This window comes from Cupressus sempervirens, chromosome 3 (genome assembly GCF_028749045.1).
Source record: "Cupressus sempervirens isolate cs-2001-9-10 chromosome 3, ASM2874904v1, whole genome shotgun sequence".
Classification (NCBI taxonomy): domain Eukaryota; kingdom Viridiplantae; phylum Streptophyta; class Pinopsida; order Cupressales; family Cupressaceae; genus Cupressus; species Cupressus sempervirens.
Genome location: NC_143120.1, coordinates 938,999,337 through 939,071,425, shown reverse-complemented (window position 1 = coordinate 939,071,425; position 72,089 = coordinate 938,999,337).

Genomic DNA, 72,089 nt, shown 5'->3' with positions numbered 1-72,089 from the left:
CTAAACCTATTATGTTTCATGTTTACATGTCTAAAAATTTATTTGATAGTAATGTACAAGTTTTAAGTGATTGCATAATCTTATTGATGCATGCATGATGATAAATGTTTTATGGGTTCACTAAGTTGTGAAAAGTTTTATTTATACATCTAGACCTTGGATAACTGGTTCACCACCACCCCTCACCCCATCCTCCAAGTTATTCTAAATAATTCCAACAATGGTGATCTTAGTCTTCTTAGAGTTGTTGTTATAATACTATAGATCCTAATATGCATATAGCACACTCACCAATGCAAAAAAAAAATGGAACATATCTTCAATCTTTTAAACATATTTTTTAAAGCTAATTGATCATGATTTCATTCTATTTGGTTGAAGTGTACCAAGCAATAGAACTAAATGAGAAATTGAGGTTGTAGAGTAAAGAAAGAATCCCTCCATTATTTGAGGATAATTCCAGGCAATGATTGAATCTATTTATGGTTCAAATCTAGAAGGAAAGTATTGATGAAAATATTTTTAAAAGATTCCTGCATAATGTTATTTTGTTACATGTTTGGTGTTGAATGACAGATGTCAATTGATGATCTTCTTCTTGTCGTTTCAATTGGATAGAATTTTATATCTTGCATCATAGATATGAAGAGATGTACCCTTCTAAGAATATGAAGAGATGTACCCATCTTATATCTTGAAAGGATATGAAGAGACTTACCCCTCCAAGAATAGATTGGTTGGTTATAAGTGGGCACAACACAAAATGTTTAAATAAGGATAAGTTCTCAACTATTTGTAAGATACAACTTCTCACATCATCTACCCTTACCAATGTGGGGGAGGAGCATCCTAGGGTCTTATTTAGATTCTAGTTCAATTTGGCTTGTAGGTGGTTCTAGCCAACCACCAAGATAATAAGAACTATTGATAAGGTCCTAAGTGAGGTGTGATGTGTATTTGTAGATAGGTGTTCTTAGATTCATCCTTGTGGTCTATTTACAACAAGTCTAATGCTAAGTCCTCAAAAATTCAATATGGGTCAAAAGTTGACCAATTATAAAAAATGGAGTTGAAATTATACATTTGATGTTTTTAAGTTTTTTTATGACCATATGATGTGATTTTGGTTGAATTTTGCATGGGAGGATATTAGAAATGTAAAATTGTAAAAAGATGTAAAGTTGCTCATGACAACATTTCCTAAATTCTAGAAAATATCTCTCAAGGAGTCTTAACCCTGACCTTAGGGTCTAAATGTGAGGTTTTTACATATTTAAGGTTAGATAAACCCTAATCTAGGAGCTAGTTTTTGGATTTCTACACTTTGCATTGGGAAAGACACTGAATTTGATATGATAGAGAGACTTTTACTTTCATGCACGCTCTAAATGGATTGAATGAAATAATGTGAGGCATTGAGGTGTTGATTCTTGTTATGTAGTTAAATTTTTTTGAGTTAATTTGAAGAGTTTGAATTGATCTTTTTCATTTTACAAAATCACTAATTTCTTCTTGTTCATTGCCTTGAAGAGTGCTTGTTATGTAAGTATGAGCCCTACTTGAATTTTCATGGTTAAAATTTAATGGCCACTTAGAATCAAGTAAGGGACACTATAAATAGTATAAATATGTGTTTTTAGGCTCTTTTTTGTAGGGGATCTATTTCTTCCATCAAGCCCTAGGTGAGTGCAGAGGCAAGTTGGTTAGGAGTTTTCATAGAGCAGTAACAAGAAAGTTTACAAGATTGATCGGTTTGTGTGAACCAATGGTTGGATTAAGTAAGGCCATGTGTCCATGATAATTTATTACAAGGAGAGAAGTGGTGAATTTTAATAGAGCACCTACTAGAAGACAATAACCTAGATTGGTTCACATGCCCTAAGAAACCCAAGAAGATAGGGATTTGGTGATAGACCTATGTACGAACACCTTGGAGATCTAAAAACTAGGAAATTTTGAAGTCTAAGAATTCCTTAGAAATAATCCTTAAATATATTGGGTTTTCTTTGGAGAAGTTGAGAGTTATTCCAAGAATGTAGATTTTAGGAGGCATAATTGGGCTAAAAGGGCTACAAAGCCTAAAACTTGAAAAGTAAGAACTCAATGGAAAATCAAAAGAAGAATCCAAAAAACTGGATCAAAATGGATTGAAACTAAATATGGGATAGCTAGGACACCTGTTCCTAGTCTCAAGATGAGTTTGGGAGCATAGTGGTTAAGTTGAGCCCATAAGTTCATAGTTGTATTGAGGAACATAGTTGAGTGTTTCAAGTTTGTGGTGAATTCTATAAGGAAAATGGGGATCCTAGAAGTGATCTGTGATTAGGGGAGACCAAAATACCCTAGTAAGAACAAATAATAGGTCTTAGGAAGAGAAAAAGTGTTCTTGAGAATTAGTATCGCCCACCAAGATGTCATTGTTCAAAACTCAACTCCTTAAACATCAAACAAATAGTATTCTTATAGTTTATTTATTTTAAACTAGGGTTTTCATCAAAGTTTTAATGACCATTAATTGATCTATCAATGATCATTATTGTTGGTGAGATGGAAACATCGTTAGAATCTCATAGGATTCTGATGAAATTTTAATGATATTTTGATGAGGCCTATTGTCAATGGCTTGACAAGCTCATCAATACCAATCTCCTAATCATCCATTTTTTTATGTTTCCTAGTAATTGTTTAACGCCACCTTGTGACAAAGATTGGGATCATTTTTATAAGGGATTGTTTGTTGATATATAGATAGCCCTAGATTTCATCAAAATCTTGACAAAATATTTTGACCATTGTCTATTGAAATATCAACCAACCCTTATTAAAAAATATGTTAAAATTCACTAGTGTCATGATATTAATTAACTTAATAATTTATTATTATATGCCCAAAGTTTAGCTTAAGTAAACTAGAGATAATAAGTGACTTAGTAATTAAATCAATATGATTTAATTAATAAGAAAAATACTTTTTTACTTTGTCAGTTATCTAATCCTCTCCTTTTCACCCATTTTAGATTTAGCATTGATAAATGTTTATGACATGTGTTTTTCAATTTATGTTTGGACATGGTTATTACATGAGGACCATTCCCTTTTTCAAAATATGCCTTTGGAAATTGATTTAGAATTTTTTATGGTTAAAGGATTGAGGTTGATAGGGGGAATGTTCTCTTTAGGATCTATGAAGGGATAGAGTTGTTGAAACAAAACCCTAATAAATTTTTTAATCTTTGTTTCAAACTAAGGAGGCTTGTTACTATCTATGAATATTCAAAGTGGAGAATAATTTTGTTGTTAGTATTTCTCAAAGAGAGGCACCTATTTCTTCACATCCAAATTTGGGGATGGGGTGCCTCTAGTTTGGGGCTATATTTTGAGGGGTTAAAAATTTCTTTTATTTTTGAAAGACTTGTGGTGATAGGGTTAATGGCTCTCGGCTTTGGATCATTAAATATTGTTAATATTTCTTGTTCTCTTATGGTTGTTCTATTTAGGGGCTTGTATCTCCCTTTGCAAGACATCATGTCTTTACTTTTTGGGAAAGTTTTATTATTTATTATTTTCCCCTCGTATTAGTGAGGAATTTTTTATCAATTGTAAAGGATAAGTATGGATCGTAGTTGTGACTAATTAGAAGACAAGGTGGTTTTTCAAGGCTTAGAAGGTTTAGGATCCATAGGAAAATCCTTGAAGGTTAGGGTTCTTTCCTTAAACTCTACAAGATTTTGGGTTCCTTTCAAAAATCCTATGGAATTGACTTTGGGGGCTTTTCTCCTTAGCTATTTTTATTGTTTGATGTGTTTTTGTACTAGGGATATTCTAACTATAAAAGGTTTTAGAAGATTCCACTCCCTTTCTTTTTAATAAAAAACATTCTCTAATGTTTCACAGCCCACAGATGCACTATTGCCTAAAAATTCGAGTAACAAATTATCTTGGTGTGTCCAAGATCACAAGAAGCATATAAAATAGCAAGAGCCTTCATAAAATTATTAGTAGGCTGAATTTTATAAATAATAAAAAGGATAAACTAAATAGTCCCCAGGATATGCTACATTTTATCCCTTTATGAGAACTACATACACCTCCACAGACTAGTTGTAAAACACTAAAGTCTATGAGGTTAGGTTTGGGCCTCTTCATCAATTTTGCTTTGCATTTTGAGAGGATAGTAAGTGCCTCATTTCTTTTTGAAATTATCTTTGTTTAAGATGAAAATTTTTAATTATTTTTTACTTTTCTATTTTATTTTAATAAAATTCATTCATAACTTTTGAGATTACTACAATAGGGAGAAAAATATGAGGAATAGAAAAAATATCTTTTTATAAGAAGAATTGAGTTATTTCATGTGATAAGGTGAATGTTTCTATTATTAATTCTTCTACCTTTATAATCTAGCTAGTTTGTGTATGAATAAAATTATATTTTCTTTTATTTCTCTTTTGAAAGGCTTTATTAATAAATCAATAGATGAATGATATATTTTCTAGATTTTAATAATATTCTTGATCAATGTCACTTATTTGAAAAGCACATAAAAAAATCACTGAACATAATTTATCATTTAAAATAAAATTTTCAAACTCTTTCTAAGATAAGGTACTTGAATACAAGAATTCTACAATATAATAGTTACACATTAACATTAACAGAAACTTAATATATTAATGTTATCATCTCTTAAAAATATCTTTCATAGTATCTCATGTTTTAAAAAAAATCAATTTTTTTTTTTGTTTTGATGAACAGGCAAGAGCAGAAATAGAAGAGGCAAGCACACTCCTAGATTCCTAATCTACATTTTTCCCATTTTCCAAAACAAAAAATTGTATTTAGAAAACTGTATGCAAACTTATTTTCTCCACTATAGATAGAAGTTAGAAATAGTTAACCCTTCTAGCACTTATTTTTGATGAATAGACATTTTTTTTTTTTCTTCAATAATAATAATAAAATTAAAATAATAATCAAACCCAGAGCGCATAAAGAACTAGAAGAAGCGGATTCAAATTTTATTCTCTAATTGAAGATTGATAAAAACAAAAATTTCATGGAAACCCTAATTAAATGTATGAGACATCAGTACATTGAGAGATGCTCAATATCGTACTTAAAATCCATTGGTAGTTAAATAAAGTCATATGCCGATTGTTGATCTTCTGCATCTCAATCTCTTCTCATTACATTCCTTGCAGTGTCTGTCTAAGAATTGAAGAAGTTCTTCTCGACTGTTGGACATATATCGTAGAATCACACTAGATTAAATGGCAACGTAATCATACTTATTACATATTTACTTAAAATATCGTCCTGGAGAAACACTTCACATTTTATTAAAATTTCCAAAAATAAGCCTTCGCAGCCGCAAAATCAATTCGGAGTATTTTTAACAATAATAGTTGTCCTCGCGCTTGGCGGGTTTGTCTTTGCCATTTCCTTCTGGTAAGCAACTTGACATAATTTTGTGGAAATCCACTCTCGCATTGTCTCCTTCCGTCTTGCCCTCGTGGCTCTTCATCAAAATAGCCGAATGTTTCTCTCTTTCATTTATAATTGGCAGTTCTTCCATATTCTGATATCCAAACGCTATTCCATACCCAGTCAAAGCTTTAGATTGGCAAAAAAATATTTAGCATGCCCATCAAATTCAAAAATATGAAATGTGTCTATGTAACTGGATGTTCATTACAAGACTCCTTATCAATTAAAATCTGTTGTCGGTTACAGATGGAAGCACTCTTTAGATTGGCCTCTTAGAGGTAGAGAGGTGGACTGTCCAGAGTTTTCTCAGATTTTGGCCTCTAGGGCATGTTGCTCTCTGCTTGGACCAGATGTTTTCGCTTGGGGAAGTACCTTGTCTAGTAAATATTCTGTCTCTGTTGGATATCAAGAGATAACTAGACAACTGTTAGGGGATACTGAGGTCCCTTCGTGGAAACAAGTTTGGAATAAATTTTCTTGGTCAAAGTGCATTTTTTTCAAAAGAGTTGTCTTATTTGGGATAATCTTTGTAAATATGGATTTTCGGGCCCCTCATATTGCATTTTATGTGATAATGGGGAGGAGTTTATTTCCCACCTGTTCTTCCATTACTCATTTTCTACTGAGTTATAGCACCTTTGGTAGAGTGCTTGGGGTTGAAAAATAAAATGACAAAGAAACCATATAATAGCAATTCTTCCACAAGATTTCCACTACTGCCCAAGATGAAGATTCAATTTAGGCATATTGTGGATATTGGAATGATTTCTGTAAAATCTTCTAAAAGAGATTTTCCCAAACAAATTTCTCAATTGTTAATGATGGAGTTAGGAGCAAGGATATCTAACAAATGTTCCTACCTTACCATAGAAGGAAACGCTCCTTAACATCCTCATCAGACCAAGTACCACAAGGTTTCTTAGAGAGCTTAGGGATGGAATAGCAATAGTGTGGACAAGAAATTTATTAAATGTGCAGATTCAATTTCATAAACATTTTGAAGAAAATAAAATACAAGTACAAAGATATTTATCGTACTTCACCACAACTTGTGGTGCTATGTCTAAAGTGCAAAATTATTATATTAAGCAATATCCAATACAATACATGATTACACACAATCATTTATACAACTTACTCTTTCAATACAAAGGGACTTGAGTTGAATCAAAAGATCATATAACTATTAGACTTCATAGCCCATGCTTCCTATTTCTAAATTTAGAAAACAATGAGACCTTGATAAAACCTCAACTTTGTCAGACTGTTCCAGCAACACACTCTTCATTGAATCCATTGCCCATTTTGGCAAGGAGATCCCAAACATCAATACCTACATCCTTGTCAGACCTCAACAATCGACTTAGCTCTAAAGGCAACCTTTCGTCGTCACCAGCATGCCAACTCACGTGATACTTAGGATTTGAATCCTATTCGACGAACTCGCCTGAAGGAGACAGTGTACTCAAATTTGTACACCATGGCCTTATCATTTCTCAACTTCTAGGTAGGGCTGGTAGTGAACACCATGTTTTCCTCTTCAAACAAAATTAACATATGAAAATTCTTATTAGCTATGTCAATTGCAAGAAGGGAATGTTGTTCCTTGAATGGGAAATGCCCAAATAGTCAAGGCAATCTTGCATATGAAGCGTTATGCCCTGATTGTGCATGCACATGGCATCCAGAGCTCGTATTTGACCATAGAAGACTCTAGCAATGTAACTTCTATGACACAATAGAAAACAATTTAGATGTATGTTAAACGTGTGGTTATCAAAAATATTAAAAAATTGATGCATTTTTAAAAAAAAATTAGGTTTGATTATGTGATATTTTTAGCATCAATGTGTAAGATCACACCACATGATCTAACATCAAGATGCAAAAGGGTTCATCAAGAAAATATAGGGAAAAGATAAGATGGAGTGGATCAATACTTCATATCAAAGCACAATCAAACAAATTGGAAATAAACACACAAACTAAAATTATAAATCTATATTCAATGCCCTTTTCCAAGAACCAAATACATCTGCCATTTCATAGAGGATTTATGAATTATCTAGAGATTGATATAGCAAAAATCACATGCATATTTAATTCTATGTGGTGGAAGAGGACTCTAGAATGGAGGGACTGGAAGGTTCCATATTTAATGATCCATTGACAATTTGTTTTGTGGTAGAAATTTCTACCTACCATCACTCCCTATAATTTCTACCATGAATTGCATCAAAATATTTAGTACTACATCGAGATGTTTCTCCATTATTTACTATCCAAGTCATTACTTTTTTCTTGTTCCCAAAGTGTCATTCTTGCATTCTTCAACAACCTTCATATTTGATAATGTCTTTTGGTGCAATCTTTGAAATCATGATTTTCAACTTATCAAAACAAGAAATTTGAGTTTGTTGCAAACTTTTTTATAAAGAACTTCAGAAAAATTGCTCTTTAGTAAATCCATATCATTTGTACTACATGAAGCATCACATATTTGACATTTCCTTTTTGTATAAATTACTCACTTCTTTAAATTTCCTCATTATTTCCTTTTCCTCTAGATCATCAAGCAACTTTACTCTTTCTCCTAACTCTCCATTTCTTATATTAATCTTATCATTAACATTTCTTCTAGCTCTTTATTTTGCTCTATAAATCTAGACCATTCTTTCACCTTTCAATTATATACTTATTCCACAAATTTTGCTTCAATTTTATCTTTATAATCATTAATTTAATTTAAAAGTTTACATCTTCTAGTGCCTTCTAATTCATAGTTGCAAACTTTTCTTAATTATCTAGTTTCATTTATATTTCTTTTAAATAATCCAACTCACAAATCAAATTTACATTTTCTTTTAACACTCTTCTACATTGTTCTTCCCTTCTAATAAATAATCTAACTCGCCTTGTCCTTATTTTAGAAACTTTGTAAATTTCTATATCAAATATTCAAATAACTTCAAGAAAATCCTACATATATATCAAACTTTTTTTTTATTGAAAGCAACCAAATCTTTTTAATTACAAATTTATATAAGGATGAAACAATTCAGCAAAAAAGTTGTTTATCCATACAAAGTTGAAAGTCTATAAAAATGTGATTTAGCAACAAAGAACTGAGCAACTTCCTATAGTTGTAGTATACTGTACAATTATATACAAGCATCAATGAGTTAGTGTTAGTACTTGCAACATATACTAAAATAACTAAAAACCATTAGGTCACAAGTTCCAATAAAGAACTGAGACACTTCTTGTAGTTGATACAACACAATTATATACAAGCATCAAGTAGTTAGTGTTGGTAGTTGCAACATATACTACAATAATTGAAAACCATTAGGTCACAGGTTCCATGTTTTGCAATATCTGAAAGGATGAAAATTATTTTCTTGTATCTTTACTTCTTTGAATGATTGTGCACAAGTGTTGAGGAGAGTATGAACTAAAACATCTTTTGAAATATGAGACCAATTTGTTAGCAGATAAAATTTTGACATATCATTTGAACATCTATTTGTAGTGAAAGAATGGTGTTAGAAAATACATCATTGCAACAAAGTTTTCAAATTCATTTGATAATAACCTATCTGTAAGCATGGGATACATAGCCATAGGATAAAGAAGATCCAAGGAGATATGATTTCTAAGACCAGGGTTGAGGGAATGGTATAGATGGTATTGGAAAAATACAAAAAATAGATTTTAAATAGAGAGAAGGAAATTCTAGCTTGTTTTTATTGAATAATAGATGCCAATTTATACAATAGCTTGACTCAACAACATTCCTAAATGACTGTGAATTAGATTGACCACAAACTACTTCATGATTGACAACACACACATATACTTAACACTAACTAAAACTTATGGCAACCTAACTTGACACATTTACAATAAGAACTTGATTCATACTAAAATTCTTTGACTCAATCCTAAACTAGATTCATGTTGTTAACAACTCAACAAGGCTTCCCACATCTGCGACAATTATTATTGACTACTGTTGCAACATTAACTCCAATAGATGGGGCAGCTAAAAAAGAGTGTCATGAATTGCAAGCATGACTGCAAAACCAAAAAGCATATTTTTTTGGTTTTTGTTTTAGCACAAAAGAGACAAGTGGAAAGAGCATAAACAAGCTTAAGGCAGTTACCGCTAGGCATTTTAACATAAAGGAATTTCCATGTTAGGAGTTGATACTATGCATCAACTTTAGAGTTCCAAATTTGGAGGATAAGTTTATTCCATTTGGATTGCAAGAAGGATCACCTCCACTTCGAATTAAGATGAGATGAGATGAAAATAGGAGGAAGGAGTTTTTTGTAAATGGTTCAAAGGGGAAGTAGTGGATGCCATGTGCATTAGGCCATCCCCATTCACTCAAAAAGTTAGTATCACAATTTAAAAAATGCAAGTTGTAAAGTTCAAATGCCATGAGCTCTTAAATATCAAGAATTAGTTCCTTATCAAATGCTATGAGTCGAAAGTGTGATTTCAAGAGAAGCCACCATTTCCAGTTAAAGATGGAATGGTCCCATAAATTGAAAATGGTTTTAATTCTTTTTTAATGAATTCATTTTCCTTTGAACCTCTCGATATTCCCTAATAGTTTATGATCTTCTTCTTGAACTAACTTGTTCCACCTTATAGAAGAATATAGGAAACTTATCCCATGGCTAAGGGATTGGTCAAACTAAATTAATTTTGTAGAGCTAGATGGAGTAAGGGTGCAAATTTTTGAGTTTTAAAAAAGGATCTAAGAAGATCTTACCTTTCGAACTAAGGGTCCCCCAAGAACTACCAACACAAGTTATTTGAATGTGAAATCTAGTTAATTCTTTCCAAGCGGCATCACCCTACAAGCCTCTAATTATCCATTTAGATAATAGGAAAGCACCTTGTGTGTATGGATCATTGATTTACAATTCTCTATTCTGCTTAGGTTGAATGCAATACTCCTAAGAAGTAGTAGGAATTCCTTTTTTATTTTCCCATTTAGCCCATAGGAAATTGTTGATGAGTTGGGTAAGATGGTCATAGAAACTTTTAGAAGGTAACCAACATGAGGATATATATGCATGACTAGCTAGCAAGATTTTGTTAGCCACTTCTATGTGATCATCCATAGATAAGAATCTATTTGTCTAATTCAGAAGTTTACCCTTAATTCTATTAAAAAACCAATTCCACATATCTTTGAGGGATATCTGGTAGTCATGCCATGTTTAGTTTATTTCCACTCTCTAAGAATCTAATTTAGATGAGACATACATTTTTTTTTTTTGTGAAAAGCTAATTTAGATCCATAATTGGTGTAAAAAACATCTAAGGTATCTAAAGTATTAGCCACCTTTTCATCTATATTTTGAATATAAAAAAAATACTATCATTAGTTAAGTGGAAGTTGAGGACAGTGGTATTACTAGGTAAAGAAGTGGCATGGATAAGTTCTGTTGGATACAATTGTTCAATTATGTGTTGTCTTTGATGTCACAAAAATGTCATATCAGTCGTCAAATAGAGTTGATCGAGCTAAGGAGGTCAGCAAGGCAAAGGACAGAGTCTATCGAGCTCAGAAGGTCAGCAAGGCAATGGACAGAGTCTACTAAGCTCGGAAGGTTGGCAAGGCAAAGGATAGAGTCTACTGAGCTCAGAAGGTTAACAAGGTAGAGGGCAAAGTCTACTGAGCTCAGATGCTCAACGAGGAAAAAGTCCAGCATCTATCGAGTAAACAATTTTTACCGAGCTTTCAAGGTAATCAAAACAAATTCAGTTCTTACCAAGCTCACTCGATAATCAAAGAAAATATGACAACTCGGTCATCAAAGAAAATATGACAGAAACAGTTCTTATTGAGCTCACTCGATCATCAAAGTAAATTTCCAGAAGCAAAATTTACTTAGCAGGGTCAGCTAGTAAAGGATTTCATTGTCCTATGAAATAACATTTATTTTTTCAGAGTAATATCTATAGCCGAATGATGTATGATTTATTTGTAAATGCAACATGTAAATAGGCCGACTTGACAATCTGAATGGTATAAGTAAGAAGTCAAGTTGCAAATTTTAAATTGTGTGAAGGGGAAGAATGTGGAATTAATATGATATGAAGACTAATTTTTGTGAAAGCAAATTTGAAGGATGATTAGAGATCATTGAGGAGCAACAGAGCCATATTTGATCAAGGAGGATCTAATGATGCTGAACAGAGACCTGTAACCAACAAATTTAGTTGCATCTTGTTCAGGTCAATTCATTGTTATTTTCTAACAATTGTAACAGTAATTTCAAATCTCTTTACAGAGTTAGTTTAATAGCCATTTTGTAAATTCTCTAACAAGGTGATAGTTCAGTTGAATTATTCTAAAGACCTCTAGCAAGGCCACTCCTAATAGGGTGATTAAATCCTCTAATAGGTTCACACCTAACAGTGTGTATTGTAACTTTTAATAGGGTTCGCTCCTATGGGCTCACTTCAGAAGAGTGAAAAATTGGTGACTAGTTACTTGATGGTTTTTACCATATTGTGTTTCCACGTTAAATTTAGTGTCTCTTATGTTCACTTTATTTTTAGTTACATGCATGAATGCTTGAATAAGTAATAGTTTAATCTTACTGCATTATAACATTTGTTTGCCAAGTAAAAGTAGCAACTAGATCTTTAAGAAATCTAAGGGAATTGTGAATTTTTTGTGAGTAACTGGTTCAGCTCCTTCTCAGTTACCCTATCTTTAATTCCAAAAATTGGTATCAAAGCTTTTGGTGCTTGCAGGAAAAGATTTCAGAGATCTAAGCCAAAGATTAGGATATCTTACAAAAGGGAAATTCCAAGACATAACAGGGATAACTTCTCAGCTTTGCAAGGATTGATGAGGCTTTATCTGGCTTCTATTAGTGATACAGGGCTAAAGTACCTTGATGAAAAATATGAAGAACCTTCTAGTACCTTATCTGTCAATGATATTGCTGATAAGAAGACTCACAATAACATGATGATAGATATAGCATCTGCTCTGAGTTATGAAGAATTTGATGACATCAAGGGTTGCAAAATTGCCTTTGAAATGTGGAACAAGCTGAAAGAAATCTATGGAGGAGATGATAATGTAAGAAGAGCCAAAGCAAAAATTTTGAGAGGACAATTTGATCAAATGAGGATGAGAGAGGATGAAAACATTGCAAAGTATGTTGAAAGAGTTAAAGCATGTGTTAGTGTAATCAAAACATCTAGAGGAGATATCAGTGAGGAGACAATTATAAGTAAAGTTCTTAGAAGTCTACTTACCATTTATGCAATTAGAGTCTCTACAATTCAAGAAAGGAGATGTGAGGAAAATCATAAAATAAATTTACAGGCCATAGTTGGAAGATTGACTACATTTGAGTTAGACAACTTTGACAATTATGTTCCAGCTGCCAAGAACATTGAATCAGCATTTGAAGCCAAGCTCTCACTCAAAGAAAAAGGGAAAAAGATGAAAGATCCACAATCAGACAGTGATGAAGAATCCTAACAAAGTTTAGACAGTGATCTTGAAGTGGTTGAAGCTCTACTAGAAAAAAAATATTCAAGCGGCAAAGGGAAATACAAAGGTAAGGTTCCTCTAGTCTATTTTTCTTGTGAAGAAATTAGACATATTGTTGCTAGGTGCCCAAATAAGTAGAACAAGGATGAGAAGAAAGGCCACAAGTACAATGGCAAGAAAGACTTCAAATCATTCAAGGATAAAGGTAAGAAAACATATTTTATGGAAAAAGATTATAATAATTCTGATGATGAAGAAGAAGATGAAATTGTCTACATTGCTATAAAAGATGAATTTGATAATGATGAGAAAATGACACTAATTTCTCATACGAACAAAAATGATATATGGATCATAGATAGTGGTTCTTCTTATCACATGATGGGTGATAAAACTAAGTTTGAATATTTTGAAGACTATGATGGTGGCAGTGTAAGATTTGGTAACAATGAACCTTGTTGTATAAAAGGAAAAGGAAGAATCTCACTAACCAAGGAACTTATATGTGATAATGCATATTGGGTAGAAAGACTAAAGAATAATTTTTTGAGTGTGGCATAGCTACTCAATCATGGATTTAAAGTAGAATTTATGCATTGAAAAGAAAGATTGTTGGATGGCAAAGGAAAGCTGATTGGATCAGGCACTCAAACAAAAGGTAACTTATTTTATCTTAAACTTGGTGAATGTTCATGTTTCATTGTTCAAATTGAAGAAAGTTGGTTATGGCATAGGAGGTTGTGTCATGCAAACTTTGACAATTTAATGAAAATCAGTAAATTCAAGAAAGTAAGAGGTATTCCTAATATAAAGAAACCTGAGGTTGGTGTATGCAAGAATTGTCAAATTGGTAAAATGAGAAAGACTTTTTTTGATAGTAAGAACTATCAAATTGAAGAAGTTCTAGAAATTGTGCATATGGATTTGTGTGGACCTATTGGTATTGAAAGTTATACTGGTGCAAAATTCTTCATTCTATTTGTTGATGATTATTGAAGAATGATGACTATCATGTACCTTAGAGAGAAATCAGAAGCATTTGAAAAATTTAAATGGTATTTGGCCAGAGTAGAAAAGGAAATAGGCAAAAGACAAAAATGCTTAAGGTCTGACAGAGGTGGTGAATTCATTTCACATGAGTTCAATAACTTTTGCATTGAAAGGGGAATCAAAAGATAGGTTTCAGTACCTAGAACTCTAGAACAAAATCGAATAGCAGAAAGAAGGAATAGATCTATAATGGATTGTGCAAGAACCTTAATGATTGAGAAAGAAATTGCTATCAAATACTAGAAGGAAGCTATCAGCACTGCAGTTCATACCTTGAACAAAGTATAGCTGAAAAAGGACTCGTCCAAAACACCCTATGAGTTGTGGTATGGCTACAAATCCAATGTAAGTTATCTAAAAATATTTGGAAGCAAATGTTACATTTTGAAAGAATCTAAAAAAATTAAATTTGATGCAAAAAGTGATGAAAGAATATTTTTTGGATAGTCTTGCAAAAGTAAAGCATATAGATGTTTGAACTTATTTACTCACAAAGTTATAGAAAGTGCACATGTGAAAGTTGATGAGTTTGCAGAAAGAATAGAAGAAGAAAGCAAAAAGGAAACTAAAGACTACAAAAGATTCATTTACTTTGAACTTGATACAATGCCAAGTATACCTATTATTCAAGAATCTTCAACTCCAAAGTCTTCAATTACCGAGTCATAGGAAGTTCAAACTGAGCTAATGCCTCCCAAGTAGCAAGAACCTAAGTTGCAAATAGAAGCTACCAAGTTAGCATCTACTAAGCCCGAGCAACCAGAATTAGAACCAGAAGCTGAGACACAAAAAAATAACAATGCAAGTCATTCAAAAGGTAAGGAGCCCGTGTTAGCCAAGTATGTCAGAAAACATCATGCACCTAATTAGATCATTAGAGATAAATAAGAAGGAACAATGACAAGAAGTAAGTTGAAAGGTACTTGTTTACTTGCTGATTTTGAGCCTAGAAATGTTAAAGATGTGCTATACAATGAAAGTTGGATTGAAGCTATGTGATCCAAGGGATAAAAAATTAATGAAAAGTAAAATGTCCCTAATGCTCCAAGAATCAACATCATTACAAAGTGTTCACAATTTTGACTCCGACATAAATCAAACAAGAAAAATTGGATTTCAAGTGCAAAAAGTATGACTAGTCAAAGTTTGGTCAAACTATGACTAGAGGCCATAAAAAGTGAAAAAATAATCATCTCAAAAGTATTTCACAATGGATACCAAATGGAAGAGCTCGTCAAAAGCTTTCCAATGGCATTCGTTTCATCAAGAACGAAGATTGGATATAAAACTTATGATGGTTTCAAATTCATGCAAAAGTATGGATTTTGATGATGCCAGCATGACATCAAAAAATCATAAAGAGAGGGAAAACATTCAAATTCGAATTAAAATAGCTATTTAATTCGAATGAAAGGAATGAGATAATGGGAGTTGAACTCCTAACCATTGGCCTCCTAAAATTAAGGCCAACCAATGGGCTCTTTATGGCATATGTAACATTAAGGGAAGAGTTGTTATCTATTCATAACAAATCCATCCAAGCTTATTTAATTAAGGGTATTTGTTGAAAACAAACCCTTTATTTTGGTGTCAAATCATAACAAAATAATGGTAAAAGGGGTAAATTTGAAATATGTAACCAAAATGGGGGATTACGTTGGTTAATTGTTTTAGCCCATTCTTGGCTAAATTTGATGTATAAAATGGGGGTAGTAGGCTTTGGAAAGGCATCAAGGTGGTGAGAAGGAGATTATGATCTTGGAGACTTGATGATTATTCCTGCACATTGGAGAGTAATGCTACAATTGTGCTTGAAGGGAAGATCTTGAACACTTGTAATCGATTTTGGAGCAAATTGGATCGGTCCCCCTATTGGAGCTAGACCCGGAGGCATAGTCCTTCCTGGACGAACTCCATTATCAATTGTGTTGTGTCTTATGTCTCTCTACTCTCTTTGTTTCAGTCATTACCTTTTTATGCTTTGTTCATTTAAGTATTTAAGTTGTGTTAATTTGCTAATTAACACTTTGAAATTTTACTTTATGAAATAATGTTAAGCATTCGTCTATAATAGTCCTAGATCCTAATTAGATCACTATGAATGAAGAAATAGAACAAATAGAGAAAAATAAGACATGGACTTTTGTACTTAGACCCAAAGATAAGAATGTGATTGGAACAAAGTGGGTATTCAGAAACAAACTAAATGAAGATAGTAAGGTATCAAGGAACAAAGCTAGACTGGTATGCAAATGATACTCTCAAAAAGAAGGTGTAGACTATGGAGAAACTTTTGCTCCTGGGTCAAGACTGGAAGGTGTTAGAACCTTACTTGCATATGCTACATACAAAGGATTCAAATTTTATCAGATGGATGTCAAGTCAGCATTTCTCAATGGCATATTGGATGAAGAGGTTCACATTGAATAGCCTAAGGGTTTTATTGATATAGAAAAGAAGGACATGGTCTGCAAATTGCATAAAGCACTATATGGTCTGGAACAAGCCCCTAGAGCATGGTATGAAAGATTGCATAACTATCTTATTCAGATTGGTTTTCAAAGAACAAATGACAGCAGTAGTTTCTACATAAAGGATGGACTAGATAATAAGATTTTTTTGGCAAAACTATTTGTAGATGATACTCTATTCATAGGAAATGATGATCTTTGTAAAGACTTTTCAGAACAAATGAACAAGGAATTTGAAATGTCAATGTTTGGTGAAATCAAATTTTTTTTTGGGCTTCAAATTCAATAGAACAAGAATGACATCTACATCACTCAATCTAAATACATCAAGGAGATACTAAAAAACTTTGGTATGAAAGATTGCAAACCAGTTGGGACTCCTATGTGTACTAGATTAAAACTCACCAAGAATGATGAATCAAAGGAAGTGGAACAAACATTGTATAGATCCATGATTGGAAAGTTGCAATATGTAGTGTACACAAGACCAAACATTGCCCTTACAGTAGGGATTGTAGCAAGATTCTCAACAAAACCAAAAGAAAATCACATGATGGAAATCAAAAGGATCATGAAATTCTTAAAAGGAACTAAAGAATATGGATTATGGTATAAACTTGGAGGAAATTTGGATTTAAAGGTGTTCATTGATGCATATTGGGCAGGAAATATTGATGACAGAAAGAACACAAGTGGAGGAGCTTTCTTTCTTGGAAAAAGGTTGGTTTCTTGGACAAGTAAAAAGAAAAATTTGCACATCACAATCCATAGCAGAGGCTGAATATGTTGCAGCAACAGTAAAATGCTCAAACAATGTGCGGTTCAAACAATTATTAGAAGGTATGAATCAAGAAATCAAAGAATCTATTGTTATGTTTTGTGATAACACAAGTGCAATCAACATCTCTAAGAATCCAGTGATGCATTCTAAAACTAAGCATATTGCCATAAATTATTACTTTGTTACAGAATTAGTGCAAGAAAAGGAAATAAGATTGGAATATGTCCATACAAAGGAACAAATTGTTGACATATTCATGAAACCTTTACCTAAGGATGCATTCTTGTATCTAAGAGTTAAATTATGCGTCATTCCCCTATTTGAAGCTCACTAAAATATAGTTTTAGTGTTGCATCGGGAGGATCATGATTGAAGATCTATCAGTTGATGCATCAAAGTAATGAAGACATTGCATATGAATCAGTGCATCAGGTACAATGCTATTTATTTGATTTGTGTTATCTTTGGCATGTGTTTTCAAAGAGGGAGAGTATACTGTCATATCTTTCTGGAATTTGCAAAATAATGAAAACTTGTGTAAGAAGGAGAGATTATTATGAAAGAGGGGGTTTTTTTGTCTTTGAAAAAGAAAATGAAGTATTCTATTAGTAAAAGACTTGTTTTCAAATTTCATTCTACTATGACATGTTGTGTTGACATCAATGCCAAAGAGGGAGATTGTTGGATACAATTTTTCAATTATGTGTTGTCTTTGATGTCACACAAATGTTATATTAGTCATCAGAGAGAGTCTACTAAGCTCAGAAGGTCAGCGAGGCAAAGGATAGAGTCTACTAAGCTCAAAAGGTTAGCAAGGCAAAGGATAGATTCTACCAAGCTCAGAAGGTCAGCAAGGCAAAAAATAGAGTCTATCAAGCTCAGAAGGTCAGCAAAGTAGAGGATAGAGTCTACCGAGGTTAGATGGTCAACGAGGCAAAAGTCCAACATCTATCGAGTAAACAATTATTACCGAGCTTTCAAGGTAATCAAAATAAATTCAATTATTACTAAGCTCACTTGGTAATCAAAGAAAATATGACAGAAATAGTTCTCACCAAGCTCACTCGGTCATCAAAGAAAATATAATATAAATAGTTGTTACCAAGCTCACTCAGTCATAAAAGGAAATGTGGCAGAAATAGTTCTTACTGAGCTCACTTGGTCATTAAAGGAAATTTTCAGAAGTAGTATTTACTAAGCAGGGTCAGCCAGTAAAGGATTTCATTGTCTTATGAAATAACATTTATTTGTTCAAAGTAATATTTGTAGCTGACTGATGTACAATTTATTGGTAAATGCAACATGTAAATAGGCCGACTTGACAATCTGAATGGTATAACTAAGAAGTCAAGTTGAAAATTTTAAATTGTGTGAAGTGGAAGAATGTGGAATTAATGTGATATGAAGACTGATTGTTGTGAAAGAAGATTTGAAGGATGATCAAAGATCATTGAGGAGAAGCAAAGCCATATTTGATAAAGGGGCATCTAATGATGTTGAACAAAGAACTGTAACTAGAAATTTTAGTTACATCTTGTTCAAGTCAATTCATTGTTGCTTTCTAACCATTGTAGCAGTAATTTCAAATCTCTTAATAGAGTTAGTTTAATAGCCATTTTGTAAATCCTCTAACAAGTTGATAGTTCAATTGAATTTTTCTAAAGACCTCTAGCAAGGTCACTCCTAACAGGGTGATTAAATCCTCTAATAGGTTCACACCTAATAGTGTGTATTGTAACCTTTAACAGGGTTGGCTCCTAACAAGGCCCACTTCAAAAGAGTGAAAAATTGGTGACTAGTTACTTGGTAGTTTTTTCCATATTGGGTTTCCACATTAAATTTGGTGTCTCTTGTGTTCACTTTATTTTTAGTTACATGCATGAATGCTTGAATAAGCAATATTTTAATCTTACTGAGTTACAACATTTGTTTGTCGAGTAAAAGTAGTAACTAGATCTTTAAGACATCTAAGGGAATTGTGAATTATTTTTTGTGAGTAACTGATTCACCCCCCTCTCAATTACAGTATCTTTAATTCCAACAAAGTTCATTAGCCTTAGTATGGTGGAGAAAATAACCAAGATAATATGCCTCCATGACATATAGAAATGTAGCAAGAGGAAAGTATTGGTAGATACATCTTTCAAGAGGGATTTGAGGAGAAAGAGAACCATTGATAGTTAATCTAGCATTAGCATCAAAGAAAAGTATTTTGATATGAGTGGAGGATTTTAGGACCAAATCCTATCCATTTCATCATGTTGAGGATGAAAGGCCAATGAATATGATTATATGCTTTGTCAAAGTCCAAATGAACAATAGGTGCATCTTTAGCAATTTTTTGGGATGACTCTATAAATTTCTAGATTGGCACAAAATTGTCATAGCCAAACTTTCCAAGTAAAAATCATGTTTTCTCTAGTGGAACTATCATTTGGGTAATGGGTTTAATTCTTCCAGCCAAGGGTTTGGCTATAATTTTTTAAGAGGTATTAAGCAAGGTAATGGGTCTCCAATCACCAATTGAATCTTGTTCTTTTCCTTTGGTAATTAATAAATATAATTAAAGTTCTAGTTTCAACTTTTTTGAGATAAACATTGATGGATGGGTAGAGACACAGGAAAATACAAAGCACCAAACACAATGTGTTGCGACACAATAAGAATATATTATATTTCATTCATGGTGATTTCAAATGAATACATAGTTTCTTCTTATAGGCAAGTGTACAATATTCTAGAGAAATCTAGCATTAGTCGACAAGACAAAATATCTAACTATTTCTAGAAAATGCTATAGCCGACTCAAACTTCTTGAAAATACTTTTGTGAACACAACCTAAACCTAAATCTAATAATTTGGAAACATTTAATTCTTAGTACAAATTAAGATTTATAACACTACCCTCAAATTGTACTATCTACATCATGAATATTTAAAATTCCCAATGCTACCCTCAAAATCTCAAATTGTTCTTGTGTTAAAGCCTTGGTGAAGATATGTGCAAGTTGCTTCTATAGATTAATTTCTTAGTTACTAACCAGCTCTCTAATGAAGCAATACCTTGTGTCAATGTGCTTTGTCCTCTCATGAAACACATGGTTCTTTGAAAATGCAATAGCAAACTTGTTATCACAATAGATTGTAGTAGGTCTGTCTTGAGCTTGGATTAAGTCTTTTGAAATCCTTCACATCCATACTACTTGATATGCTATTTTTTTTCTTGCTACATACTCTACTTCAGCTGGTGAGAGAGTTACTACAGGGTGCTTCTTTGATGCCCAAGCTACAAAACCTGTCTCAAGATGAAATGCATATCTAGATGTTCTCCTTCTATCCATAGTATTCCCTAGAAAATTACTATCTATATATCCAACTAAATGAAAATCATCTAAAGTAGAATACAAAATTGCATGATTCATAGTTCTTGCAATATATCTCAAAATATTTCATCCTACCTCCCAATGTGAGTTCTTAGGTGATTTGATGAATCTAGAGGTTAAACTCACTCCATACATAATATCTAGTCTAGTAGTAGTGAGACATATGGATGCTTAAGTGGCTACAAACAATGATTCTTAACTATTTACATTGTAGTTATATCGCTGAGTTCCTTATTTTTCCTATTGCTACATTCTACATTTTAATGTTATTAAAAGTAAGGATTTTTTTCCTTTGTTGAAATGTGTCATCCTTCATTCACTAAAATTGATTGCTACTAATTGTAACCAAATATATAACACGCTTGTTAAGAAGGAAATTTTTAAAACTAGATTGATACAAGTATGATCAATGTGTTTCAATCATTGTTTTGTCACTGATGTCAAACCTACTTTTTTGTTGGTAAGATAATTTCTTATAAGATTTAAGTACCATCACCTATTTGATTAATGAAGAGGATTTGATCAAAATATGTAACAATAGAATCTAGAGGAAAGGTTGAGTTATCATATAAAAAGGAGCACAAAAATTAGCTAAGACAGTGGTAACATAATGCATTGATAATCTACTTAAGGTTAAAAAGGTCAGTTATAATAAGCATGTTTAGTAGAACAAGTTAAAAAAGGTTTGTCTACCAAGCTTGATGGAATGGATAGTAGGTGATGTGAAAAGTTAGTGCAAGCCAAGCAGACAATCAGTTGGAGCCAAGTAAAAGTCTATTTTAGTGTATGCCAAACAAATAGTGAATTGAGTAAAGTTTAGTTGATGTCGAGCACTAGTAAACTTTAGTTCATGCTGAGTGATTTTATAGAGGATGTCGACAAATGCAGTATGTGCTAACCATCAAAAGAAAGTTAATACCAAGTGCCAACATGAAAAATGTTGTCAGAATCTCATAAGATTATGATGACATTTTGTTAATGTTTTGACAAGGCCTATCATCAATGGCTTTAAAAGCTCATCAACACCAATCTCCTAATCATCAAAGTTTTGACATTTCCTAGTAATGGTCTGATGGCACCACATGACAAAGATTGGGATCATTTTTTATGGGATTGTCTATTGATATATAGACAGCCCTGGTTTTCATCAAAATTTCAACAAATTTTTTTCACCATTGTCTATTGAAATATTGACCAACCCTCATCAAAAAATATGTGAAAATTCACTAGTGCCATGATACTAATTAATAAAATAATTTATTATTATATGCCCAAAGTTTAGCTTAGTTAAACTAGAGATAATAATTGACTTAATAATTAAATCAATATGATTTAATTAATAAGAAAATAATTTATTACTCTAATAGTTATCTAATCCTCTCCTTTTCACCAATTTTATATTTGGTGTTGATAAAAAATCTATGACATGTTTTTCAATTTATGGTTGGACATAGTTTTTGCATGGGGACTGTTCCCTTTTGCCAAATGTACCTTTGGAAAATGATTTAGAATTTTTTATAGTCAAAGAATTGAGGTTGATAAGGGGAATTTTCTCTTTAGGATCTCTGATGGGATAGAGTTGTTGAAACAAAGCCCTAATATTTTTTTATCTTTGTTTCAAACTAAGGAGACTTGTTACAATTTGTGAAGATTCAAAGTGGAGAACAATTGTGGTGTTATTGTTTCTCAGTGAGAGGCATATGTTTCTTCACATCCAAATTTGGGATGGGTGCCTCTAGTTTGGGGTTTCATTTTGAGGGATTACAAATTTCTTTTATTTTTGAAAAACTTTTGGCGATAGGCTTAATGGCTCTCAGCATTGAATCACTAAATATTTTTAATATTTATTGTTCTCTTATGGTTGTTCTATTTAGGGGCTTGTATCTCCCTTTGCAAGACATCATGTATTTAGTTTTTGAGTGAGTTTTATTAGCCTTTATTTTTTGGGTGAGTTTTATTATTATTTTTTCCCTAGTATTAGTAATGCATTTGTTATCAATTGTAAAGGATACTTATAGAGCATAGTTGTGATTGATTAGAAGACAAAGTGGTTTTTCCAGGCTTCGAAGGTTTAGGATCCATAGGAAATCCTTGAAGTTTAGAGTTCTTTCTTTAAACTCTACAAGATTTTGGGTTCCTTTCAAAAAATTTATGGAATTAACTTTAGGGGCTTTTCTCCTTAGCTAATTTTATTTGTTTACTATGTTTTTGTATTGGGGATATTCTAACTATAAAATATTTTAAAATATTCCACTCCCTTTATTTTTAATGAGAAATATTTTCTATTGTTTTGCAGCCTCAAATGCACCATTGTTTACAAATTTGAGTCAGAAATTATCTTGGTGCGTCCAAGATCAGAAGAAGCATATAATATAGCAAGAGCCTCCATAAAATTATTAGTAAGATGACTTTGATAAATTCTTGGTGTAAATAAGTATTTACTATTTACACTTACTTAAGTTTACTTAGGTTAATGCATATTTTTTATTATTTATTTATTAGCCACCTAGGAGTATGTGTACTCTTGTGAGTTGTCATGTTGAGAACATAGGAGTCTGCACCTCTTTTTATGTACATGGTGCCTACAACACAAGAGTTAGCACACTAATTAAGCACATGGTGTCTAAAACCTTGTCATTCTTATCCACTCATCAACAATGATGAATAAGGCATGTTTTTAGTTTTCATGATGTCTATCTTATCTCCTAGTTCTTTCTAGAGACATTCTAGGTGCTTCCTGAGAGGCCTTTATATACAAGCACTCCTAGTGTGTACATTCATCATATACTAATCAAAGAAATGTATTAGGACATACTCTGATTAATTGATCATATCCATTTTTGATCTACAATTGTGCTTGTGTTTGAGTTCTTAGTTCTTAGGTGAATATTTCCCTAAGGAAAATTCTTACATGGTATCAGAGCTATACCAAATTCTTACATGGTATCAAAGCTCTTGGAGATTTTCTCTTCACATAGCCATTTGGGACCATCTTCTTACTTCAACACCTTGACCAAAATCTAGAGTATCGCAAAAATTGGTAGTGTCTAGAACCAGATCTAACCTTGTCATTGTATCTAAAATGTTGATTCGGTGAAAATCAGCTATAAAGTTGCCTACCCTAGGCCAAAGTCAATTGTGAGGAATTTTTTTTTGCAAGCTAGCACCATAAGGACCAATTTGCAGAATTGGTATGATCATTTCAGATCTGTACATTTAATTTTCATATTTGCATTTTTTTCATTTGCATCTCTAATATTTTTTTTGGATTTGGATCTACATTATTTTTTGAATCTTTTTTGGTCATCAGGCCATAGGAGAGAACTGTTAAAAGTGAAGATTGAATCTTGTTGGTGCAAATTAGATATTTGCATCACATTCAGAAGGTCTAAAAAAGCCTAGATTGAATTTTATTTCATCCAAATCAAACATTTGAGGCAAAATCTAGAGCCATTTGAATTTTGGAGGTGCAACGGTGATCCAAAAATAATAATAGCAGCAACAATTTTCAAATAGAAATATCTCCTTCATATGGACTCCTTTTAGCGAGTAATTTTTTTATTTTGGGGTAGGATTTCATGATCTACACATTAGTGCAGGTGGTTTGAGATCTCTGCTCTTGAATTTTTCTACAACTCCTAAATCCTAAATTTGGCCACTTAAAATGCTTAGTACAGGCTCATCTGGACTCCAAATTAGGTTCCATTTTTTTTAATGTGCATATGTTTTTGTCTTCTTTCTAGATCTGCAATCATATTATAGGTTCTATGGATATAAATACTACTTTCAAAAATAGGCCCTAAATTGGCAAGTGGCTACCAAGTGCCTAAATCATACATTGGGGGGTTCTTTGATTCTTTGGGGGTAGATTTATTGATCTTATGAAGTTTTGTTTCACATGTCAGCATGGAGTTAGACCTAGGTTGACAAAAAGAAACTATCACAAATAGAGTGATACACTCCTTGATCATCTAAGGAGAGTGCATAACGAAGTATTTCCTTATTTATGTTCCAATGAATTGATCACTGACACTAAAGAACAACCATCCATTAACAGACTTTTGAATGTCATTTATTATAGTCTCTCTTCTTCTAATTTTTATAAGGTGGTTGCCAAGTTATGGTATCCATATGATCTTTGGATCTATCTTTGGTAGTTGTATGGAGACCTACACCTTTCCCCATTCCAAAAAGATCTCATACCTCTACTTGTAGCTAACTCCTCTTCAAATGAGATTACACCTATAGATACTCCTGTTGCTCCTACTAATCTTATTCTAGACACAAATGCTTCAGATTCAATGTAGCAGGACCCTTTATATCTTCCTACTCGACCTTCATGTGATGACTTCCTACCTATCCTTGTAGGCCTATTCATGGAGTCTCACATTGAAGAGGTGGGAGACACTATTTATGATATGCATCTTCTCTTTGAGGTGAATACTTCATCCTTTACCATAGTGACAGATTCATGTACTTCAGTACAATAGGGTACACTTTGTCTTCTAGCCTCAGGTGATGACTTCTTGACTAACATTTTAGGTTTGTTCATAGAGTCACACATAGCCTATTTGGAAGAAATCTTTGATGATCTACCCCATCTCTTTGCTAAGGAAAATCCTTCTACAGTTGTTATGAGGGACCACTTTGACCCTCATGTCCATTCTCTATATGATTAGTCTTTTCAGGTTGATGTGATTATGGATGCTAATGTACAACATCTACATGAGGTCTGTTTCTTATTTGAGAAGATTGTTGGTTTTTTGAAACAAGCTCTACATCACTCCTTGTCCCATCTACACTTCTTCTTAGCAGTTTTGGAGGAAACCAACATTAGAATTGAAACAGGGACACTTGAATAGATTTTAGAGACACCGTTCATCTTAGAGATTCCTTCTCCATATAGGGGATTCATCTCTTTTGTACCCTTGCATTTGTTTCTTTCAAAGGGAAGGAACATCATTCAAAGGTCATTGATCAACTTCTATGTTATAGCATGTCTCACTAATTAGTACACTACTTGGGAGGGGGACTACCTTGTCTCCTTCTTCTCATTTTTGGGGGGGACTTCTTCCTCTTATGGGGTTTTGTCCTTTTCTATTTTTATCTTCTATATATTGGATGTATTTCATAATGGGGGGTCTTGATTACTCCATCCATCCATGCATCTCTATTCATCTCTCTTTTTTAGGGAGGGTTTTTCCCATGAGGTTTTCCCTCTTTCTCTACTTTATGAGAGATTGCATCTTCATTATGTACATGGGTACCTAACATGGCCTAGTGGCTGGGACCCATTGTGCATTTCATCTTAGTTTTCATAAGCTTAATGGCATTCCCCTAAGTCGCACATAAGGGGGGCTGTTGGTGTAAATAAGTATTTACTATTTATACTTACTTAAGTTTACTTAGGTTAATATATATTTTTTATTATTTACTTATTAGCCACCTAGGACTATGTATACTCTTGTGAGTTGTCATGTTGATAACACAAAGTCCACACCTTTTTTATGCACATGATTTCTACAACCTTGTCATTCTTATTCACTCATCTAGAATGATGCATAAAGCATATGCTTAGTTTTCATGATATTTATCTTATCTCCTAGTTCTTTCTAGAGACATTCTAGGTGCTTCCTGAGAGGCCTTTATATACAAACACTTCTAGTGTGTACATTCATCATATACTAAATAGAGTAATATATTAGGACATACTCTAATTAAATGATCATATCCATTTTTGGTCTACAGTTGTGCTTGTGTTTGAATTCTTAGTTCCTGGGTGAATATTTTCCTAAGGAAAATTCTTACATGGTATCAGAGCTATACCAAATTCTTACATAAATAATGGTAAGTGCCTCATTTCTTTTTGAAATTATTTTTAATTCCTTTTTACATTTTTTATTTGATTTTAATAAAATTCATTCAAACTTCTGAGATTACTAAAAAAGGGAGAAAAATATGAGGAAAAGAAAAAAAATCTTGTTATAAGAAGAATTGTGTTATTTCATGTGATAACGTGATTGTTTCTATTATAAATTCTTCCACCTTTATAATCTACCTAGTTTGTGTTAGAACAAAAACTATATTTTATTTATTTTTCTTTTGAAAGGCTTTATCACTAAATTAATAGATGAATGATATTTTTTCCTAAATTCTAAAAATAGTCTTGATCAATGACACTTATTTGAAAAGCACATAAAAAAATCACTGAACGTAATTTATCATTTAAAATAAAATTTCGAAACTTTTTTCTAAAATAGGATACTTTAAAACAAGAATTCTACACTATAATAGTTACACATTAACGTCAATAGAAACTTAATATATTAATGTTATCTTCTCCTAAAAATATCTTTCATAGTATTTCATGTTTTAATAAAAACTCAATTTTCTTTTTTCTTTTTTTGATGAATAGGAAAGAGTAGAAATAGAACCTAATCTATATTTTTCCTATTTTCCAAAACAAAAAATTGTATTTAGAAAACTGTATATAAAACTTATTTCCTTTGTTATAGATAGAAGTTAGAAATAGTCAATCCTTCTAGTACTTTTTTTTTTATGAATAGACAATTTTATTTTTCCTTCCATAATAATAATAATAAAATTAAAATAATAATCAAACCCAGAGTGCATAAAGAACTAGAAGAAGCAGATTCAAATTTTATTTTCTTTCTCTACTCCAAATCACCTCTACCAGTACTGCAAATAGTCTATAATAAATTTTGTGGTTCCCAGTATACTTTTAAGATCAATGAGTTATGTATTTAGAATTCAAGAGAAATGCTTGTTTTTTGGAAATAGATAGGAAAACCATACTTATAAGTTGTGCTCAAAATTCTATCCAAGTCTGCAATTGTCAATCTGGCATGAAGGTCGATAGATCTTTATAATGAAAATGTTGGAAAACTTAATGTAGCATTGACGTTTGCCCCTGGAGCCAAACGCCCACCTGCCACTTGACAACTCAGAATAGATAGAAAACATGAATACGGTAGGTGAGATTTTTGAATTTGAATGTTGAGAGGGAAAATGGAATGTGACAAAAGGAATGTTTCAACATTCATTCACAAAGAGAAGAGAGAGTAGATCAAGCAGATCAGATTAGAAGTTGCAGAGAAGAACAATGGAAGAAGATCAGCAGATCCAGTCGTCAGAGTGCAGAGAAGGAAGTTTGTTTATTTTGTGCTTGTAGTTGCACATCTTCTCTCTGTTCACTCTGTAAGTTTATTGTTCATTGGATTCGACCTGTCAAGCAGTGATTGCTCCAGGCGCTTTTGTATGCAATCATTAGAGCTGCAAGTTTAAAGTTTGAAGTATTAAAGCCATTTGAAGTTTTAGGGTAAATATAGGGTTTTCTGGTTGAAGCCAAATGCTCCCAAATCTTGTATTGTTTTAAATCAAATTTAAATACTAAGCAAGCAGGTATACTCGAATTTATTGTTCTTACTCTTCTATTCATTGCATTTGACAAGTTTGGTTAAAAGCTTAAAGTTTTGGCTTTCTGGTTTTAATGGTGAAAGCATTCACGTTGAAATATTTCCTAAGTTATATTTCTTAAGTTTGAAACAAAACACTCGGCATCTTCTTTCTCAGTTGGAGCCAAACTCACTCGGCATCCATTGGTGCTGAGCAATTATTGTGTGCCGAGCTCTTCTTGTGCCAAGCTCAATCGACACCTGTTGCCTGTCACTCGGCATGTTCATGTGCCGAGCAAGTGCCGAGTATAAATTATTTTTAGGTTTAGGGTTGTGAGTTGGTTTTAATCTATATTTCTCACATGGTATCAGAGCTTTGAGGCCCCACATCCATAGTGAGTTAGGGAAGTTATTTTTTCTTGGGATATGTATCATGGTAGGAGATGTAGGAAAGATTTGGCAACAACCACCATCATTTAATGGACAGAATTATGATACATTTGCAAAGAAGATGAAAACCATTATGGTTGCAAATGATTTGTGGGAGTTTGTAGTTAATGGATTCAATGATATGACTAATCTAACTCAGTATGCTGCTCTCACAAATGCACAGAAGACTCGTTTGAAAGAGTCAAGGAGGAAGGATGCTAAGGCATTAAGTCTTATTGAAGCAGCAATGACAAAGACTATATTCCCTAAGATTGCAGCACCAAATTATGCAAAGGAAGCATGGGTTATCCTTGAGACAAACTTCAAGGGGACTGATAAAATCCGTACTGTAAAGCTACAAAACATCAGGAGGGAGTTTGAGAACCTTCAAATGAAGGAAAATGAATTAGTTGTAGACTTCAGTTCAAGGACCTCCAATGTGATTAACCAACTGAAGTCAAATGGAGAAGACTATCAAGAGTAGAGGATAGTGGAAAAGATATTGAGAAGTTTACCTCATAAATATGACCATTTGGTCATGACCATAGAAGAGGCAAAAGACCTCACTACTTTGACAATGGATGAGTTGATGGGTTCTCTTCAAACCCATGAGTATAGGATCAATAGATCCACATCTTCTTCTACCAAAGAGCAAGCATTCAAGGCTCAGGAAAATCCAAGAGGAAGGGGGAGAGGAAGAAATGGCTTAGGCAGGAACTCCAGAGGTAGAGGCTGAGGAAATGGAGGACGAAGAAATACTGCAGTAGAAAGCTCAGGAAGAGTAGATGGAGCAAGTAGCTCACACAATAGTTCAAGAGGAGGTAAGAAAAACTACAACTCAAATAAGAGCAATGTAGAATGCTACTACTATCATAAATATGGGCATTATGTAAATGAATGCTGGAAGAAGTAGAAAGATCAGTCAGGACAAGAAAATGTGGCTGATGTGAATATGGGAAGTGAAAATACCGCCTTCATCATGTGTAATGTTGGTGAAGAAGGAAGCCCTAAGGTTTGGTACCTCGACAGTGGATGTAGCAACCACATGAGTGGTAATGAAACCTTGTTCTCATTCATTGACAAGAGTCTCAAATCAGAAATTAAGATGGGTAATAATGGAACCCTACCAATTATGGGCAAAGGATCTATTATGGTCCGCACCAAGAAAGGTGAGAAAAGGGAAATACAAAATGTGTATTTCGCCCCTGGTATGAAGCACAATTTGATGAGCATTGGTCAGCTCATTCAAAATGGATACAAAGTGTTGATGGAGAATGACATGTGTGTCATTCAAGAAAATGATGGGAGCAAGAACCTACTTGCAGCAGTTCAAATGACCAAGAATAGAATGTTTCCCTTGAAGATTGAGGCATGTTTCTCATCTCAAGTTAATGCTACACCTCCCACACAATCAGCTCTAAGGAGTGTGATTGAAGACCCCTCACGGCTATGGCACCTCAGGTATTGTCATCTTGGCTATGCTGGTTTAAATTTATTGTCAAATAAAAGAATGGTAGATGGTTTGCCATGTGTAGGAAGTTCTTGTGACAAGTGTGAGGCTTGTATTTTGAGTAAGCAATATAGGCTTCCCTTTAATTTTAGAAATTCTAGGAGAGCTAGATATCCATTATAATTAGTGCATACTGACCTAGTCAGTCCTATGCAAGTTACTTCCATTGGGAAGAGTACATATTTTATGATATTTATTGAAGATTTCAGTCGTAGGACATGGGTGTATTTTTTAAAGAATAAATTTGAAGCATTTGATAAATTTGTAGAATTTAAAGCCTAGGCTGAAAGAGAATGTGGACACTATATCAAGGTCCTAAGATCAGATAGAGGAGGGGAGTATACCTCCAATTATTTTGTAAATTTTTGCAGGAAATATGGGATTAAGAAAGAGCTCATAGCCAGCTATACACCACAGCAGAATGGAGTGGCTGAAAGAAAGAATAGGACCATTGTTGAAATGGCAAGGAGCATGATGAAAGACAAAGGTCTCCCAACTGAATTTTGGGGAGAGGCTATGGCAACAACAGTTTACCTAATTAATAGGTGTTCTAAAAAGGCAGTCCGTGCCAGAATTCCAATGGAAGCTTGGTCACGAAGAAGATGGACAGTTGAACACTGAAGAGTGTTTGGATGTGTTGCATATGCACATGTGCCTAAAGAGAAAAAGGCAAAATTTTGATGACAAAGGTGTGAAATGCATTTTCATAGGGTACAAACCAGAATCAAAGACATATAGATTGTATGACCCATTGAACAACAAGATGATGCTTTCAAGAGATGTGGAATTTCTTGAAAATCAGTCTTGGTATGGTTCAATAGATGAGTCACCAAGGACTTCAAGTAAAGTGCCAATTATGAGTGAAGAAGATGTTGATGAACAACAAGAAGAAGGAGAAAATAGAAGAAAACACAAGCAGATTCAGACAGTGCTGAGCTCCTCTAGGCATGACCGAGTGTCAGTGCCGAGTACCAGTGAGGACCGACCAAGTCGGCAATGCAGCAGCAATGAAGATTCTAATCCCACACTCTCCTCCTTGTTACCAAGAAAGACCAAGAGTCTTAGGGAGATATACCAAGATGAAAGGTATGAAGATTATGATGAGAGTGTTAATTTTGTATTATTTTCTTATAGTGATCCAGTATATTTTGAGGAAGCTATTAAGGAGAAGAAATGGTGTAATGCCATGGATGAGGAAATAGATGCCATAGAAAGGAATGAGACATGGGAGCTAATTGAATTGCCTCTAAAGAAGCAAGTGATTGGAGTGAAATGGGTCTATAAGACCAAATGCAATGTTGAAGGCAAGATTGATAGGCATAAGGCAAGGCTGGTAGTCAAGGGCTACAAATAGCAGTATGGAAGAGATTATGATGAGACCTATGCCCCAGTTGCAAGAATGGAAACTGTGTGTGCTATCATAGAAATTGCAGCTTAGCACAACAGGAAGGTATTTCAAATGGATGTGAAGTTCACCTTCCTAAATGGTGTATTGAAAGAAGAAGTGTATGTGGAGCAGCCACCTAGTTATCAAGTTGCAGGTGAAGAACATAAAGTATATAGATTGAAGAGAGCTCTTTATGGGCTCAAGAAATCTCCACAGGCATGGTAAAGTAGGATTGACTCATATTTGATAAGCAATAGCATTAGCAAAAGCAATGGTGAGCCCACTCTCTACATCAAGGTAGCAAATGGTAATGTGTTGATTGTTGTCTTGTATTTAGATGACTTAATTTTTATTGGTAATGATAAGGCTCTAATTGGTGAGTTCAAAGAGGCCATGAAAAGTGAATTTGAAATGACAGACCTAGGTCTCTTGAAATACTTTCTAGGCATAGAAGTAAAACAAATGCATGATGGCATCTTCATCTCTCAAGAAAAGTATGCAGGGTAGATCTTGGAGAGATTTAAAATGCAAAACTGTAAGGCAGCCCCAACACCAAAAGCAGTAGGTTTAAAGTTGAGCAAGGAAGACTCTAGCAAGAAAGTGGATCTAACACTATACAAGAGTATGGTTGGAAGTCTAATGTATTTGATAGCAACTCGGCTAGACCTAATGCATGCAGTAAGTTTGATTTCCAGATTTATGGAAAGACCAAAGGATTCCCATTGGCAAGCGGGAAAAAGGATCCTAAGGTATGTGAAGGTACCAAGGGATTTGGGATTTTGTATGCTGCATCAAATGAATTCAAGTTGGTGGGTTACACTAATAGTGATTGGGCTGGAAGTTTAGATGATAGGAAGAGCACTTCTAGATACATGTTTCATATGGGATCAGGTGCAATTTCATGGGCATCGAAGAAGCAACCTATTGTTGCTCAATCTATAGCAGAGGCTGAATACATTGCAGCAAATGCAGCAGCATGTCAAGCAATTTGGCTAAGGAGGGTCTTGACATATTTGAATGAAAGGCAAGAGGATGGAACCACAATTTATTGTGACAACATCTCTTCAATTGCATTGTCCAAGAATCCAGTCTTCCATGGGAGAAGCAAGCATATTGAAATCAGATATCACTTCATCAGAGAGTTGGTGGAGAATGGGGATATCAAAATGAATATTTGTAAGTCAGAGCAGCAGCTAGCAGATATTTTCACCAAGCCTTTAGGCATTGGAATTTTTGTACACCTAAGAGAGTGTCTTGGTGTAGCTGATGTGAATCAGTAGTGATCCTTGTTTTGTTTGGCTCGGGACAAAGGGGGAGTGTTGGAAAACTTAATGTAGCGTTGACATTTGCCCCTAGAGCCAAATGCCCACCTACCACTTGACAACTCAGAATAGAGAGAAAACATGAATGCAGTAGGTGAGATTTTTAGATTGAACGTTGAGAGGGAAAATGGAATGTGATAAAAGGAATGTTTCAAAATTCATTCACAAAGAGAAGAGAGAAGATCAAGCAGTATAGATTAGAAGTTGCAGAGAAGAACAGTGGAAGAAGATCAGCAGATCTAGTCGTCAGAGTGGAGAGAAGGAAGTTTGTTTATTTCGTGCCTGCAGTTGTACGTCTTCTCTTTGTTCACTCTGTAAGTTTATTTTTCATTAGATTCGACCTCTAAAGAAATGATTGCTCCAGGTGCTTTTGTATGCAACCATTAGAGTTGCAAGTTTAAAGTTTGAAGCATTAAAGCCATTTGAAGTTTTAGGGTAAATTTAGAGTTTTTTGGTTGAAGTCGAATGCTCCCAGATCTTGTATTGTTTTAAATCAAAGTTAAATACTAAGCAAGAAGGCATACTTGAATTTATTATTCTTACTCTTCTATTCATGGCATTTGAAAAGTTTGGTTGAAAGCTTAAAGTTTTGGCTTTCTTGTTTTAATGGTGAAAGCATTCACGTTGAAATATTTCCTAAGTTATATTTCTTAAGTTTGAAACAGAACACTTGGCATCTTCTTTCTTAGTTGGAGCCGAGCTTGCTCGGCATCCATTATTGCCAACCAATTATTGTGTGCCGAGCTCTTCTTGTACCGAGCTCACTCAGCACTTGTTGCCTGTCACTCAGCACCTTCATGTGCCGAGCAATTTTTTAAAGTGTCGAGTATAAATTGTTTTAAGGTTTAGGGTTGTGAGTTGGTTTTAATCTATATTTCTCACAGAAAAATCACATCGCATAATTTGCAAACACACCTCTAAATCTCCAATGCCTAAACCGACTGTTAAGAACAGACTTATTGAAGATTGATAACAATAATAATTTCATGGAAATCCTAATTAAATGTATGAGACATCTGTACATTGAGATATGTTCAATATCATAGTTAAATAAAGTCATATGCCGATTGTGGGTCTTCTGCATCTCATCTCTTCTCATTACATAACTTGCAATGTCTGTCTAAGAATTCAAGAACTTCTCGACTAGAGGACATATATAGCAGAATCATACTAGATTTAATGGCAACATAAATATACTTATTACATATTTACTTATTACATTTTATTAAAATTTCCAAAAATAAGCCTTCACAGCCGCAAAATCAATTTGGAGTATTTTAACAATAATAGTTGTCCTAGTGCTTGGCGAGTTTGTCTTTTCTATTTCCTCCTAGTAAGAAAATTGACTACTTTCCTCAAGGGTAACTCTCGGATTGTCTCCTTCCATCTTGCCTTCATGGCTCTTCATCAAAGTAGTCGAATGTTTCTCTCTTTCATTTATAATTGGCAGTTCTTCCATATTCTGATATCCAAAAGCTATTCCATACCCAGTCAAAGCTTTAGATTGGCAGAAAAACATTTAGCATGCCCATCAAGTTCAAAAATGTGAAATACATCTATGTATAGATGGAAATCTGTTGTTCATTATAGATGGAAGCACTCTCCATATTGACCTCTTAGAAGCAGAGAGGTGGACTGTCCAGAGCTTTCTCAGATTTTGGCCTCTAGGTGGTGTTGCTATTTACTAGGATCAAATATTTTCACTTGGGGAGGTACCTTGTCTGGTAAATATTCTGTCTCTGCTGGTTATCAAGAGATAACTAGACAACTGTTAGGGGATGTTGAGGTCCCTTAGTGAAAACAAGTTTGGGGTAAATTTTCTTGGTGCAAATGCAATTTTTTCATGTGGTTAGTGGCTCACAACAGCTATCTTATGTGGGATAATCTTTGTAAACATGGATTTCAAAGCCCCTCATTTTGTGCTTTATGTGGTAATGTGGAGGAGTCTGTCTCCTATCTGTTCTTCCATTACTCCTTTTCTACTCAGTTATAGCACCTTTGGTGGAGTGCTTCCATTGAAAATTAAAATGACAAAGAAACCATATAACATCAATTTTCCCCCAAGATTTCCACTACTGCCCAAGTTTGAATATTCAATTTAGGCACATTGTGGATATTGTAATGATATCCACAAAATCTTCTAAAAGAGATTTTTCGAACCAAGTTTCTCAATTATTAATAATAGAGTTAGAAACAAGGATATCTAACACATAGGTAGGAGGAAACTCTCCTTAACATCCTTATCACACTGAGTACCATAATATTTCTTAGAGAGCTTAGGGATGGAATAGCAACAGTGTGGGCAAGAAACTTATTAAATGTGCAGATTCAATTTCACAAACATTTTGAGGAAAAAAAATACAAGTACAAAAGGCATTTATTGTACTTCACCACAATTCATGGCACTATGTCCAAAGTAGGAAACTACTATATTAAACAATATTTAATGCAACACATGATTACACACAATCATTTATACAACTTACTCTTTGAATATAAGGGAACTTGAGTTGAACCGAACGATCATATGACCATTAGACTTTATATCCCAACATCTACCACATGAAGTCCAACAAACACAACTTGTGACATCCCATGCTTCCTATTCCTAAATTCAGAAAACAATGAGACCTTGATAAGACCTCAACTTTGTCAGACTCTATTCTAGCACACTCTTAACGAGTCTTCTCCAAATTAGATCAATAAATGTAGTCCCATCAGCCTATTATCAAAAATGTTATTTTATAGAGATTGAAGACATGCTTCTCCAACACTAATCATAAGGTCCCATTGTACTGGGCTGCCATTCCATGAAATTATAATACGAACACCTAAAATTTCAATGCTCTTAGCCATTCCCAATACAAAAACATCTACTTGATTGAATCTGTTGCCCATTTTGGCAAGGAGATCCCAAACATCAATACCTACATCCTTTGTAGAGCTTAACAATTGACTTAGCTCTAAAGGCAACCTTCCGTCATCAGCAGCATGCCAACTCATTTTTTGAACTCACCTGAGGCAAATAGTGTTGTGCTAAAATATACAATTCCACTTGCCTTTGTAATCAAGTACACTATACTCAAATTTGTACACAATGGCCTTACCATTTCTCAACTTCTAGGTAGGGTTGGTAGCGAACACCATGTTGTCCTCTTCAAACAATATTAACATATGAAAATTCTTATTAGCTATGTCAATTGCAGGGACTATTGTTTTCAGAATGGGAAATACCCAAATAGTCAAGGCAATCTTGCATATGAAGAGTTATGCCCTGATTGTGCACACATATAACATCCATGGCTTGTGTTTTTCCATAGAAGACTCTAGCAATGTAACTTCAACGACACAATAGAAAACAATCTAGATGTATGTTAAAAGTGTAGCTATCAAAAATATTAAAAATTTGATGTATCTTTTTTAATTTTTTTAGTTTGACTATGTGACTTCTATTTGTAGTGAAAGAATGGTGTTAGAAAACACAGCATTGCAATAAAGTTTTCAAATTCATTTGATAATAACCTATCTATAAGTATGGGATACATAGTTAAAGAAGCACTAAGAAGATCTGATTTCTAAGACCAAGGTTGAGGGAACAATATAGATGGTATTGAAGAAATATAACAATAGATTTTAAACAAAGAGAAGGAACTTCTATCTTGTTTTTTATTGAATAATAGATGCCAATTTATACAATAGGTTGACTCAACAACATTCTTAAATGACTGCAAATTAGATTGACAACAAACTAATTCATGATTGACAACACACACATAAACTTGACACTAACTGAAACTTATGGACACCTAACTCAACACATCTACAAGAAGAACTTGATTCAAGCTAAAACTTTTTGATTCAATCCTAAATTAAATTTGTGTTGTCAGCAACTCAACAAGTCTTGCCACATGTGAAAAAATTATTATTGAATACCATTGGAACATTAATTCCAGTAGATGGGATAGTGAAAAAAGTGTGCCATGAACTACAAGCATAGCCACAAAACCAAAAAACATGTTTTTTGGTTTCTATTTTAGCACAAAAGAGACAAGTGGGAAGAGGATAAAAAAAACTTAGGGTATTTACCCCTAGGCATTTTAACATGAAGGAATTTCCATGTTAGGAGTTGATACTATGCATCAACTTTAGAGTTCCAAATTTGGAGGATAAGTTTATTCCATTTGAATTGCAAGAAGGAGAACCTCCTCTTGGACTTAAGATTAAGATGCGATGAAAATAGGAGGAAGGAGTTTTTTGTAAATGATTCAAAGAGGGAAGTAGTGGATGCCATGTGTATTAGGCCATCCCCATTCATTTAAAAAGTTAGCATGACAATTAAAAGATAGCAAGTTGTAAAGTTCATGCGTCATGAGCTGCAAATATCAAGAATTACTTGATTTTCAGATGCTATAAGCTGGAAGTGTGATTTCAAGAGAGGCCATCATTTATAGTTAAAGGTGGAATGTTCCCATAAATTGCAGAAGGTTTTAATTTTTTTTTATGAATTAATTTTCCTCTGAACCTCCCATTATTCCCTAATAGTTTGTGATCTTCTTGAAATAACTAGTCCCACATTATAGAAGAATATAGGAATCTTATCCCATGGCTAAGGGATTGGTCAAAATAAACTAAGTTTGTAGAGCTAGATGGAGTAAGGGTGCAGATCCTTGAGTTTTAAAAAAGGATCTAAGAGGATCTTATCTTTCTAGTTGTTCCCCAAGAACTACTGACACAAGTTGTTTGAATGTGAAATCTAATTAATTCCTTAAAACAGGCATCATCCTCCAAGCCTCTAATTATCCATTTAGATGATATAAAAACACCTTGTGTGTATGGATCATTGATTTCCAATCCTCCTTTATGCTTAGGTTGAATGCAATGCTCCCAAGAAGTAGTAGGTATTCCCTTTTGATTTTCCCATTTAGCCCATAGGAAATTGCTGATGAGTTGGGTAAGATGGTCATAGCAACTTTTAGAAGGTAGCCAACATGAAGATATATATACATGACTAGCTAGCAAGCTTTTTTTAGCCACTTGTATGTGATCATCCATAGATAAGAATCTATTTGTCCAATTGAGAAGTTTTCCCTTGATTTTATTTCAAAACCAGTTCCACATATCTTTGAGGGATATATGGTAGTCATGCCATGTTTAATTTTTTCCCGCTCTCTAGGAATCCAATTTAGATGGGAGTTTAGATGAGACATAAAATATTCTTTTTTATGAAAAGCTAATTTTGATCCATAATTGGTATAGAAAACATCTAAGGTATCTAAAGTATTAGCCACCTTTTCATCTGTATTTTGAATTAAAAACATACTATCATCAGTGAAGTGGGAGTTGCGGGTAGTGACATTATTAGATAAAGAGATGGCACAGATAAGTTCATTAGGCTTAGCATGGTGGAGAAAATAACAAAGAGCATATGCCAACATGACATATAGGAATGTAGCAATAGGAAAGCATTGGTAGATACATCTTTGAGGAGGGATTTGAGGAGAAAGAGGACCATTGATAGTTAATCTAGCATTAGCATCAAAGAAAAGCATTTTGATATGAGTGGAGGATTTTAGGACCAAATCCTAGCAATTGCATCATGTTGACGATGAAAGGCCAATGAATATGATCATATGCTTTGTCAAAGTCAAACTGAACAATAGGTGCATCTTGAGTAGTTTGTTGGGATGACTCAATAGTTTCCTAGGTTGGCACAAGATTGTCACAGATAAACTTTCCACCTAAAAATCATGTTTGATCTGGTGGAACTATCATTTGGGTAATGGGTTTAATTCTTCTAGACAAGGCTTTGACTATAATTTTGTAAGAGGTATTAAGCAAGGTAATGGGTCTCCAACTAGCTATTTGTGAGAAATATATTAAAATTTCATTTAACACTCACAACCCTAAACCTAAAATTTTGCTCGGCACATGAAGGTGCTGAGTGCTAGTTTTACCTTACACTTGAAGGTGCTGAGTCACAAATTTCTTAGCACTTCATGGTACCGAGTGGCAGGTTGCTTAGCACTTGAAGGTGTCAAGTGACAGGCAACAGGTGTCGAGTTGGCTTGGCACAAGAAGAGCTCAACACACAAAAAGAAATGCTTAGCATTAATGGATGCCGAGTGAGCTCAGCTCCAACTGAGAAAGAGGATGCCAAGTCTTCTATTTCAAACTGAAAAAATATAACTTAAAGAATATTTCAATGTGAATTCTTTCACCATTAAAACTAGAGAGCCAAGGTTTAACCTTTCAACCAAGTTTCTCAAATGCAATGAATAGAAGAGGAAGAACAATAGATTCAAGTATGCTTTCTTTCTTTCTATTAAATATTTGATTTAAACTATTACAAAATCTAGGAGCATTCAGCTTCAACCAGAAAACCCTAATATAACCCTAAATTGATAATACTTCAAACTTCAATAAAATTTTAAACTTGTAGCTCTAATGGCTGCATACAATGGTGCCTGGAGCAATCACTTCTTCAACAAGATAAATCTAACAATGAAAAACTTACCGAGTGAATAGGGGAAGCACGTGCAACTACAAGCACAAACTTCATTCCTTCCTCCATCTCTGCTCAGCTCTGCAACTTCTCTCTGATCTACTTGATCCGCAAACTCATTGAATGAATGAATAATCATTCCTTTTTTTCACATTCCATTTTCCCGCTCAATGTTCAAATTCAAAATCTCACCTACCAAATTTATGTTTTTTGTCTGTTCTGCTGGTCATCAAGTAGTAGGTGGGTTTTTGGCTCTACGGACAAACGTCAATGCTGCATTAAATATTCCAACACTCCCCCTTTGTCCCGAGCCAAACAAAACAAGGATCACAACTAATCCAAATCAACTACACCAAGACACTCTCTTAGGTGTACAAAATATCCAATGCCTAATGGCTTGGTGAAAATATCTACTAGCTACTACTCTGAATTGCAAAAAAATCCATCTTGATACCAACTCTCTGATGAAGTGATATCTGATCTCAATATGCTTGCTTCTCCCATGGAAGACTAGATTCTTGGACAATGCAATTGATGAGATGTTGTTACAATGAATTGTGGTTCCATCCTCTTGCCTTTCATTATAATCTGTCAAGATCCTCTTTAGCTAAATTGCTTGACATGCTGCTGCTTTTGCTGCTATGTATTCAACCTCTGTTGTAGATTGAGAAACAATAGGTTGCTTCTTGGATGCCCATGAAATTGCACCCTATCCCATATGAAACATGTAATTGGAAGTGGTCTTCCTATCATCTAAACTTCTAGCCCAATCACTAACTGTGCAACCAACCAACTTGAAATCATCATTTGCAGTAGACAAAATCCCAAATCCCTTGGTACATTTCACATACCTTAGGATCCTTTTTCTCTCTTTCCAATGGGAATCCTTTGGTATTTCCATAAATCTATAAATCAAACTTACTACATGCATTAGGTCTGACCGAGTTGCAGTCAAATACATTAAACTCCCAACCATACTCTTGTATAGTGTTGGATCTACTCTTTTCCTAGAGTCTTTCTTGCTCAACTTTAGACCTACTGTTGTTGGTGTGGGGGCTGCCTTACTATTCTCCATTTTAAATCTCTCCAAGATCTACCCTGCATATTTTTCTTGAGAGATGAAAATACCATCATGCATTTGTTTTACTTCTATGCCTAGAAAGTATTTCAAGAGACCTAGGTTTGTCATTTCAAATTCACTTTTCATGACCTCTTTAAACTCACCAATTAGAGCCTTGTCATTTTCAGTAAAATTAAGTCATCTACATAAAAGACAACAATCAATACATTACCATCCGCTACCTTGATGTAAAGAGTGAGGTCACCATTGCTTTTGCTAAAACCATTGCTCATTAAATATGAGTCAATCCTACTGTACCATGCCCGTGGAGCTTGCTTGAGCCCATAAAGAGCTCTCTTAAATCTATATACTTTATTCTCTTTACCTGCAACTTCATAACCAGGTGGCTCCTCCACATACACTTCTTCTTTCAATACACCATTAAGGAAGGCAGACTTCAGATCCATTTGAAATACCTTTCACTTGTGCTGAGCTACAATTGCTATGATAGCACACACGGTTTCCATTCTTGTAACCGGGGCATATGTCTCATCATAATCTCTGCCATACTACTATTTGTAGCCTTTAACTACCAGCCTTGCCTTATGCCTATCAATCTTTCCTTCAACATAGCATTTGATCTTATAGACCCATTTCACTCCAATTACTTGCATCTTTGGAGGCAATTCAATTAGCTCCCATGTCTCATTTCTTTCTATAGCATCTATTTCCTCATCCATGGCTTTACACCATTTCTTCTCTTTGATAGCTTCTTCAAAATATTTTGGATCACTATGAGAAAATAATGCAAAATTAACACTCTCATCATAATCTTCATACCTTTCATCTTGGTATATCTCCCTAAGACTCTTGGTCTTTCTTTGTAATAGGGAGGAGAGTGTGGGATTAGAATCTTCGTTGCTGCTACATTGCCGACTAGCTCGGTCTTCACTGGTACTCGGCATTGACACTCGGTCATGCCTAGAGGAGCCAGCAATGTCTGAATCTGCTTGCCTTTTCTTCTATTTGCTCCTTCTTTCTATTCATCAGCATCTTCTTCACTCATAATTGGCACTTTACTTGGAGTGCTCAGTGACCTATTAGTTGGACCATACCAAGACTAATTTTTAAAAAATTCCACATCTCTTGAAAGCATCATCTTGTTGTTCAATGGGTCATACAATATGTATGCCTTTGATTCTAGGTTGTACCTTGTGAAGATGCACTTCACACCTTTATCATCAAATTTTTGCCTTTGCTCTTTAGGCACATGTGCATATGCAACACATCCAAACACTCTTAGGTGTTCAACTGTCCATCTTCTTTGTGACCAAGATTCCATTAGAATTCTGCCATGGACTGCCTTTGTAGGACACCTTTTTAATTAGGTAAACTGTTGTTGCCATAGCCTCTGCCCAAAATTCAGTTGGGAGACCTTTCTCTTTCATCATGCTCCTTGCCATTTCAACAATGGTCCTGTTCTTTCTTTCAGCCACTCCATTCTACTATGGTGTATAGCTGGTTGTGAGCTCTTTATTAATGCCATGTTTCCTACAAAAATTTACAAAAGAATTGGAGGTATACTCCCCTCCTCTATCTAATCTTAGGACCTTGATATAGTGTCCACATTCTCTTTCAGTCTGGGCTTTAAATTTTACTAATTTATCAAATGCTTTAGATTTATTCTTTAAGAAATACACCTATGTCCTACAACTGAAATCATCAATAAATGTCATGAAATAAGTACTCCCCCCAATGGAAGTAACTTACATAGGACCGACTAGGTTAGTATGCACTAACTCTAATGGATATCTAGCCCTCCTAGAATTTCTAAAATTGAAGGGAAGCCTATGTTGCTTACCCAAAATACAAGCCTCACACTTGTCATAAGAATTTCCTATATGTGACAAACCTTCTACCATTCTTTTACTTGACAATAAATTTAAATCAGCATAGCCAAGATGACCATACCTGAGATGCCACAACCATGAAGGGTCTTCAATCACACTCAGAGCTGATTGTGTGTGAGGTGCAGCACAAACTTGAGATGAGAAACATGTCTCTATCCTCAAGGGAAACATTATGTTCTTTGTCATTTGAATTGCTGCAAGTAGATTCTTGCTCTCATCCTTTTCTTGAATGACACACATGTCATTCTGCATCAGCACTTTGTATCCATTTTGAATGAGCTGACCAATGCTCATCAAATTGCGCTTCATACTAGGGGTGAAATACACATTTTGTATTTCCCTTTTCTCACCTTTCTTGGTGCGGACCATAATAGATCCTTTTCCCACAACTGGTAGGGTTCCATTGTTACCCATTTTAATTTCTAATTTGAAACTCTTGTCAATGAATGAAAAAAAGGTTTCATTACCACTCATGTGGTTGCTACATCCACTGTCGAGGTACCAAACCTCAGGACTTCCTTCTTCACCAAAATTACACATGATGAAGGCAATAGCATTGGGTCCACTTCCAATGTTCACATCAGCCACATTTTCTTGTCCTGACTGATCATTCTACTTCTTCCAGCATTCATTTGCATAATTCCCATACTTATGACAATAGTAGCATTCTACATTACTCTTATTTGAGTTTTAGTTTTTCTTACCTCCTCTTGAGTATTTTGTGAGCTACTTGCTCCATCTACTCTTCGTGAGCTTTCTGCTATAGCATTTCTTTATTCTCCATTTCCTCGGCCTCTACCTCTGGAGTTCCTGCCTGAGCCATTTCTTCCTCTCCCCCTTCCTCTTGGATTTGATTGAGCCTTAAATGCTTTCTCTTGGGAAGATGAAGAAGTAGATCTGTTCATCCTATGCTCATGGGTTTGAAGAGAACCCATCAACTCATCCATTGTCAAAATAGTGAGGTCTTTTTTCTCTTCTATGGTCATGACCAAATTGTCATATTTATGAGGTAAACTCATCAATATCTTCTCCACTATCCTTTTCTCTTGATAGTCTTCTCCATTTTACTTCAGTTGGTTAATCACGTTGGAGGTCCTTGAATTGAAGTCTGCAACTGATTCATTTTCTTTCATCTGAAGGTTCTCAAACTTCCTCCTTATGTTTTATAGCTTTATAGTACGAACTTTATCAGTCCCCTTGAAGTTCATCACAAGTCTATCCCATGCTTCCTTTGCATAATTTGCTGCTGCAATTTTGACAAAAACTGTCTCTATCATTGTTGCTTCAATAAGACTTAATGCCTTAGCATCCTTCCTCCTTGACTCCTTCAAATGAGTCTTTTGTGCATTTGTGAGGGTAGCATACTAAGTTGGATCAGTCACATCATTGAATCTATTAACTACAAACTCCCACAAATCATTAGCAATGATTATGGTCTTCATCTTCTTTGCCCATGTATCATAATTTTCTCCATTAAAGGATGGTGGCTATTGCCATATCTTTCCTTCATCTCCTATCATGTCAAATATCCCAAGGAAATAAATGCCCTAACTCACTGTGGATGTGGGGCCTCAAAGCTCTGATACCATGTGAGAAATATATTAAAATTTCATTTAACACTCACAACCCTAAACCTAAAATTTTGCTCGGCACTTAAAAGTTGCTCGGCACATGAAGGTGTCGAGTGCTAATTTCACTTAGCACTTGAAGGTGTCGAGTCACAGATTTTTCAGCACTTGATGGTACCGAGTGGCAGGTTGATTGGCACTTGAAGGTGCTGAGTGATAGGAAACAGGTGTCGAGTTGGCTCGACACATAAAAAGAAACGCTTGGAACCAATGGATGCTGAGTGAGCTCGGCTCCAACTAAGAAAGAGGATGCTGAGTGTTCTATTTCAAACTGAATAAATATGACTTAAAGAATATTTCAATGTGAATGCTTTCATCATTAAAACTAGAGAGCCAAGCATTAACCTTTCAACAAAGTTTCTGAAATACAATGAATAGAAGAAGAAGAACAATAGATTCAAGTATGCCTATTTTCTTTCTATTCATTCTTTGATTTAAACTATTACAAAATCTTGGAGCATTCGGCTTCAACCAGAAAACCCTAATATAACCCTAAAATGATAATACTTCAAACTTCAATAAAATTTTAAACTTGTAGCTCTAATGGCTGCATACAATGCTGCCTGGAGAAATCACTGCTTCAATAGGAAGAATCTAACAATGAAAAACTTATAGAGTAAACAAGGGAAGCATGTGCAACTGTAGGCACAAACTTCTTTCATTCTTCCTTCTCTACTTAGCTCTGCAACTTCTCTCTGATCTTCTCGATCTTCAAATTCACTGAATGAATGAATAAACATTCCTTTTTGTTACATTCCATTTTCCCCCTCAACGTTCGAATTCAAAATCTCACCTACCAAATCACTACACGGCTTCCTTCTTTCTGAGCCTTCGACATCTTTGCTCTATTGAGATCCTAATTTCGACAATTTCATCCATGAAACAAATATAGTACCCTTTTCATTCATTTTCATGCAGAACCTCTGGCGAGGAGGTACCTCATTAGAGTCATCTTCCAACATCTTACTAATCATTTTGTCCTACATACCACTTTACCACCTCGTTGTTGATGCTCTCCCATGCACACAAAGAATGAACCAACCTCGACACTATACCACAAAATATTAAAAAAATATAAAACAAAAGAGAAAAATACCACATCAAAAGAAAGAAATTAATTAATCTAAAATTAAGTATTCTTCATTCACATGTATTCTGTTGCACATAAAGAATGAAGCAACTTAGGCATTGTAGGGAAAAAACAAAAGAGCACAAAATACAAAATACTATCCTGATGTGGAAAAGAAAGAAAGAAAAAGATGAATCTAAAATTATGACTTTTTCACTCAGACGTATTCTTCGCTCCTACTGAGAACTTCCAATTCTGTAATATAAGGTTTATGAGCACCTTCTCTTTGGTTAACCTGCACCTAGGTCATGAAAGCAAATAAAAGTACAATAAAATAAGGGATAGATGATAGGAAACATGTAGGGATGCAACAAAATAAATAGTCAAATGTGAATAGCTTAAACATTACATACTTAAAAGTTCAATTCCCAAGTGCGATGTTTGATTCCTACGTTAATGGTTTGATTCCTCAAAAGTGTAAAATAGTCAAAGTTGACTTAATTTTTCTAAGGTGCCTCATAAATGCAAATCATCAATAAAGATAGTGGGTAGCTGACATATGTAACTTTAATACTTCAAAATGATACGTAAGAGAAATATATTTCTTATTAACTTACCATATTTCATTATCCAATGTTACATAACTTTTACTAAACTTATGACTTGAGAAGTCCCAATGTTTACATACATGATAGTTATAATTTTTATTTTGTTTCTATAATCTCTCACTAAATACAAGTCTTCAATCAAATAAGAGATTTTTATTCTCAATTCTAAAGAAGTTGATTATATCTCACCCTCTAATGTTTTTTAGATATACATGATAGTTAAGATTTCCATGTTGTTTCTATAATCTTGCACTAGATATAAACTCTCCAATAAGGTATCTCATAGGAACTAAAGGTATGAAATTGTTAGTTTCAATTTTATAAGAGTTGTCAAATATCTCAAGATTCAATGTTTTACATACATGACAGTGAAGATTTTTCAATTGGAAAACATAACCCTTAGATCAAATAAGTGATCCTATGCTTAAGGAAAGTAGATAAGAGAAATGTTACTTTACCTTTTAGACAAACCAATAATTTCAAGAGTTTTTTTAATAATTTTCTACTAAATTTATGTCTTTTTGGAAACATGAAATTCAATATTATAAAAATATTTTCTCCAAATAAATCGAAAGCTTCAATTATCAAAGATTTGCTTGCATCGTGATCTAATGGTTTTTATTAATTTCCACTAACCTCATGGCCAAGATCAAAAAAGTGATTGGATGAAACTATATTGGTCAATTAAGGAAAAGTATAATTTATCCTTTTTAATTCATTTTATACAAAAGTACATAATTTATATTTAGAAAAAGACACTCTTATAATATTATAATATAATTGATAAGAGATCTAATTGATTTGATAGTAATGGTAATATTTATTATAATTTGATTAATACTATTTTGGATGAAAATATAACATAAAAATTCTAATATTCAATTTAAAAGACTAAAAAAATAATTAAATGTATTGGTATTGAATTTGGATTTAAGGAACTATAATTTGAAATTGTATTCAACTTTGGTTCTTTTCGTAAGAGATGAAATAATAAAGATTTTTTGGTTTGATTTATTTGATGGTTATGTTGGTATAATTACGAATAGGTCGATGATGTTTTAAAATTTCCAATGTTTAGCTAAATATATTAATATAACTCCACTATAAAACTAAATATATAGAAAAGAATTTGATAAAATTTTGTGTTATTAAATAAAATTAAGAAGTTACCTATTTTTTCTACTAAATGTAATAACTTTTGGCACATGATTGCACTACCTATTTCATTCTTAAAAAGATATTTATTTGTTATTTACACATTAACATTTTTAATTATTTTAAAATTTGACATATGTAAAGTAAAATGAATATATATAATATAAAATTTGTGAAATTTGAATAGTAAATTTTAAAGAACAATTTTGATCATTTGAAATTAAAATTCAGGTAAGAATACATAAAGGTAAATTCACTTCTCTATACGTATAGATAGAAAAAAAAATGGTTACTTATTTTTTTGATCGATAAAAGGTCGAAGCCCTGTAAATTATAAAATTAAAGAAAGGAGAAAGAAAACCTCCAATCTTGCCTAAAACCCAAGGTCTTATACTATACAAAGAATAAAAGGGACTTACCCCAATTTGTCTACCTACTTGAGAGGTTGTCCATTCTTACAAATACTCAAATGTGTATGTGCAGGATCATGGTGTGCCAAAAATTGGAGACTTGAAAAAAGTGGAGTTTGAAAACATTTTTAAAAAATTCAAAATTTGTTCTGACTTTTCTCCACCCATCCTAATACTAAGGCAAAAAAATTTGAGCCAAGCCTTTTCGGGTATCTCATCTTTTATTGGGTATCCGATATGAAATTGGATACCCAATACCTACGACATAGAATTTAGAAAAAAAAAAAAAACAAGAGCAATTTTTGGCACTTCAGTTCTGGGTTTGTTTGTTTGTTTGAGCTAATCCATTTTTTACTATTAGGTATAGGAACAGGTATCAGATATAGGTAATCTTTTTTTAAAATAGTTTTTATTATTTGAAATTTTTTTAATATAAATTAGTTACTTTAAATATAATTTGTTAAAAATTAGGGTTTTTTAAATAGAAATTGTTGAAATTTATATTTTTTTAATAGAAATTATGATTTACCATTTAGTAGGTATGGCTAAGTCAAATGATGACACTGAGCCAAGAAACAATGTTCACTCCACCAAACTATCTAGTAACCCCTAAATACTATCCACCAAATGATCCCCTACCCCCTCAAAACTCTCCTCGAATTGAAGATTTGATATTATCCATGGTATCCATGTTAAACACTATAGTGGGTAACACTCAAACACTTACTAATGAACAATATGTCGCTCTTCTTTGGCCTAACCAAATGCATGTCATGTTTGATGATGGGTTGGACTTTGATGAGGTTGCGGCACTAAATAAAACTAGAGATGATATAGTTAACCTTCTTGCAAACCCAAAAACTAGTAAACTAGTAGAATGCACAAAGCCCAAATTATCAATTAAATGGTCATTGGGGTCATTGGTGGATGGTTTTTGACAAACCTCCACACAAAAGTTTAGAAGTGTCATTTTATTTCATTCAAAATTTGTATGCCGAATTTGTGTTGCACTCCACGGTGAACTACTAGAGCATAAGGCCCAACATGGGTGTAAGAGAAGGAGATCCTTAGGATAAACCCTTTGCCCAATGAAAGAAAGCAGACACTTTTGTCCCCCCTACTAATGTCACTCCCCCTCCTCAAGTGCAACATCCTAATATCATTATAGAGGCTAAATCTTATACTATTAGAGCCATCCATAGATTGAGTAGCCTATTGATATCCCAGGCTTGGTTAGTGGTGTCTCCCCATGTTGATGATGTTGGCACAAGGTCATCATTGTTGGGCTCATCACATGTTTGTGTGCCCTATACTTGCATAAGATACAAGAATATTTGTCTAGGTCCCATAGATGAACTTTCTAAGTATTGGTTTGTATTTGACAAGGAAGATACACTAGATGCACATACAAAGACTACATACCCTGACATGAGAGAGGAGGGGCATGTAGAGGCATGAGATCCTATTATATTGGTACATGTATAAAAAAATTTATTATGGCATATGTGATTTAAAGTTAATCTTTATAATAGATTAATTTTAATCAATACTAACTTATAAATGTATGTGATCTTCATTCATGTTTAGTTGATGACTAAGTAGGAATTGAGACAGGTTGATGATGTCACACTCTTGGCTATTTCATTTGTCCTTGAGACATCTACGGTACATTATGTTGTGTTGTCATTGCTTTTCTATTTGATATTGGAGCATATATGGTTTCTAATCATTCTCTTTTCCTGCATGTATCACCTATTAGTGGGGGCTAGAGTGTGGGGTGTAAGGCACAAACAATTGACAAGGGAAAGGTAATTAGGTTCTTTTAAAGTGATTAAATATCGATGCATTCTTGTAAAATGTTAATGGTAATAAAATTTAATTACATTGTTTATTGTACATGGTGTGGATAGTGGTGATGAGTCCAAGGAGATTCAATGTCACGGATCCTCTAGCATTTCCATTAACAACGAAAGCCCCATTGTATGTATAAGTATCATTTATTTTTTATTTCATAAAAAAATTCAAAATTGATTTCCATGATATTAACAACTAGGCTTTTGTATCTCATAGGAAACACCTAGTGCATAAGAGGCTGGACATCAAAGTTTTGTATCTAATTTAGTATGCTATGAATTATAATGTTATATTTTAAGTTGTAGATCCATCTAAAAAACATACTTGACATATACAGGCCACAATCAAAGAAGTTCAAGCATTGTCAAGGACATATAAGAGGACACCTGATCAGTATAGGAGGATAAATCTTCATTAAAAAAGGATCATAATGCATTTGAGTAATTCAATGTTAGATACATAGAATGATATAAATTTAGTAGTCTAACTTTTGGGTTTCCTTTTTTTTCTTTTTTTATGTAGGAGGCATATGCTCCACCTAATGCAATGAAGACGCTCCATTTTGATCATCCAAAAATAGCATAGGATAATATAGTTGTCACAAGATTTGTAATGAGTCATTTTGAGATGGCATATGCCACATTGTATACAAAAAAATTGATATTATAAACATTTCAATGGCATAATCGACCACATTATGTAAATAGATCTATGTAGTTTGATATATATTTATATAATTTGTCTATGGATACATGTATGTATATATATATATATATACATATATATGTATATATATATATACATATATATGTATATATATACATATATGTATATATATACATACATATATAAAAATATACATACATACATATATATATATATATATATATATATATATATATATATATATATATACACACACATACATACATACATACATATATATATATACATATATATATATATATATATACATACATACATACATATATATACATATACATATATATATATGTTTGTCATTTAAGTGCACAATGATATACATATTAATTTGTTATAGTATTGTTCATCTTATCATGGGTCATGTGTATTGTTCATGTTTATGGAGTATCCTTCATTTTGATCATTTTTTTTATATTCGATTCAAATACAATAGTTTTTGAAGAACATTTTGACAACCTTTATTATCAAATTTTGATGAAATATGTAATTTGAATTTATATCATATCTGTTTAATTTGAAATGGCCTTTGTAATCCCTTAAGATGTCACTATGGTTCACCCACCCAAACACACTTAGACCACCTTGGAGACTCTTTAGTATGTGGTGGCTATGAATGTTGGATGTTCTCCATGGTCAAAACAATGGTATCATTATGGTTCACTTGCCCATCCAAAGTTAATGGCCCCTTTTGACCCATTCAAACAAATCAAATAGGTCCCTAGGGGTCCTAAGACCCCTAGGGACATATGACCCCCAAGGTCATGTGCTGTCATGAAATGTGCCGAAATCTATGACCTATTTTGACCCATTCGAACAAACCAAATAGCTCCCTAGGTGTTTGAGGACCCCTAGGGACATATGTTCTCACAAAATGTGTGGAAAGGGATCATACACTATCCTATGACCCCTTTCAACCTATTTGCACAAACCAAATAGGTCGCTAGGGGTCCTAGGACTCCTAGGGACATATGTTGTGATGAAATACATTGAAAGGGGTCATAGGTTATCCTATGATCCCTTTTGACCCATTCAAAAAAACTAAATAGGTCCCTAGGGGTCCCAAGACCCCTGGGGATATATGTTCTCATGAAATTCATTGAAAGGGGTCATATGATAACCTATGATCCCTTTCGATCCATTCGAAGAAACCAAATAGATCCTTAAGAATCCTGGGACCCCTAGAGACATATATTGCCATTAAATACATTGAAAGGGATCATAAGTTATCCTATGAACCCTTTCGACCCATTCGAACAAATCAAATAGGTCTATATGGTTCCTAAGAGCCCTAGCGACCTAAGGTAATTGATGCAATGGGTCTAATAGGGTTGTGAGCCAGTGGACCCATTGCATCATGACATGTGTCCCTAGGGATCCTAGGACTCTTAGGAACATAGGCTAATTGATGCTATGGATTGAATGGGGTTGTAGGCAAGCCCACAGCCCCATTTGACCCATTGCATCGATTACCCTAGCCTATGACCTCATTACTATGTAATAATAATAATAATATAATACATTACTATATTATATAATATAATACATTACTGTATTATATAATATAATACATTACAGGTGAGGAACATAGAAATCCTTGCTTTTGTTTTGCATCTCTATGTTTTCCAAGAAAATCAGTTTGAAGCCTTGCTATTTTGATTAAGGATGAAGTCTATTTTGCATTTCTTTGGAAATATTTTGAGTCTAGAATGTAGAAAGCCTGTCATAAGTGATACAAATTTAGAGGGTGTTAAGGTAGAGAATTTGCAAGAAAATTTCCTTGAGTATGTTGATAATTTGAAAGGGTGCATGGAGGTTTTAACTAATGGCCTACTTGAAGCTAGGGCTTTTCCCCCATCTCTATTGAGTCCTGAGTTGCTCCAAATGTGTGTTGACCACTATGTTAGGAGCAAATTTATTGTAAGAGAACATGGTGAAAAGGTAATCTCAATTTCAAGATACACTATTGCTTCTGTATTACATTTTCCTAAGGGTACTTGTGTTGCATTTTCCCTTATTCAAGCCCAGGCCAAATATCAAGAAACTCCAAACCAATTTTGCAATACCCTAGCTAGGAAATGGACTAAGACTATGTATGGGAGAGGTTCTAGGCTACCCAAAGTCATCACTAAAGATCACCTTAAACCTCATATCCACAACCTTTTTGTGTTATTGAATAGAGTCAAAGGCTCTGCTAATCTTCTCCTTTATGAGGAATGGATGTATAAATATATATAGAAATTATTTTGAAGGGAGAACTGTGGATGGATTAGATGGAGATTATCACTAGTTTACTGAGGACACAATTTAAGCATACAAAGGAGTCCACAAAAAAATTATATATGGCTTCCTACTTGACTTATTTTATTGGCTATGTTTCTGACCTTACCCCTCTTCCTAATGGAGTCTAGAGTGAAGAAATAATAGTGTACCAATAATGCCCTCTACTGCAAAAGGATAAAGTGTTGCAGAACTTTAGTAAGGTTCATAATGTCTTGATTGAAAATTTGTACAATGCTTTGAAGAAAATACCAATTCCTAGGTTGTCTCCCGAAGCTCAAACATTAGTTCAACAATATGGAAGTTATTTTATCCAATTTCCCAAGTTCACTTACTTAAGAATAGATGGATTCAAAGAGGAACCTATAAAACTTCCTCGATATGCCCTGGATTGCTTTTTCATAGCTAAGATTTGTAGGAAACTATTCTTTGTTGTTAAGGATAATCTACCACAAGAGGATTGGGAGACACCTTTCCTGATTAAGTTGGATTCTTTGGTCTGTAATAGTATGAATAGTGCCTCTATTATTGGAAGCAATTTACTTGGATTCAATTTTGGTTCCTATCATAGTAGAAAAAACTTTGATGGTAGGGGATATGGAGTTCAGATTCTTGGATTTGTAGGCCACTCATCAAAAACTACATAGTTATTTATGACAAGATTGTAAGGATGAGGAGGAGGTTTTAAGGAGTGATCATTCTAGGTTAACACTATAGCAAATTGATTCCCTGAGGTTAAAGTTTAAAACAAAGGGGGTCATTGAGGATGGCTCAAATATAGTTGAACCAGGCTAGGAAGAATCTCACGACTTGAAGTCATTGGCAGTAGATTGGAACTAGGATGAGGAGGATATAAATCTAAGAGCTAGATTTATATTTACTTACACAGATGGATGGCTAAGGAAGAATAGCAAGGAAACTATCAATGAACCCTCTTTAGGAGAGGTTTCCTTTTCTGAACCGTCATCTTCTGAAATTCCACTTTCCTATCATGTTGCATGTAGTGAATTGGTTCAAGGTAAACAAAGGAGGATGCCCATCGATACACAAAGCATGGCTCCGAGAACCAAGTCCCAAGAAAAATCTAAGGCCTTGAAGCAACACAAGGTTCAAATAAAGAATATGTTAGCTCAAGGGTAGGATTCAAATGATGGTCTCAATTTATTAGATGGCACAATTGGTGATGTACAGTTCATTGAGGCTCTTAAGCTAGATCAACCAAAATCTATGATTCCCACTAGAGACCTTTAGGAAATTTCTATAGGTCCTAGTAACCCTGCCTGGCTATATAGCACAATCAACAAGAAAGGAAGTCTGTAACCAGTTACATCACCTATGAAGGACATTGTAACTAAATATGTTGCATGGGGTTCAGAGGTTAAGAAGTTGAAGATAGATGCCCACCTAACCAAGGGCCTGGTCATTAGGAAGGTAACTACTAAAATAGCCACATACAAGAAAAAAATGAAGTCCAATGATATTGATGATGAAGGTTTCAAAGTTACCTTGGTTGAGTTAGGGACCATTAATAGAAGCATTGGTAATCACTTCTTCAAATTCTCTGTTGACCACATGCTAACTCAATTTGAGAAGGATAGGAAAGAGAAAAAGGAGCTTAAGGGCATGGTAATGAATATGAACACGTATATTTTTTCCTTGATGAATGTCGATGGATTAGTAGTTGTTCAAGCTCCCCAAGCTTTTGATCTGAATTTTGTTGGAAGTCAACAACTAATGAAGCAAATACAAAGAGGAAAGCTTCTAGTAGATGCCATGAAGGATTGGGTTGAATTAATCATTAAAGAAGGTAATATGTCATTTCCCCTTTTCAAATAATTAAAAAATAATAATCTTTGCTAAGGCAGGCAGGCCCAAGAAAGTGAAGTTTCAGAAAAAGGGGGTTAATCTTTGGAAACTGTTGGACTAATAAATGAAAATTATTATTAAAATAAGTTTCATTAACCTCTCTTGGACGTGAGTTACAGTTATGCCCTCTTTTAAGGGGTTTGGAGGCATTTTGGGGATTCTAGAACTTGATTTTTGCTCATTCTTTGTTATTCTTCAGAGGCTGCCAAACCTGTGGAGAAGGAGACCCAAGAACGGGAGTTTGCAGGTTTTTAGGGAGACCCAAGAACGTGAGTTTTCAGGTTTCCAAGAAGGTTAAGGATGGGATTTTGAAGCCATTCCATGTGCATGCTCATACAGAGTTTGCCTTTGTGCTGAACAGTGCAAATTTGTGGGTTTTTGGGTGTGTTTTTTGTATGAGTTTGGTGTTTTCAGTTGAGTATTTCATATCAGTTTGGTTTGCTACTATATTTCAGACTTGAAGGTGTTAAAATAGATCTTAATATATGTATTGGGACATGATTAAACTTCTGAGATAGATTATTAGTGTTTTTGTGGTGTTTCTTGGCATTTTTGTGTTAATTTCGGGAGCCTGATGAGCATAGTTTTTGTCCTACATTTGAGAAATGTTGTGTAAATGCTATACGGATCTGAAAATTTAATTTTTTAGGCTGTTATGCTGCTGAAATTTCTGTAAAAATGTCCACTTTCAGATTTATTAATAATAGGTGAAGCTGTGAAGCTTTTGGCACAATTTCTGGCATACCCGATTTGGGGTTTCTTGAGAAATTTGGTGGATCTTTGTGATATTAGTTGTTTGATCTTGAAAATCTGATTAGAGGTTGGGAATATCATATAAAATCAGAAAAGGGAAATTTCATAATACTTTTATTTTGGAATTTTTGAATGTATATGCTAAAGGGGAATCACTGCTGGGAGAGATTCAAACTTTGATCCCTGGGGGAGAAGTAGAGCAAAGATGGTGTTAGGAAAAAAAATTTGAGTAACTTAACTAGAGAGGTTTGGGGTGCTCAAGTTTCTAAATGAGAACCCTATGAAAAATTTAGATCCTTGAATGCTATTTGTAATGAAAAACAACATGAGTTGGAAGGTGCCAATTTATAAGGAGACAATTAAATAAGTGCAAGGAATTGTGTACAAAGTCACTGGAATGCATGAAGAACTCCCAAAAGATATATAAAGTAGTAAATCCAATGAGAATTTGGTAGTTTGACGACAGGAATATGGATGCTAAGACACTAACTAAAAGCTTCAATGAAGTTGTTGAATAGATTAGGGATAATGAATCACCCAATGCCAATGACTTCACTACATTGGCAAACATTGAGTCAATGTTGTATCTCAACAAGGATTTCATGCTACTTCAGAGTTTGAAGATAAAGGATTTCAAATGCTAAAGGACACATGTAGGGCCAGATTGTTGAGCCTAAAACATCCACATTCCCACACCCTGCAGGAGTTCATGAACATTTTTAGGATCTAGAAGTTGGTGTGTCAAACTGTGGGTGAGGAAGAGAAGACTGGCGACAACATATGAATAACATAGTTATTTAGTTACATTTTGACACCTATTTTATAAATGATTTCTTGTTCATAACCATTTCTTGTTTCAGTCAAAATGGCTAGGTTTTGATGGAGGCCTTTTTGATTCTGTAATGGAACTATAAATGCTAGGGCATTGAACTGATTAAGGTTAGAAATAAATAGCTAGAAAATCTTATAAGTAGATACTTATACATACATTATATATATATCATCTTGAATAAAGCTTGCAAACTTGGTGATCAAATTGCTTAGACCACTGTTACTTTGTTAACTCTGATTTATTGGTTTAAGATTTTTTTATTGTTGTTGTTACTGTAAGTTCATTTCCATTAATAAGCTGAAATGATTGATATCAGTTTATGGTGTTATTCATTCCTTTGAAGTAGATGTTTTGTGAAAGTATGGTTTGATGAATGTTTTTTTTTTCGTTAGTATCGATTCTTACCTCACTATCAAAGAGTAAGTGAGAGATCCTTACACGATTTCTAGTAGAAGTGCAAAAAAAAATTTGAATTCATTGCAAATTTCATGAGGGAGCTATAACTTTAAAATTTAGAGAGAAGATTGAATAACATGAGATTCTCTCAACTGTTGTGGACATTTTTTAATTTTTGCACCTTGAGCATAGAGTGAATTTGTTAAAAAGTCAAAAGGACAATATGTTCACCAACAATTATATAATAACAATAATAATAGTAATAATTTGTTGTGATGAAATGTATCGAAAGAGGATATAGGATATCTTATGACCCCTTTCCACCCATTCGAACAAACCAAATAGGTCCCCTAGGGATATATGTTGTCACAAAATGCATAGAAATGGGTCATAGGTTATCCTATGACCCCTTTCAACACATTTTAACAAACCAAATAGGTACCTAGGGTTTCTAGGACCCCTAGGGACATATGTTGTCATGACATGCATCAAAATGGGTCACATGATAACCTATGACCACTTTTGACTTAATCCAAAATGCAAAATAGGTCCTTAGGGGTCCTAGGACCCGTAGGGACATATGTTATCTTAAAATGCATCAAGAGGGGTCATTGGTTATGTTATGACCCCTTTCAACCCATTCAAACAAACCAAATAGATCGCTAGGCGTCTATTGTTATGAAATATGTTGAAAGGGGTCATATGTTGAAATACTATTAAACTCGTTGAAATTCTATGTTGGATCTTTCTTGTGTGATTATAATATATTTTTCCACTAAACTAATTCATTTCCATGTTAGACACAATGAAACACAAATTTATATTGTTTCATCTTAAGTTCAATGAGGATTTAAATTTAGACCATCCACACATATAACATGTAAAAGGTTAATAAACCCCTAAAATATGATGTGATCTTCATTTTCATTCATTTTATGAACACATTGAATGGCTAATGCAGCAAATAATGGTTTTTTGGACTGGAATTTCAGTTGATTGATAATATAATATCACCGCTCTTAGAAGGATATTAAAGACCTAGTAGTGATGGAGCCCTATTTTTTTTGGAAAAAATTAGGGCCTCCATTTAAGAGATGATGATGAAGATTTGATGAAGTATTATGGCCTCTTGTAAATCTAGTCTTAAAACAACATTATTAAACATTTTTTCACCCAATTATGGGTTAATATGTTCATTGTACAAATTGAAGGAAATTTAAGATTTTATCAAATGAAGGCTATCTTTAAAAATCATATATTCACATGCTTCTTTCTCTGCTACCATCGTTGAATAGCAATACCAATTCTGAGCACATAAAGAGAAAGAGGAGAAATTAGTTTAACAAAGTTGGAATATGGATATATGTTTACAAGTCTTTCCATGGTATACAAATACAAACTAAATGGGTTATGTTGGTTTGGATGCAGTAATGAAGATTGCTCTAGCATTCCCCATCAACTATGGTTTGTGGATTTCTTATGGGGTTGAGGTTGTTCAAAGCAACTATCAAATGACTACTAGAAACTAGAACTCAAAGAAGGGCTATAATTACCTAATTAGAATATATCCAAGTCCAAAGAAAAACATCTATTCAAAATAAGGACTATTTGTATAGTAGCTTGTGGACTACAACACCATATATTGTCATATGGAAGTTATGGTAGGAGAGAAATAGACACATTTAAAAAAAATAAAATGATAGGATAGGAATAACTTAATGACAAGATGGAGGTTGTCATTATCAAGATTGTAAATAATAGAATATTGAATATGCAAAAAGTGGTAGGAAAGATGACTTACTGAAATGCGAAGATGAGAGGTAGATGGATTGGGTTTAAGATCTTTCAGTATGTTAGTTTGATCTTCACTTGGTTTTGAGAATAATTTAATATTCTCGACTTAACAAGGCCAACGAAATAAAGGTGAAAGCTCATTTGGCCTCACCCCCCTCCCCCTAACATCAATCTAAATTGCCCATTATTATCTAATCAAATACTTCATTCATTCATTCATCCATTTATGAACTATAACATTTAATCAATACAATCATATAACATTCATTATTATGATATAAAATTCATTAATACACAATACTAATCAAGACTTCATTAAGACATAACAATATTCATTGACATGAAACAAAAATCAATATTAATATGCAACATTCATAGATAATTACTTAAAAAAAAGTTCTTTTATTATCCAACAAAGTTTATCAAACAAGGTTGATCAAAGAGCATTTTTAAAACATCATTTCTTGTTTTTGTTTTTATTAGCTCTATTTAGAAAAAGACAGATAGGAGCATCAATATCTTCCTCATTATCCTCTTCTTGTGGCACATGTAATGTCAAATTATGATGCCTCCTCCTATTTGGAGGAGCAGGAGGTTGTTGCACTAAAGTGGGATCTGTTGCAAGAAAAAGTAAATGGGTTAAATTGGCATACTCTTTTTCTTTTCTTTTTAACTGTTACAAGTATTTAATTAAGTAGTACAACATAACATGCATTTTTATTACTTGACAATGCCACATCATGTAGATTAACATTTTGATCCACCACCATGTCAACATGCTAATCAACTTGGAACATGATCCACTCCTTCACCATGATGTTCAACATGCTTTAAAATATTCAAAAAAAGATACACATCAAATTGCAATTGAAGATATTAAATTGTATTCATAATTACATAATTAATTTTGAATAGAAAATTAATACGTCCACCACTATAATGTACATCATGGCCTTCATCACAAGAAGGTTCTATGATAGGATGTGAAGGCTACAGTGAAATGTTATGTGCATTTTATGAAGTCAATTTATGTTCAAAACTAACACCAAAAAAGAAAATTTTCAAATATTCAATTTGATTTACTTTGAACATCTAACCAATTTACCTATGTCTCATTTGGTGCACCATATTCTTGGGCAAGGCTTTCAGATTCTTGTCGTAGGTGGGCAACCATGACTTTATAGCCTTCCTTCAAGGCAATTTTTTTATCTTCATCCATGAACTCCACATTGAATTTTGTGTGCTATATTTTTTGCTTAATATCATTAGTTTTTCATGTATGGTTTCATTAAAAAAAAAATTGCAACATTATATTAAAAAAATTATATGAAATTTCATTTTTTCTACTTACAAGTCAAGACTGAAGATTCATATAGCCATCAGAGCCAAGTTTGTGTTGGCCAAGCTTTTCTAGTCCACTTTTGTAGCCATGGATGTGTCCTATACTCTATGAATAGTTTCAAACATGTTAGATAATATATTTACAAAGATCACTAATTAGTACATGATTACATTGTACTTAATGCTACCAAATCATACCTTCTTTTGTCCTGTGCTGGTTCATTTTGTTTATTTTTATGTAGCGTTTTCTCCTTTGAATCTTTTATTATTTCATTCCACTGCATCAGAGGAATCATAGGAGGATGATCATACTATGGGTTCTCCTTTATACCACTTCTATATTGATCCCTCATAGTATTTATGTGCCTTGATGCTCTTTTCAAAAGTAGGGTGGTGTCAAAAATGTTTTTTTTCCAAAAATACCCTCAAAAGATGTAATCAACTAATTTTTTAATTTAGAACCCCATTCATTCCACCTTTAAAAAAAAAAAAAATTTAGATCAATAAATTTAAAATAGTACAATAAATGGAAGAATTATTATTTTTATATCAATGATATGAAACTATACACCTTTTACGTATTGTGAGTCCAAATATCCTCAATGTTGTAGCAAAAAGATGATCAAAGAAAACATCATTACCTAAAAAAATACAAAGGGATTATCAATCCAAAATGAGTTATGTATTATTAAATGAAAATTACACTTTAAAGAATAACAATTTTAAATCACCTAGAAGCTTTCATAATTTTAGTGGAAACATAGTTTTCTTGTTCAACAACAATGTCCCAGCAAGTGAAATAGTACTAATCACACAAACTGCTATAAGAAATGGATCAGCTTCAGTAGTACTAGTCTCTGTTGCTCTATCAACTAAAGGTATATCTGTTGGTGCACAAATAGGTACATGAGTATAGAATCCAGACAACAACAAAAAAGAATTCATGGTTGGCACATTACAAAATATAGAAAAGCAATGTTTTACTAGTTGTAGTGGGCATAGAAGAGGATGTTTGCATGCTCCTTGTTGCCAACAATGCAGAAGGCAATATTGGACTATCGACGGAAGGAGGCATCCACACCTCATCATGAGCTGAAGAATAAAATATTGTTAGCAAAGACATTTGCAATCGCTAAAGATCAAGTGGCATACTAGCTAGAAGCATCCAAAAATAAAAGTTAAATATTATAATGTTGATGAAAGCAAACAAAGAATGTGTTACTTAAATGAAGGTTGTGCACTATAACCCTCACCATGTTCACCACACAGTGTCATAGCTATCACATATTTTTGTAGAACACATAATATTTTAGATCACAATCTAAAAGATACTATAAAATATAAATATCTATTGAACTTCTATTATTGCTTTAGATTAACTATTGCTTACCTTCAGAGATTCAACCCTATGACCCAATTATTTTTTCAGTGCCTTTTTCTCCTCACTTGTGCCACACTTGATGATAATGTTAACAATTTCATCATTGTATCTTTGTTTGAGTTGTTGGGCCATGAACATAGAGTCAACACTAAGGGTGATGTCATGTAGAAATGATGCTTATATTTTAGATTGCATATGATCTGCTATCATTCTAGATTTTTGGAATATCATTTGTGACATCAATATCAGTTAAATTTAATCAAAATAACTCCAAAGCTATAAATAAAAGAACATAATAATACAACTTTTTTTCTATATAATTTGAAAAAATTACAATAATTAGTCTACCTTTGCTAAAGGTGTGTGAGACCCTGCCTATACATGGTTGTCTACCCAAGTCACCCAATGAAAAAGATTAGTAATTCTTAGAAAACAGCGACAAAATGAAAGTATTTGACATGTTGTACCTAATATTTATATTTGCACATATGGTTTTCAAAGAAAAATTTGGTGTAACTAATGTATATATCTTCAAAATTCAATATCAGTAAAATTCCATTAAAATAAGTCCAAAGCTATTTTAAAAAGAACATAATAATATGATATTTTTTTCTATATAATTTGAACAATTACAAAAGTCAAGTTTTACCTCCAGTAAAGAAGGTGTGTGAGATGGTGCATCCCTACCTATGCATGGTGGTCTATCCATGTTGCCCTATGAAAAAGATTAGTAATTCTTAGCAATTTGCAACAATATGAAAGTAATAGACTTACCAAAAAAAATATCAATAATAAAGTAGATTTTATATTGGAGTCAATACTAATTGGAGGCAATTTCACATACAAAATATGATGTCCCTCACGTGACTCAAATATACAATTTGCCAACTTATTAGTTGACATAGGTTGAGAACTATTTATAAATCCTACAATATTCCCTATTACTTTTAGCCTTCAATTGATATACATAGAAAATATTTTGTTGTGATCATTTTATTTGCATTGTATATAATTTGGTGACAATGCATACCTACACATACTTTTTTTATACTGCACAATTTGCATCCAATTTTTATAATTGTAATAACCTCCTACATACTTGATCAATTCAACAAATTTATTGTAAAAGACCTTTATGCAATCCATGGAAAATAGGCCCAAAGCATGTAATGAAGATGGATTTGTGCAATATATCCTTTTATTAATAGAAAAAATTAGTGTTAACTAGAGGTAGTTCCTTGGGTACCCATTATTTCTAAAGATATGTGTAGCTTAAGGGAACCTCCCTATCACCTTCACTCTTACTATCATAAAGACATAAACCCCCCCTTAGCAAGAAAAAAATTCATTCTTTTGTTTAATTTTCTCCTAATCTTTTGACCTCTAGTTGATCTCCCTATTTTAGACCTACTAGATGTCTCACTTTTGTCTTTTATTATCGCATTTTCCTCACTCGAGGAAGACAAATTAGACAAATAACTATTTGGTAATATCTTCAATCCATAAAATGAGAGACACACGAGGAAAAAAGTTGATGTTGATGGTAAAGAGAAGATATGTAAATTAAAAAAATGTATCTATAGGGTCTATTGACATATACCTATCAATCCATGTGATTGTTTAAGACCCTAGTCAAAGGAAATGAATAACTTGCATATGTAAATAATTTATCTTAAGTTAGCCAAAAATTTGGTATAACTAACGTGTATATATAAAAATATATTTGACATGTTCTACTTAATGTTTATATCTACACATATGGTTTTGAAATAAAAAGTTGGTCACCTCGCTTACCAAATCCACTCATATTATAATCAAAATCAAACAAATTTTTATAAATAAAAATCATGACCGCATCATACTTGACATTGATCGTACCTCAACAAACATTTCATTAATCATCATCTTCATCCATGTCTTCATTATCATCATCATCACACTTGTCAGTTTGATCATCATCGTCACCACCACCATCCTCATTGTCATCATCATCATCTTCATCACCATTACCATGACCACATCATCATTACCATCATCACCATCATCATCATTATCTTCATTAGCATGATCATGATTGTTTTCATCATTATCATCATCATCATCATCATCATCATCATTATCATCACCATTATCATCAGCATGACCAAAATCATCATCATCATCTTCTTCTTCTTCATCATTGGGTAACAGTCATTCATGATCATCATTTACTTCATCTTGTGATTCTTTGGTATCTTGTTCTTCCATCACATTATACTTTAGTGACCTTCCTCTTAGATCATGTCGAACAAAAAATGACCAACCTAGTTTGTGTGGAATGCCAAAGTAAAACACTTGCTCGCATTTTCCTGGAAGAACATATGGCTCATCTCCAATTAGCTCAAATGACCTTGTATTAATTATTCTAAATCCACTATCATGTTCAATAATAGTCCTATCAAGATCATTTCAATTTAGTCATAGCCTGTATCATTTGATAACAAATAGAACTATTTTGAATGAGTTAAAGTTGCACTCAAGTATATCATCCAAAATTCCACACTCTCAATTTTTTATATTTATAAGGATGTATGTTAGTTCTAGATGAAATATTTGTGACTAAAAAAATTATGACCATGGTACTAAATAGATTTGTGGTGTTTGACTTGCAATTATTCAAACATGTCAAGATTATTTGCATCGATCTGTGAAATTGATATTAAACCTATAGCTCATAATTAGTAATCTTCGGTGTATCTTTATATCTCTTAAGCCATATAATAGATCAAGTACCATTGGTGTAACATTGGGATCTCTATTACAATGAGTTTCTTTAACCAACAATGCAACATCTTCCCATGGTAATGAGTAACCATTTTCTTGAGATTGTTTAAACCATACCATCATCCAATCAAGATTGTTTGCAATATACAAAATATAAAGTATCTAATTAGACTAGTTACAAACAACTTATATTGATGATGGATAAGAATTAAATAACTAAAAAATAACAACTTATAATTACCTCTCACTCTCCTCAATCTACCTTTCCCCGTCAAGTACTCCTCTTCAAATTTGTTAATAGAGTTGGGTTCCCAAGTGCAATGTACATGGATATTTGCTACAAACATTTAAAGATATTCACTAATGTACACCATGGTCTAGTATACCATATATCCCTCTACCATAGAACCCTCAGAATGTGCTCTTTGTCAAAACAAGCCCTTCATAAATTTCAAGTGCCTCTCAACCATCCACATCGACCTAGTTTGTACAGGTCCACACAATTTAATCTCCTCAAATTGATGTATGAGGTAGTGTTCTTGAGCATTGAAAAAGTTTGAAGGGAGAAATATTTTCATTTCAAACATAAGCTATGGAATCCTTAAAGGTTTGCAATCTTTTGAAAACCCTACAAAGTTTTGGGTTCCTTTCAAAAATTCTATGGACTTTGACTTGGAGGCTTGTCTCCTTAGCCAAGTTTATTGTTCATTTTATGTTTGTACTTGGGATCTTATCACTATAAAAGGTATGAGGGGCTTCCAATCCCTTCCTTTTTAATAAAAAAAATTCTCAAATGTTTCCCAATCAAAAGATGCACCGCTTCTTACAAAATTGACTCACAAATGACTTGGTGTGTCCAAGATCACAACCAGCTTATAAAATAACAATAGCCTACATCAAATTATTAGTAAGATGAACCTTATAAACAAAAAGGATAAATTAAATAGCCCATAGAATATCTCTAAATTTTATGTCTTTTAGGACTACATACACCACTAGATACTAGATGTAAACCATTAAAGTCTATGAAGTTGATTTTGGGTCTCTTCATTAAATTTGTAGAGGATAGTAAGTACCTCATTTATTTCTAAAATTATTTGTGTTTAATATATATCTCTATCTATAGCTTAAAGATATCTCTAAATTTTATCCCTTTTTCAGAACTACATACACCACCAGATGCTAGTTACAAACCATTAAAGTCTATGAGGTTGGTTTTGGGTCTCTTCATTAAATATGTACATGATAGTAAGTGCATCATTTCTTTCTAAAATTAGTTTTGTTTAAGATATATCTCTATCTATAGCTTAAAGATGTCGGTTCTAGTCCTTTTTGATCTTACTCATGTTTCAACTATGTAACTTTTTGAATTCCTTTGTACTCTTCTATTTTCATTTTAATAAATTTCATTCAAACTTATGAGACTATTATATTACGAAGAAAAAAATGACGAAAAAGAAAAACATTTTGTTATAAAAATAATTGTGTTACTTCATGTGATAAGGTGAGCATTTGTATTTTTAATTCTTTGACTTTTATAATCTAGCTAGTTTGTGTATAAATAAAAACCATATTTTATTTTATTTTTCTATTAAAAGACTTTATCGATAACTCAATAGATGAATGATATTGCTTCTAGTCTACCAAGATTTTAATAATATTCTTAATCAACAAACACATGAAAAAATCACTAAACATAAAAAATAAGACAATGTATCATTCAACATAAAATTATCAAACTTGTTCTAAAATAAAACACTTTAATACAATAATTCTACAATATAATTGTCACACATTTACAAAAAAATTATATTAATGTTACAATCTCCTAAAAATATCTTTAAATGTATATTTTCACAAATATTAAATATTATTTCATGTTTTGAGAAATATTTAAAATAATCTCAATTTTATTTTTTATTCAATAATAATAATGAAAGTAAATATAAGACTATTAACCCCTTAGAAATCAAACCTAGATTGCTTAGAAATGCATTCAATTTTACTTTTCTTCTTCTACACCAAACCACTATTACTTTTAGGTAGCTTGGACAATTGTTCGTCCTTGTGTGATTAATTGGAAAATAATTGTTAGAGTTATGAAAAATAATTATTTGTTAATTAATTGACTCCTTTTAGAAGCCACTAGTAACCTATTGGTTGGGTTGTTTTAATCGAGAAGCAACTAGAAACTTTTTAGTGTAGTTGTCATGATCAAGAAGCAACTACAAACCTCTTGGTTAAGTAGTATAAAAGGGGGTTAAGGGAATAATTTGGAGAACATAATAGAATAGAGAATAACAAGAAGTTGTAGAAGCATTTGCAATGTTAAGAAATGAGTTTGCAGTGATAGCAAATAGTCTTGTAGTATTAGCACTTGGGCAAATGATAGCACTGGGAAAGTAGTGGGGAATATTAGAAAGAGAAATTAGGAGGCTGTCTAAATTCTACCAGTGAGAGGCAAGAATTTTCTACAACTTGATTTGTTGATGTTAATATATTTTCCATTTGTAAAGCTGGTTTTCCCTTTTGGGTTTTTTCAGGGATGACTTGTCCAAAAATATTGTGTTCTTTGTGTTGTGAATTTGGTTATGTATTTTATTGATGAAGTTGCACTTGTGTTATTTCTCAATATTACTTGTAAATTTTTTTTCATCGGTTTAATAATCATTTATGATAGGAGATTAAGAATGAGTGAGTGCAATAGTGTTAATTTTCACAACCACCTCTCTTAGTACTGCAAATAGCTCATCAATAATGTAAATAGTCCTTAATAAATGTTGTGGTTCTTGGTATACCTTAAAGATCAATGAGTTATACATTTAAAAAACAAGAGTAATGCTTGGGATTTTTTTTTACATAGATAGGAAAACCATACATAAAAGTTGTGCTCAAGATTTAGTCCAATTCTGCAATTGCCAATTTGGCATGGAGGGCGACAGATCTTTATATTTTAAAATTTAAAATATATATCTAGTGAGGAATGAGTAATAGACTGGACTTTGTGCACTTTCACTTACATGTGCTAGACATGATGTGATATAGTACTACTTTGTGGATTCTTTTCTGTTGCAAGGTGGCTCGAAAATCTAGTTGTTCTATTTAAGGGCAAAGATCCAATGTGAATTTTCTTATATTAGTGTATGTTTTAGTATTATTGAATTTAACAATACTACTAAAGTGATGGATGAGTATTTATGAGAAATGTCAACAATTCTAATGATATTCAATAGTAGAATTAGTTAGATACGCTTTGCATAGAATATACGAGTTTTATTGTGATTTTACCTATTATAATATATGAATTTTTAAATCAATTTAAATGAATACTATATTTCTCACTTAATAAAATTCAAATTAAGAATCTATTAATATCAAATATATGAAAAAAAATATTATTTTTAATTAGTGCGGTGTTCTTAATTTTCACTTGACAATAATTTAATAATTTCTTATGTCTACCAAAATTAAAATAATAATGTAAATAATTTCTAAACCATAACAAATCAAACTTTCATATCTACAATTTTGTGATATTTTGTCTTCATTTATTTATTGTTGTCATTTATTACCATTTATTGCAAAAATAATTTTGCAAGTTCTGAATGCTCTGCCCTTGTTTTACGATTTTAATTTTTTGTCTTGGTGGTAAATTTTTTGTGTGGTTTTAGGTTTTAGAAAGAATCTAAAGAGAGATTAGATTGAGAAATTTTGGAAGTGATTGTTATTGAATGTTTGGCTCTACTAGGGTTTTATTCAAATTTTCAGTTTTCTTGCATATGGCTCTTTGTTTAAGCCTTCCTTCTATTGTTTTCACTTGTCACACCACATTTACTATGGGAGCTTTTAGGCAAGGTTATAATGGCCTTAGCTAGTGGTGACCTGGTTGTTACTAGTGTTCACACTACTACTTCAGATTACTATGGCACCTCCTTAGAACAAACACCCTCAAAAATTTGTCCCAAAGGGTTTTGTGAAGCTAATCCTAATATTATCCTTCCTTTACAAGAATATTATGCTGCATGTGATTGGTTAGAGTAGTATACCTTAATACGATATTTTGTGTGTAGGACTTCTCTTGAATCTATGCTCTAGGAATGGGTTAACAAGAGTTGGACTCCTCACGAAGTCCACCTTGACACTATGCAAAACCTTACCAAAGGCTTTTTTATTTTGTTTCACTAACCCATTTACAAGTAGATGCAATTTTTAACAATGGCACCTGGTGTGTACGTTTTTCCTTACTTATTTTTCAAAAATGGTCACCTAGCTTCAATTGTGTGACTTGAGAAAACCATCTTTGTTAAGCATAGATATATTTTTGACAAAATTATTGCTTGATAAGTAGGAGATGATTTCCACAACTAGTCAAATTGTGATGTAAATATCAGGATTTAACTGTGTGATTTTGAGTCAAACTCGATGACCCATGTTTCATGAGTAGTGATTCAACATGAATCCATCTCTCATGAGAATAAATGGAACACTTAGCACTCATTGGATCTAGGTGATGCTCACAGGGGTGAAGCACTGGGACTTTTCGGGAGGTTACCCATCCCAGTACTACTCTAGCCTGAGCGCGCTTAAGTACAGAGTTTCCTCCACAGTTAAACTCGAAGCTTGCAACCCCATTTGCAAAACCTTCACCAAGTGTTGTGCCTTATGAACCATTCATTAGAAAGCCCCTTAAGCTCATCAATTGATAAGTAGGAGATGATTTCCACAACTAGTCAAATTGTGATGTGAATATCAGGATTTAACTGTGTGATTTTGAGTCAAACTTGATGACCCATGTTTCATGAGTAGTGATTCAACATGAATCCATCTCTCATGAGAATAAATGGAACACTTAGCACTCATTGGATCTAGGTGATGCTCATAGGGGTGAAGCACCGGGACTTCTTGGGAGGTCACCCATCCCAATACTACTCCAGCCTGAGCGCGCTTAACTACGGAGTTTCCTCCACAGTTAAACCCAAAGCTTGCAACCCCATTTGCAAAACATTATTGCTATCTAGGAAGGAATGGAGTGGGCTCGCAAATCCAAACAGACAACTATTTTTTTGAAGATTGATTTTTCTAAAGCCTATGATTGCATTGGATGGCCTTTTATCTTGGCTATGCTCCAGGCTCTTGGTTTTGGTCCCAATTTCTTCCAATCTATTGCAATGATCTTTGGCAATGTTAATGCTTGCATTACCATCAATAATTCTCAATATGATGCCTTTGCTCTTTTTTGTTCCATCAGGGAAGGTTTCCCTTTGGCATTGGCACTTTATGTCGTTGTTGCTGAAGGGTTTAGCTATTTGCTAGCTCACTCTCTGTCCTTAGGACTAGTTTTTTGCATTTCCTTGCTTGAATCATCTTCCCAGTTGGTTAATGGTCATTTTTTGGATGATTCCTTCCTCACTCTTTTGGAGGATGAAGAAAACATCAAAAATGCCTTAAATTTCTTGGACACCTTTTGTCAAGCCTTTGGATCTACTATTTAATGGCATAAAATTCTCTGCTACCAATAGTCATTCTTTCTAACACCACCTTGTCTTAGCCAATTTGAATGGAAAAGGGTCACTCATGAGGAGATATTCATCTTTCTTGGCATTCCATTTTCTTTTCAGGCTTCACCTGTTCAACTATGAAATGTTGTGCTTGCCAAGATCACCAAGAAACTAGATTATTAGATAACAAAACCACTCTCCCTTGCAAGGAAATTCTAGGTTTGTTCAAAAGTTCTTGTAGCCACTCATGTCTATTATTCTTCTTGCTGGGCTCCCTCTAAAGCCTCCTATCAAAAAATGGAAAAAGTACTCAAGGATTTCTCTGGGCTTCTGGTACTAATCATCATGGCTTTCATAGAGTTTCTTGTGATTTTTGTTGTCTCCCAAAAGAACCCGATGGACTTGGCTTGCTTTCTACATAGAAGCGAGGCCTTACTCTATGTACTAAATGGATTATTTGTGCCATCAATAGAGATGAATCCTAGGAAATTTGGGTTTTCCATTGCATCTCTTCTAAATTTTCCATCAACATACTAACTTGGAAAGGGATTAGCTTCCACACCCTTCTAATCATGTGGGAGCCAAAGATCATACAAGGCTCTTTTATTATCAAGAGAATATCGAAAGCTTAGGAAGCTATCAAGCCCTTGCGTTGCTAGTTTGGTGATGAGTTCTGCAGTGGTCTCTCTTTGAATCAACAGAATATTTGGTGGTCTCCCTTGGCCAAGACTCAAGGTGGTAGTGCTCTGCATTTTTTCAAATGAGGCATCAAAATTCCTAAGGATATTTTTGTCTAGGATTTTAATAAGTTTTAGATCCTAGGAAGATATGCAGGTCTAGTACCATCTTGTTTGTTTAGCTCGATAGAATTTTGAATTATTTCTCTGTTTAATTCCAGTACACTTAATTCATAAAGTGGGTATTCAGTCTATTCTCTGATATGATCAATCGGAGATGACATTTGCAATATTCTCTTTCTCAATGGAGAAAGTGCATTGACACTATTTGGAGTGTTATTATAAAGCCCAAGATTTCCCATTTACCTTGGTGTCTGACTTTTCAAGGTCTTCCACTTGTGTCTTAGCTCAACCATATTAGGGTTCCAGATCCTAGATGCCCTTTTTATGGACAACCAAAGTCTTTCTTGCATATTTTTTATTTTTTTAGACGTGCTCAAAATTATTGGTACTAGATTTATGACTTCTTTAAGTCATTCAAGCCTAAACTTTGTTCTTGGCACATGGTTATCTTGGGTGATTCCCCCAAAATTTCTCAAAAATTTACCTAGATTTGGCATATCTTTAGGATGGAAATTTTTTTTACTTTGTTGAAAGATAGAATTTTTTCTCTTTTCACTCACAGTTTTCTTGATATTAATATTGCTATGTACACTAAGGCATGCATTTGTAATAATGTAACTATGTATATTCAAGTTCAAGCTAACAAAGTGGCCTTAGAGGTGGCTCACCTGCAAGAGCTACTTAACCACTGGGGAAATGCCCCTTGGACTATTGCCAAAGTTCTTCCACATGCCTCGAATAATACCTTGATGCCTCAAGGCCACCATCCATGATGCTACTCCTTAGGCCATCACTCGCACACCCCAGGCTTGTAGGCTTCCCACCACCACTCTCCTAGTGGTGGAAATGGTGGATGGAGGCACCGATCAGCTTCCCTACCCCATGGTGGTACCGACTGGTCCTTGGTTCCTCCTCCTGGGGCTTAGCACGAACTTTATGGAAAATGACCTCACTTGGATCTGGCAATTTCTCCTCTGTGGACAAAGATAAAAGATGCAAATGCTGCCAATTAACCTACTATTACTGCTATTGATGATGGTTGGATTGTCCCTAGCCTTCCCCCAATCCCAAAGATGATTTAGGTTTCTATGATTGTGACAAGCCACCTACCTTGGCAGACACTTTTTTGGCTACCTAAGGTTGCTATTTATGTTTTTTTGATGAATAGTGTTTGATTTTGGCTTCAGCCATGTGAACTTTTGCGAGGTGATCTATTTTCCCCTGTCCCTTTTTTATGAATTGTAATCTTAGTATATTAATTATTAATAGGGAAAGACTCTTCATCAAAAAAAAAAAAATTGAAAGTCTTTACATAATATTTAAGCTCTTTGTTAAATATTTTATATTTTAATTATAACTATCTAAGAGAAAATTACAATGAAAGAGAATAACAAGTTTTATTGCTATTTCTTCTCCCTAATGAAAACTAGGTTCAATACAATATTCTATAATTGTGAAATATTAAAGTATCTAAGGTTAGAATCTTGTCTTAGATTTTATAACTTTATTGTACTTGTCATAGGCACATACTATTGCATTTACTTGTAATAACTCACATAAATTGTATACTTCCAATTTTTCCTCTATTTTTATTAATTTAACATGATTACCAACATGATCTAAAAAATATTACAAAAGTTTTGTTATGTAAAATTTTAATTCTTATAATATAAATATAAAAATACAAAATTAAATACAAATTTTAACATCTAGACTTTATTTGAACATTTATAATTTTTTAATTAATATATTTATTATCATTTCTTATTACTGTTGCTTGAAATAATTAGGTATGATAATTAATTTATTTCTATTACTAATCTTACATCTCTATTTGTATTACAATTTACTAGAATGATAAGTACATGCCACTTATTATATTTTTCCTAGGCAATATACTGAAATCACTTCAACTTAACTAATTATAAACTTCCATATTTCAGCCAAATAGATATCAATATTTTTATTTTGAAATTTAATATTTCATTTTTTCTTTCCAAAATCAAAAAAAAATTAATGATATCAAAATAAATGTCCCAAAAATATTAGATTGGTATTTTCAATAGTTTGCTTGTTCTGCATTTTTCTAATAGTCTTTTTTTTCAGCATTAGCATGGCTTTTCCCTCTCCTGATTTCCACTTGCGATTTTCATCCCAGGTGCAATCTCTCCTTTTTCTTTCTTTTGATGTTCATGTCTTATCCCTACCTCTCAACAGAGGCCATTCTCATTGTCTCCCAATCCACTAGGACTAATTTGGAGCTAGATCCCAACATTCCTCATAACCCTAGCTCCTTGGCTTCAACCTTCAAACCAAAGACATTTTTAGATGTCATCTTTGCTTTGTCCATAGGCGTTGGTGCTAAATTCCACATCAAATATGGAGCGCAAAAACTAAGTAAGGGTTCTAGGGAAGCTTTAATGCCCCTTTCCATCTCTCCTAATTTGGATATGGTTAATGAAATAGTTAAGGCAAAGAATAGGCTAAAGGGTTCAGCCATTTTCTTTGTAGTGGTTAACATTGAGAAATGCCCTCCTCGCAAATTTACGGATGACTAGTTTAAAAACTATTGGAACTTGAAACTTGGCTATCACATTTCTTTTTGTAGGAAAATTCAATCTGGTTTATTTGTCATATTTTTAAATAGTTTCGAGGCTCAGAAAGTTGTTCTTAAGAAACAATTTTGGAGGGTTGG